The sequence below is a fragment of the Psammomys obesus genome, unplaced genomic scaffold (assembly GCF_907164565.1).
Source record: "Psammomys obesus unplaced genomic scaffold, mPsaObe1.curated_primary_1811, whole genome shotgun sequence".
NCBI lineage: Eukaryota > Metazoa > Chordata > Mammalia > Rodentia > Muridae > Psammomys > Psammomys obesus.
Window position 1 is genome coordinate 34,408,834 of NW_026596079.1, and position 72,089 is coordinate 34,480,922.

The window sequence follows — 72,089 nt, forward strand, 5'->3', positions numbered from 1 at the left end:
CTTTCATTTCCTGTGTGTGTTTTTCTCGGATGTGCAGGTTGTTCTTGAGCCATGTTCAGTGTTCTTTTCTGGGTTTGCTGTAAGATTCAGCACACTCAATTAGCCAATGTTTCTCCATCTGTTCTATTTTATTGATAATTTCTCCTGGCCATCAGCCTGATTGGTACTCTCTGCCCTTCTCATATTTTGATCAACTTCTCACAATATTTTTGCATTAGTTATTCAGATCAGTTTTGTGCATAGTACTATCAGCACACAAAACACATTGGTTATACACTCATTGTCTCCTCTATTTACTATTCATTTATTTCTTATCAGAGTTTTTCAAAATATGTTTATATGTTGCTGCTTTCGTTCTCCTTTTCATCCTTTGTGTTCACCATGTGTAGGTTTTTTTATCCATAACTTATTAAAAGTGTGCATGTTAAGGTCATCAATAGGAGAGAATGTTCTAGGAAAAATTACTAGAGTCAAATATTAATAGGAGAAAATTGTTGTGAATGATTTAAATAAATTTAGATAAATAGTTGTGAACAATTTAAATGTGAATGTAGGTTTTACTTATCACCATGTACTGTCAGTGCTAATTCACTAATTAACTGCTACTTTAACCTCTCCCTTCCTCTGGCTCTTCTCTTCTCCATCTGTGTTGTGTTAGTTAAGGTTTTCTAGAGACCCAGAACTCATAGAATGAGAATGTGTATGTGTGTGTAAACAGGATTTATTAGAATGGCTCACGGGTTATGGTCTATTCCAAAGATGGCTGTCTACAAGTGACCAGTCAAATAATACAGTAGTTGTTCAGTTCACAAAACTGATGTCTCACGTAGTCTTCAGTATATGCTGGAATCCAGAAGAAGTAGGCCCTAATGCCGGAGAAGGTACGAACTTGGTAGGGAGAGACAGGGTAAGTTGGCAAAGAGCAAAAGCATTTTTCTTTCATTTTCTTTAGATAGGCTTCCATAGTAGGTGTTGCCTATTAAAGGTGGGTCTTCTAGCTGGGCAGCTGTGGCACACACCTTTAATCCCAGCACTTGGGAAACAGTGGCAGTCGGATCTCTGTGAGTTCGAGGCCAGCCTGGTCTACACAGTGAGTTTCTTTAGGATGTCCAAAACTATATACAGAGAAACCCTGTCTCAAAAACAAACAAACAAACAAACAAACAAAAAGGTGGGTCTTCTAACCTCAAGTGATATGGATTTAAGATGGGTCTTCCTACTTCAATTAATTTAATTAAGAAAAATCCCTCACAGATATACCCAAATGCTCGGGGTTTATTTAATTCCAGATGTAGGGAAATTGAGCACCATGAACAGCCATCACATACTTTATGCTGTGGTTTCTTTGCTTGATCTGAATTGCTCCCGTTTCTGTAAGGTGAAGCACCTAGATTTAACCTCCCTCATTTCTCTTTCAAACACTGTTACAGCTCAGTTTTATGTAGTTTCGTGGTTTTTCAATTCCATCAATAAGTTAGCAAGAGTTAATTTATATCTCTTTTTCTGATCTTTGACTCAGTTCTAGTTTTAAGTAGGTACCACGACCTAAGTATCTCCACTTATATGTCAAGTAAGCAGGCCAAACTACATCAAATCTATGTGTAAAGCTAAACTCTTGGTTTCCTTCATCCCTAAAACTAGCACTTATTTATTGGTAGTACAAGAAAACACTGAAAATTTGGGAGGAGACCAGATTAGGCGCTTGAGCCCCACCCAGAAGGCGTGGAGAAGGAGCAAAGGGAGCGCCCACAACGCGCACGCGCGGCCATTGTCAGCGCGCTTCAGCTGGGCCGCGACTGCACATGCGCAGTGCGGGTCTCTGTCTCGCGCTGTCAATAAAGTTTTAGGGAACAGCCTCCCTTTTTCCCCGGCAAGATGGCGGAGTACGACCTAACTACTCGCATCGCGCACTTTCTGGATCGGCACCTGGTCTTTCCGCTCCTTGAGTTTCTCTCTGTGAAGGAGGTGAGGAAGCTCTGAGAGGGAGTGAGGCGTGGGAGCCGGAGAGGCGCCGGGAGAGGCGGGGAGGCGGCGGCCGGGCCTACGCACGTGCGGGCTGGCAGCCGGCTTCCGCCGCCCCGACCCCCGCTGGCCCTGGACGGCAGCTACTCTCGCGGCGTCGTTGGGGTGCTCGGGGCGGTGGGATCCGGCAGCGGGAGGGGTGAGGTGGCCGCGCGGGGCTCTGGCGACCCCGAGGCTCTGCCTCCTCGCCGGAGGGGCCGGGCCCCGCGAGCGGCCACGTCCCTGCTCGCCCGGGGCTGCGCTGGCGGTGCGGGAGGGGCGCCGGAGCTCGGGGCCCGCCTAGGCGCAGTCGCAAGTTTCGTTTTTCTTTTTAGAAACGGAGTCAGTGGGCTTGGATTTGGGTTGTGTGCGGGATCCCATGACCTGATACTTTTTAAAGTAGTAATTGTCAGGAAGTTGTGAATGTTTTGCTGTGAATTTCCTGGTCTTTGATAGGTATTTACGTCGTGGAAATGTAGCGTATGTTGTCAGATGAGGATAAAAACCAAGAATAACCCATAGTCCCTTGAGCTGCAGTGTAAACTTTTCTTTTTTTTTTGGTTGATGTTCAGACAACGTAGTATGATTTAGTTGTTAATGTTTTATGAGATAATCCCCACTAAGTATGTAGTTCTGGGGCTTAATACATATTTCTGCCCTAAAAGACTTTGTTCTGGGGGTGTTGAAAAGAAATACTGGATTAGAAAAAATTAGCTTTAGCTATATATTGACTTTATAGAGAATTGATGTGTTTTACTGATTACAGTATATCAAATGTAAGGTTAGCATTTTTTTGCCAGAAAAGTTAATGAATTCTGTTTTCTGGACACAGATTATAATTTAGGAATTGTAGTTTCGGAGGACAAAGTTTTTGTGTTTGTTCCTTTTTTGAGACAGGGTTTCTCTGTAGCCTTGGCTGTCCTGGAACTCACTCTGTAGAGTTGTCTCTGGCCTCAAACTCACAGAGATCCACCTGCCTCTGCCTCCTGAGTGCTGGGATTAAAGGTGTGTGCCACCACCGCCCGGCTCGATAGCAGTTTTTTAAAAGCCTGATAAAACGGTTTTGATGACATTTATAAGCTTTCAGAAAGCTATGGTTTATATGACAGGTGTAATCTTATATCCATAGGAAACTTTCTAAACACCTATGTAGACTACTCTAAAATGGTTACTAGGGAACAGCAAAATTCATTTTCAGTAAATGCTGAAGAATGTCTTGACAGGTGAGACTTGAGCTTGATAGATATGTTCTTTTTATGTTGAATTGTGTAGTCTGTAGACTAGAGATTAAATAAAGTTTTGTGTGTCTTATGTTTCATTTTCTGGGTAAATGAGGGTTCTTTAGCAAAGGTACATGAGAAATACATATTGAAATCCTCATTTGCTATGTGTAGCAGAAATATTTTGAAACTGCCTGAACTTCATTTTTTTTAACTTAGTATTTTTGTGTTCTTTATGCATTCCTGTTGTTTTGTGTTTTGATTTTTTTTTTGGGGGGGGGGGATGTTGTTTTTGGATTTACAAGACAGGGTTTTGCTGTTTTGGCTTGGCTGTCCTGGACTCACTTCCTACACCAGGCTGGCCTCAAACTCACAGTGATCTGGCTGCCTCTGCCTCCCTGAGTGCTGGGACTCCAGGTGTGTGCCACTGTGCTTGGCTTGCATTTGTGTATTTAAGGGAAACAGGGAAGAATGTTTAAGAATGTTTATTTGTAAGGCAAGACTGTAACTGAGACTCAATGGAAACATCTTAGAGGACATTATTAAGGTGGCTTTAGTACCTTAAGAGGAAAGCAGTTCCTAAATAGTGGGATGTAGAATTCTGAAAAATTCAAGATAAAACTTAGATATCTCACCACTGAAAAACATAACATCTTTTGCCAGATGAGTCTGTAAGGTAAAAGTAGTTCATATCAGACAAGTGCTGTTAAAGAATTTGTTACCATTGGTAGGCAAAAAGGACTTTGAGTCTTGTAAGCTAGATAATTAGGAAAAAGTCAGAGATCATGATGTTTGTCAGTACTGATACATTTAAGAAGAGGAACATGTTCTCAGCAATTGAAATAGTTCTGCACAAAGGCTTATGATAATTGTTGATTATTTAAATAAATTGCATCTCACTGTTAATCCTTATGTGAAGTGCCAGGATAGATGATACAAAGGTATAGTCCCTGGATTTTGAATGTGGACATGGGTTAGGATTCTGGCCCAGTCTTAATTCCTCTGCACTTCAGATATTTTTATTTGTTGTTTTTTTTAACCAGCTTCTCAGTCATTACACCTCTTTGTGTGAACTCTTTTCACATGATAGATATGTTTGATTTTTTTTTCGTGTGTGTGTGTGTGTGTGTGTGTGTGTTTTGTTTTGTTTTGTTTTCCTTTTGAGATAAGATCTTGTTTGCTTGCTGGGTGACCCAGGATGGCTTGAGCTTCTTACCTGCCTGTCAGTTTTTTCAGGGCTGGATTTACAAGAGTATATAGCACTATGCCCAACTTTTTTTTTTTTTTTTTAATTTCTTCATATAAACAAATTCATCACCAGGAATGTATACTTGTTTAATGCTAGGTATTGAACCCAGTCTCTTGGTGTGACAGGCAAACTGGTGTTTACCACTGTGATCTATATTCCAGGTTCTATTTGTAGAAACAGGGTTATCCTATGTAGCCCTTACTGGTCTAGAACTCCCAACTCTCAGAGACTACTATAAATGTTTGCCAGCATCCCTGGTTTCATGAACTATGTCATCTTTTCCTCAGCATTGTTCTAATAATCTCCCACCTTCTTATGACAGCATTTGTGAATTTTCAATGCTGATGGTTAATTTGTTGTGTCATACCAGTTTGTTCATCCATTCTAGCATTAAACAACCTACCTGTGTGCTATGAACATTTTTTAGAATATACTTTAAGTAGATGTACTCTTGGGTATTTTACAGAGTTGGTGAGTCAAAAGTATGTATGACTTCAGGAGATAAAAGCATTTTTTAAAGTGATTTCAGTAGGATTTGGATAATCCATTAGTCTGCATTCACATTAATACTGATGATATCAGGGTTTTTGTTCTGTTTTTTTTTTTTTTTTTTTTTTTTTTAATTGTAGCTTTATATGCCCTTTTTCATTAGGGAAGGTGAGGTTTCTTCATGCCTACTGTCCATTTGATTATCTTGTTAAGTGACTGAATATGTGTTAGCCATTTCAGTTGGATTACTTGTCTTTTCTTATATTTTGTTGGAGTTTTGTATATTTTTTGGAACTTAGAACATAAGTCATATTTGGCTAAATATCTCTCAAATTCCATATATGTTTTCAGTAGCTTTCATGTTTATGTGACTCTGTATGTATGTCTTTATTCCTTGTGAATTAATGTGTTTTTTCAGAAAACTCTGTAAAGCAAAATTCTGGCATGAGGTTGTTGACACACAGAATTGGTGCTAGTTTTATTTTAGAGGTACAGACAGAGAAGCACATAAATGATTGCAACTACTAAATAAAAAAAGGTAAAGGTAAAGGAGTGGCCACATCAAGGAGATGTGGGTAAGCATCATGTAGATGGAAACAGACGATAGTGAGGAGGTGAACTGTAAGCCTGTTCCTAATTACCTGGTGTGGAGAAGCAGCAGGAAAACTTGCTTAGTGGAGAAAGTGTGGATACTTTTTTATATTGCATAACTCTTCTAGGAAGAATGAAAGATTGCTTGATAAAACAACAGTTTAGATCTAAAATAAATGGGGATGAAAAATTGTGTAAATTGGGTGCTTTTCTTTTTTTACAAAAAGTTGATAGTTTGTGTCTGTATATGTGAATACCCTCACAGGTGATACTGGGAGGTGAACCTCTGGCTTTATATACAGTAAGCCAGTGCTCTACGACTGACCTGTATATAGCCTTACGATGCTTTTTGAAATAAAAATTGGGGGAGGCGTTGTGGAGAACTCGAGCACATTGGGTACCAGAGCACACGTGTGGAGCTTAGAGAACAAAGGATAACTTTGTGAAGTCAATTCTCTTGAGTTTTATGTGATTTTTCAGGGGTTGAACACTGCTCTCCTGACTTGCTCAGCAGGTGCTACATCTGTTGAACCAACTCATTAACCCATATATAGACATACAACACACGCGCGCACACAAATGCCAAACCAACTTGCCAGCCCATACACAGACACACAAACACACACTGAACCGATTCACTAGTCCACACACAGACACTTTTAAATAGTGTTTTATGAAGTGTTTTTTTCTGAATAAACTGAAGAACTTAAAAAAAGTCATTAAAAAGTAGTTTTTCTTTTGCAGATATATAATGAAAAAGAATTATTACAAGGAAAATTGGATCTTCTTAGTGATACCAATATGGTAGACTTTGCTATGGATGTCTACAAAAACCTTTATTCTGATGATATCCCTCATGGTAAGTTTTATTGTTAGAACTAAAGCCTGACAGTAGCTGAAAATGTATGTTTGTGATATAAAAGATCTGTAACAAAAAGGCTTAATGATTGTTCAACAATTCTTAAAGTCATTGGATGAGAAGGCATAGGAAGGCTACGGATTCTAAGATGTGTTTTCTCCTAGTGAAAGATGTGAATCTGCTTTAAACATAATCATTAAATTCCTTCAGATCATAGTGTGTGTCATTAAAGTTGTTCTTACTCTACAGGCTATGGGCTTACAAATTTCTGAGAATGCTGTAGTTTTTCCAGTGTTCTGTAAGTCTTTTCTCCAGGTATGGTTTAAGACTAGCATCAACAGTTCACTTGGGAGAATTCTTTAGAAATGTGAATTTTGGCCCACACCTATTTGTTTAGAAAGTCCTGAGACCCTGCAGTAAGTAAAGTTGGAGACCAAGTTGGAGAATGGTTTCCAATGCAGTTGATATTTTTTGAAAAAGAACAGAAAAATGGTCCCTGAAGTATTATGGGCTGGGTGTGTTGCCCACCTCTAATTTCAACTCCTAGAGGTATATAGGAGCATATATGGAGTATATATGGAGAAGACAGCCTGTTCTGCATAGAAAGTTCCAAGCCTTCCAATGCTATAAAGTGTCATGCCTCAAGAAGGAAAAGAAGGAAAAAAAAAAAAAAAAAAAACACAAAAATACTATGGCTTTTTTTTTTTTTTTTTTTTCCCTGTGCATGAAACAAATTCTGGCTATAGCAAACTGCTCTTTACTTTGTTTAAAATTGCTGTTTTTCAGATTTTCATACCAGGTTTTCTGTTTTTTTTTTTAGACATGAACTTGGAAGTTTTGGGGGTTTTGATTATTAACATATGTCATAAGCACAGAAGTTTACAGAGAAATGCTTAGGGAAAGAAAAGGATAGCATATGTTGGGCCAGAAGGCTCATAGAGTAAAGCACTTGCTACAAATGCCTTATGACCTGAATTTGCTCCCTGCAGCTCACAGTAGGAGAGGGAACCAACCCTATGCTCACACAGATAATCCCATCGTTTACACAGAGAATCATTATAAATAAATAAATTTGGAATAAAAACGGTAACCATATGTGGAGAGGGAAACACTCACTGCTGGGATAAGAATGCAGAATATACAGCAGTCATTGTTAAAAGTCAGTATAGCCTTTTTGAATTTATAGGCTGTAACTATTTAAAATTAGTTTGTGGTACAAGTAAAGGGGTTTTTTTTTTTTTTTTAGACTTATTGCTTTATGTGTATTAATGTTTCCCGCCTGCCTGTATGTTAGTACACCATGTGAGTACCTGGTAGTCTAGAAGGTCAGAAGAGCGTCATATCTCCTGGAAGTGAACTTACAGATGGTTGTGAGTGCTATGTGGGTGCTGGGAATTAAAATGAGCTCCTCTACAAGAGTAAAAAGTGTTTTTAACTGCCGAACCATCTCTCCAGGTTCACTGTTGTTTGTTTTTATCTCAGCTTCTAACTGGCTGGAAGTATAAGTACGTACCACCACAAGTACAATTACTATTAGTATAAGATATTTGCAAAAGATTATGTGTGAGGTTTTTTTTTTTTTTTTTTTTTTTGGGGGGGGTGGTGATATAATAAATAGGATCTATGGAATTTGGTTTGCGAGATTACAGTTTATAGTAAAAATCCTTGACTAGATTAAAATTCTAATCTACCTAGTAATAATACATAAACCCATTAGTATAGTGACTCTGTACAAAAACTCTAGGGTAGTAGTCTATCAGTGATTTAATAGGAACAAATAGAAGGCTACTTGGAATGAAATCACGGAAAGCCAGTTCACAAGGACCATTTCCTTCCTACTTTCTTTTACCACTACCCACCCCTGCCCTTCATAGTATGTGTGCAGTTTTCCCTTCTGCCGTAAGTGGGTAAATCCTTCCTCCTTTGCACCTTTGTGGCTCAGCCAAAGGAAATTGTGAATGTAGGGAAGTTGGTGAGTGGTGGCTCCTGGCATGTGAATGAAAGTGTGAGGAATGAATAAGTGAATATAGTCTGAATTAAGGACACTTTCTCTAGACAGTTTCATAGAGCAGTCTGGTTTAACTTTCTAGTACTCATACTCACAATTTCTCATTAGCTTTGAGAGAGAAAAGAACCACAGTTGTTGCCCAGCTGAAGCAGCTCCAGGCAGAAACAGAACCAATTGTCAAGATGTTTGAAGATCCAGAAACTACAAGACAGATGCAGTCAACCAGGTAACTTGTTAACTTGGAATCTAGAAGTTCTTTCCTAGAGTAATAGAAATAGTTAACCTTGCACGCTCTGGTAAAAGTTCATGATTTGAGTGATTGCTTCATTTCCTTTATTTTTATTTTTAAGGGGTAGGATTCCATATCAATAAATGTTAGTATTTACTTTTTTACATATGTGAGTGCTTTGCCTGCATATGTTTATGTACATATATGCCTACTGTGCTTGGAGGTCAGAAGAGGGTGTCAGATTCCTTGGTACTGGAGTTACAGATAGTTGTAAGCCACCAATTGGAGACCTGGGATTGAACACAGGTCCTCTGCAAGAGCAGTAAGTGCTCTTAACATCTGAGCCACCTCTCTAGGCCCCATACTAATTTTTTTTTTTAGAAGAAACTTTAAAACCAGTTATTCATACCCTATTGTGCTATGGCAGTTCCATATTTTCTACCTCTTGTAAGGAAACATTTGGTAATTCTGGAGACTTTGAATGTCAAAATTGGAGGGGTGCTGCTCTCACCAAGGAAATGTAGAGGTCCAAATGCTGTTAAGCATCTTGTTTCTTTTCCCTTTACTCCTCCCCAAGAGTCAGCCAATTCAAAGTGTTACTAGGTCTCTTGATCCTTGTAGATGATGTTTGGGTTGCTTTCTGAAAGAGAGAACTGAACTCATTTATCACTTATATTTTCTTATATCCTTTCGATGTCTATACTTGTCCCAGCTAAGATTATTTTATTCCTGATTTCTTTTTGCCAGAAATAGACTTTCTTGTGTGGTGTTCTAATAAGACATGTTGCCGTAACCTGATATAACACATTGAAGCATTTGGAGTTAACTTGAAATATTTAAAAGTAAAATGTACTAAAACTGAATGTTACCATTATAATTATATGTCTTAGTTACCAATGCATTCACTTTAGAAGTTGTGAATTTTTTCCATGCTGCTAGTTTTTAGAATACATGTTCCAACCAAGTTTTTAAGAAATTAACTCTAAGGTTTTATTTGCAATTTGGGAAAGTGTTACTTGATAGTATTAGAAAAGCTACAGGCGTTACTCAGTTACTCTGCCATGCTACAGTATGCTATGTACCTACGGTTTTATGGTGGTTTGAAAAGGAATGGCTTCCATAGACTCATAGAATGCTTCAATGGTTGGCCCATAGGGAGTGGTACTATTAGGAGTTGTGGCTTTGTTGGAGGAAGTGTGTTACTGGGAATAGGCCGTGAGGTCTCATATGCTCAAGCCAGGCCTAGTATGACATTCACTTCTGCCTGTGGACCAACTGTAGAACTCTCAGCTTTTTCTCCTGCACCGTGTCTGCCCGCATGACACCATGCTTCCCACCATGACAATAATGGAGTAAACCTCTGAAACTATAAGAAAACCCCAATTAAATGTTTCCTTTATAAGAGTTGCTGTAGTCATGTTGTCTCTTCACAGCAAGCAATAAAACCCTCACTAAGACACTTGCCATATTACATTATCTGCATGTGCAGAAATACATTCTGATGCTCAGATAAAAAGTGTGTTCAAATGCAAAAGCTCCACCTTTCTGTGTGAGTATGCATGTCTCCATTGGACTTTTTGTTTACTTGTAAGAGTACAAAGGGCCTCATATCCAGAAAGCGAAAGTTGAAATAATCTAGATGTTAGCCGAGAACAGACATTTTAGGATGTGTTAGGCATTTTCGACTGGAAATGGGGACTAGAGAGATGCCTTAGTAGCAGTGAAGAGCATGTGGTGCTGCAGAGGGCTGGAGTTGGGTGCCCGTCCCCACTTCAGGTGACTCACAACTGCCTGTAAGTCCAGCTCCAGGGGCTATACGCTTCTGGCCTCTGTAGATACCCGCGGTCATGTATGTGATACCCATACAGGCACACATACACATAGTTTAAAATGATACAAATAAACCTTAAAAGATTGGAGATGATGAAATTAGTAAGAGTAAAAGGCATGTATGGTGGTTCATCACAGAGTAGACAAATGGTGCCTTTCATAAGGTAACAGACACTGCTGATTTGTTCTTTGTCAGCTTGACATAAGCCAGACTAGTCTGGAAAAGGGGAACTTCAGGAATTCCTTCTTCTGTCATATTGGCTTGCAGGCAAGTTTGGGGGCATTTTATTGATTAGTGATTTCTGTAGGAGGGCCAGCCCAAAGGGGAGAGAAGAGGGACACTGTCGCCATGAGCAGGTTGTCCAGAGTTATATAAGAAAATAAACTGAGTAAGCCATTGGAGAGCATTTCTCAATGGCCTCTGCCTCAGTTTGGGCTTCGAGGTTCTTGCCTTGAGTTCTTGCCTTAACTCCAGTGATGGTCTATAATGTTTAAGCCAAGTGAGCCCTTCTTCCATAGATTGCTATATTTTGTAATGTTCTATCACAACACTAGCAAAAACTAAGGGACTAAGTTGAAAACAAATGAAGGGATCAAGTGTTACGAATTTGTAATCTAAATTAGAGTTTAAAACTACTTTAATTATTTTCTTTCTACCAATCTCTTTAAATTTTTATTGAACATATAGTATTGTATTTCTTATACTTTCTGAGAAACAACTATCCAGAGGACAGTAAAAGTTTTAACTTTGTGCACATTTCAGTATTTCAGTATTGAGTAATTTAATGCTTGCAGGGCCCCTCCCAGTTAAGTTCTAAGTGAAGTTATGCTCCCACAGCATGCCATAGGCCATCACATCTTCCCACCTATGAAGACGCTTAAGAAAACATTGTCCTTTTTGAAACTATGAAGATGAGCAATTTGACTTTTTAGTCTTCTCCCATGGTGTCCTTGTTATGCTTGCCTTATACTAGTCTGTCAGGCTCTTGAGTTAATGCAAAACTAACTTATAACTTAGTTAGGTTGGGCTATTTGGCAGCTTGATATTGGTACCGATTGAGTGGAGCTTGTAACACTGTGAAATAGCCTTCATCTAAGTTTCGTCTTCAGTCAGAACTTAAGAGATCTGAAAGTAAAATTTCAAGTTCGTATTTACTAATTCATATCAGAACTTGACATGTGCTGTTTTATTCTATAAGTTCTATTTCTTTTTAAGCATTAGAGATTTGCGGTGACTTTTTGATAACTTAGAAGTCAGAACTGTACATTTTGTATTCTGCAGCTTATAAAGCATAATAACACTCACTTTCCAATATTAAGGGATGGTCGGATGCTGTTTGACTACCTGGCAGACAAGCATGGGGTAAGGTTTTTTTTTTTTGTTTTTTTTTTTTTAATATTAAGAAATGGTCATGTTCTGAAAAAAGTTCATTAGAGACTAATGCTATATACAGATAGTTTGGTATAAGAATATATATAATTTTTAGATTAACTTAAAAATACTGGTATGTTTTTAAAGTAGTTTTTAAAAATTTAGCAACAATAGTTTATAATCCTCCTTTGATAATATATCCTCACAATATTTGTCTTTTTGAGAATTATTATAGAATAGTAACTCATGTTAGTGCCAATAGAAAACCAAAACTTAGAGGGTATGGGATCTCTCTTTTTTGTTTTTCCCACTTCTTGAGCCCCCAGGACTCTGTTAGATTTTTGAGGTAGGATCTTGCTATGTAGGCCAAACTGTCTCCAAATTTCTGGTTCTAGAATTACATGCATGTGATACTGTGTCTAAACTCAGGATTTTATTTTTCCCCTCGTGGCTTTTACTTATAAATAAGTGAAGGCAGAACTAGAGTTAGAATTAAAAATGCTTTGTTTGCTCAATAGAGAACATTTTGGCTACCTTAGGGAATACAGTAGCTTATGATATTTTCATGGTCTTCAGTAATTCACAAATTTATAAATAAATGTTATTGTTTTTCATAGACATCTTCGATTTCTCTTCTGTTAGCTTAGAGAATCAAGCTTAACTTTCAAGTCTCATCTCTCATTTAATAATGCTATAGATGGCTTGCTGACCACTGCGTAAAAAATTCTCTGGTTTGCTACAGATTATTTAGTAGTTTGTTGTTGTTTTAAGTCCTCGGTTCTTTCACATTTTTTCAGCTTTATTTTATTTACATGTTAGCTCAGTTAATGTAGTTTTGAGCCAATTTTCAGAGAAGAGAGGCTTATTTTATGTTTTATTTGTGTAAGGCCACAAAACCTTAGAGGTGCATACATATGCAGTAGCTGTCCAGCTTAGTCAACTTAGTGGACTGAGACCAGATTTGTTACAGTCCAGGTTTGTTTTGCAGTCAAATGGCTGTCAGCGCAGTACACAACTCTTTGAGATCAAAGCTGAACATATAAATAGACAGTTTATACACACACATTCATATATACATACAATCAAGTGTTTTTCTGATTATGGTATTATTGGTGGCAATTTTAAGGAGACTTTAAAAGAATTGACTAACTGGCTCATCTAAGAGTTAAGTGAATGGAATTTACAACTTAACTATAAAAGCTTTTTCTCCCCCCAGTTTAGGCAAGAGTATTTAGATACACTCTATAGATACGCAAAATTCCAATATGAGTGTGGAAATTACTCAGGAGCTGCAGAGTATCTTTACTTCTTTAGAGTTTTGGTAAGTACCTGTTTGTTTGTTTGTTTGTTTGTTTCCCTTCACCTTCTGCTTCCAGAACTTTGATTTGAGTCTGTATATTACATTTTGAAACAGTCATGGACAAAGTTGAAAGAGAAAGAGAAAAAATGAAAAGGCCCTCCACATCAAAAACCAAATAGAAAATCCTTCTAACACCTCAGTCTGTAGGGAGGGCTGGTGAGATTGGACAGAAGGCAAACACTCAAACCTGCAGTCAAACCTGCACTACAAACCTGGCGACCTGAGTTTGACTCCCCAAAACCTCCAGCATGGTGTATAGAGAGAACCAACTCCATAGAGTTGTCCTCTGACTTCCATATGTATGTTATGACATCCTACACCCATGCATAGACATATATGCATGCAATAATAATAAATACAATTTTAAAAACAAATTTAGAGGGACTTTAGTTTGACCTTCACATCTCAAAATAGGAAACTGTTAAGTTATAATTGTATGAATTTTAGTATTAACAGAATTCTGTCCTTTAGTGGATTTATTATGGTACTGTAAGCAGAGAGAATGACACATTACAGTTTAATACATGTTACCTAATCAATTTTTTATTCTGAACAAAAAGGTGTTATGTTTTAATACTGACCTAAATGATTTCTTTGTTACTGGAGGTGTGGAGAAGCTCAAACAGTGTTACTAACTGGCATTTGCAGTCTGCTGGGTCATAGCATGCTCCTCTTTTCTATCTTTTTATCTGAGAAGTTAAAATTTATTACTTGTTGTGGATTAATGAGCAAGTTACCAAAGTCTGTGTTTTCACTAGTTCATCCTAGAAGCTAGAGCAAGTCTGCTTAAGACAGGGACATACTGTCCTTCAATCTTAAGAGTTCTTTATTTGCTGTTGTCACAAAGACAACACTTGGACCATGCTGTCTTTGGTGCCTTCCATGAAATTCAAGTTTCCTGTTTGGGGTAGCTCAAGGGGCAGATCAATGTTATTTATTCAGATATCTCCTATACTAAAATGGCACAGGGAACTTTAGTTTTTAATACTCCCCACCATCCTTCCTTCAGGGAAACAAATATTTTCTGTTTATTTCCAAGTTTAGCTTAAAACATTATTTTTCTTTTTCTCTCATTTGTAAATGAGTTCTTCATTTACGGATAAGCTGTGATTAGCTTGCAAGTGCACTGAAGGTAATCATTGATGTTAAACTTGAAGTGACTTATCAGAAAATTCCATCGGTTTTCCCTTGAATGTTACCAGGGATTTAGGAGAGCAAAAGTTGATTACTTTGAGACTATAAACAGCTTAAGCTAGGATTGTAAAGCCAGAAGCCTGGTATGATTACAGGTACATGAAAAGAGCCGGTTATTCATATCATTTGTTACTGCGGGGAGTGAATTCTGAGAATGAAGATTTAGTGTCATGTTAGAATTCTAGCACAGTAAATTTATTGTTGCTGGTCAGTGAGCAAACGTGCCATTTTCCTAAGACATGGAAACTTAAGGTAACTGCTGGAAATCCAGATATTGAAACTCTTCTAATATATCCACGCTTGAAAGCAGTTGCTCTGAAGAGCCAACTGTAATGACATGGAGCTGAGCCAGGGTAGTGCACATGAACCTTTTGGGGGTTACAAAACTTGCTGAGCTTGTATAAAAAGCTTTTATCCCACCACATGTAACACATTTTAGTTTTACAAGTTTGTGGTTATGTAGTATCGCTTTATAATTAGCATAAGAATTTCTAAAATTAATAGGTGCATATTTTATAACCGAGAGTTTTCATATTTACTTTAAAAAGTTATGCCATCTATTATTCTGTCTTCAAAAACATTCAACTCTATGCCTTTGCATTATTCCTAAGAGTCTTTTATATTAGAATCCAAATAATAAAGATCCACAAATGGAAATTAGGTTTCTTGAAATGTATGTAGTATTCACTTAAAAATTAATTTTATTGTCTTGTTTTATACCATAAAAGATTAGAGCTAGGCAGAAGCTGTTTTCTTTTGGCATATTGTTACCTAGTGCAGAGAAAAGAGGATTAGGTGTTAATTATGTTTTCTTGATTTAGCTACTGCCATTAAAAATCTTCAGTGTTTAATTTGAAAGTTCAGTAGCAAAATGAAATCTTGCTTTGGATTTGGATGGAAATGACATGGTTTTTAAAATTTAGCTGTATGTTTTTTGCGTTAGTTTTTTTTTTTTTTTTTTTTTTTTTTTCTAGAATTTTTTTTTTCCCCTGGTTGGTTCCTTTTAAATCTATGGTTAGGGAAACATAAGCTATGAAAGAGCCATTGTAACTATGGGCTGAGATTAGAATTTGACTCTCCAAATGACCTATTGTGGGTCAGTGTTTATAAATTAAAACTGTGTGACCCTAGATTTATTTTTAAAAGAGTTGGTAGCTTTTTGAATATGTTGTGGAATATACCGTTTGGTTGTGAGACTTCTTTGAATTATGCTCCAAAAGTGTTAATTAGAATGAAGTCAGGGGAATTGTTAGAAATGTTTGAATGAATTTGTTTTAAAAGTTTTACTGAATTTTTATTAAAGATCTGTCCTAACTATATAGAGCCTTTTGTTTACCTCTAAAATAAGACAATTAAGCCAACTATTGAAGGTAAAAGTGATTTTAAAGTACTAGAACTATTTTTTATATTTTTTTAGAATTTTTTACTCCCAGTTAGAGTTGAAGATGTATTGAGTGTTAATGGTATATCAATTCATTTAAAAGTACTTTCTGCCAGGCACTGTGGTACACACCTATAATCCCAGCACTTGGGGAGCCAAAGGCAGGCCATCTCTGTGAGTTTGAGGCCAGCCTGGTCTGCAGAGCGAGCCTCGTGACAGCCATGGCTACACAGTGAAACCCTGTCTTGAAAAACAAAACAAAACAAACAAAAAAGTATTTTCCATGGTGCCCAGACAGCTTGGGTAATAGTGACTTGTGTCTTGGCCACAGTTTAGGCTCTGATATACCTATTCTCCTGTCAGTTTAAAAGGTATCTAGGTATCTGATTTGCAGGCTTGGCTTGTACTTCACTGTCTCTAATTGGAATATATATTGAGTTGGTTGCTTTTAGTTTTAGGTAGACAATTAAGTGTATTAAATTTGATAACATATTAGACTTGATGAAATTACATGTGTTGGGGTAGGGTGGGATATGCACTCGGGATTGATGTGCACATGTGAAGGCCAAAGTAATGTTAGGTGTCCTCTATCACTTTGCATTATTCCTTTGAGACAGTCTCTAATTGTATCTAGAGCTAGACTAATACTCGCATCTCCACTCTCAGTGTTGTTATATTTACCTGTGGATCATATTGTGGATATACTTCATGATAAAAGTGGAAAAAGTAGCTTTTTGCTCATGTATCACATTTTAAATTACAGCTGTTATTTCTACTGTTCAATTGCTCTGAGCTTGCTAAATGTTTTCCAGAACATTTGAGAAAATTACTGCAAACAATAAAAATTATTTCAAAGCACTATAAATTACCCACTTTGATCTCACATTTACTGAGTTCTCAGTATGTGTTGGTTAATATACTTTCTGTCATGTTGAAGCTGCAAAGCAACTGAGAAGGGTTCTCTTTCATCCTCATGTTGCAAGCAAGGAGGCTAACACAGGTGCCTTGCTACTTAGAGTAGAAGTGGCAGAGTAGAACACTTGGCTGGCTTTCTCATCACACTGTATAGATGCATTTTACTTTATGATAAATGTTACAGGTACTTTCTGTTGTTTAAATGGTTTGGTGAGATGTGAATTCAGAATTTCGTCTTGGAGTGCAGGAACATATCCTTTCCTCCCAGCTATTTTCCCCAGATCTTGCTGATTTAGCACATAATTAGTTCAGATTCATTTAAATGTTCCCATTGCTGTGCTATTAGAGAATACCCTCCCTCCCTCCCTTCCTCTTCTTTTTCTTTCTCTTTAATTTTTTCTTCCTCATAACCTCCCAGTTCCACCCACCCTCCCTCTTTTCTCCTATGCATACCCTTCCCTAGTCCACTGATAGGGGAGGACCTCTTTCCCTTCTATCTGAACCTAGCCTATCAAGTCTTACCAGGGCATGTTGCAGCATCTTCCTGTATTCTGGCAAGGTTGCACCTCCCAGGGGTATCTGATCAAAGAGCCAGCTACTAAGTTCATGTCAGAGACAGCCCCTGCTTCCCTTATTAGGGAACCCACTTAGAAACTGAGCAGCCTATGGGCTTCCTCTGAGCAGGGGGTCTAGGTCCTGTCCATGCATGATCCTTTGTTGGAATATCAGTCTCTGCAGGCCATCCTGGACCCAGGTTTTCTGGTTCTGTTGGTCTCCTTGTGGAGTTCCTGACCCCTCCAGGTCTTTCTATCTCCCCTTCTTCCATAAGGTTTCCTGCACTCTGCCCAAAGTTTGGCTATGAGTCTCAGTATCACCTTTAATACTCAGGGGTAGAGTCTTTCAGGGGCCCCTGTGGAATGCTCGTGTGCTGTTCCTTGTCTTCTCCTCCTTCCAATGTCTATCCTGTTTACCATTCTGAGTGAGGTTTCAGCCTCTTCCCTAGGGACCTCCTTCATGTTTAGCTTCTTTAGGACTATAGATCTTACTGTTTGTCCTATATTTTATGGCTAATATCCACTTAAGAGTGTATACCATATGTGTTTTTCTGCTTCTCGGGTACCTCAGTATGATCTTTTCTAGTTTTTAATTGCTGAGTAGTATTCCATTGTGTAAATGTACCACAATTTCTGTACCCATTCCTCCGTTGATGGACATCTGGGTTGTTTCCAGGTTCTGGCTATTAAAAATAAAATAAAGCTGCTATGACCATGGTTAACCAACTGTTTTTGTTGATCATATTTTGGATATATGCCTAAAAGTGCTATAGCTGGATCTTGAGGAAGCACTATTCTTAGTTGTCTGAGAAAGCGCCAAAGTGCTTTCCAAAGTGGTTGTACAAGTTTACATCCCCACCAGCAATGGTTCCTTTGACTCCACATCTTCTCCAGCTTATGTTGTCATTTGAGTTTTTTTTTTCTCACCCCACTATGCTTTATTTTTGTAATTTTTATTAATTTACACTTTATTCATATTGTATCCCCCTTGTAGCTCCTTCCCTCTTTCCTCCCAGTCCCTCCTTTTCTCTCCCTTCTCCACTCATGCCCCTCCCCAAGTCAACTGATAGGGGAGGTCTTCCTTTCCTTCCTTCTGATCCTAGTCAATTATGTCTCATCAGGAGTGGCTGCATTGTCTTCCTCTGTTGCTTGGTAAGGCTGGGTGCCCCTCTGAGGAGGTGATCAAAGAGTAGGTCAATCAGTTCATGTCAGAGGCAGTCCCACTTCCTATTACTGTGGAACCCACTTGGACACTGAACTGTCATGGGCTACATTTCTGCAGGGGTTCTAGGTTATCTCCATGCATGGTCCTTGGTTGGAGTATCAGTCTCAGAAAAGATCCCTGTGCCCAGATATTTTGTATCCTTTGCTCTCCTTGTGGAGCTCCTCTCCTCTGCAGGTCTTACTATTTCCCACTTCTTTCATAAGATGCCCTGCACTCTGCCCAAAGGTTGGCCATAAGTCTCAGCATCTGCTTTGATACCCTGTAGGGTAGAGCCTTTCAAAGGCCCTCTTTGTCAGGCTCCTGACTTGTTCCTTGTTTTCTTCTTCTTTTGATGTCCATCCTCTTTGCCTTTCTGAATGTGGCTTGAGCATTTTAGCCAGAGTCCTCCTTCTTGATTAGTTTCTTTGGGGAGTACAGATTTTAGTAGGTTTAACTTATATGTCTAATATTCACTTAGGAGTGAGTCCATACCCTGTGTGTCTTTCTGCTTTTGGGACACCTCATTCAGGATGATCTTTTTCAGTTCTCACCATTTACCTGCAAATTTCATGATTTCCTTGTTTTTTATTGCTGAGTAATATTCCATTGCGTAGATGTATCACAATTTCTGTATCCATTCCTTCGTTGAGGGATATCTGGGTTGTTTCTAGGTTCTGGCTATTACAAATAAAGCTGCTACAGACATGGTTGTTCATATGTCCTTGTGTACTTGAGCATCTTTTGGATATATGCCTAGGAGTGGTATAGCTGGATCTTGAGGAAGCTCTATTCCTAGTTGTTTGAGAAAGCGCCAGATTGATTTCCAGAGTGGTTGTATATTCCCACCAGCAGTGGAGGAAGGTTCCCCTTTCTCTACAACCTCTCCAGCATGAGCTGTCACTTGAGTTTTTGATCTTGGCCATTCTGATGGGTGTAAGGTGAAATCTCAGGGTCGTATTTCTCTGATGGCTAATGACGTTGAGCATTTCTGTAAGTGTTTCTCTGCCATTTGATATTCCTCTATTGAGAATTCTATGTTTAGCCCTGTTCCCCATTTTTTAATTGTATTTCTTGGTTTGTGTGTTTAATTTCTTGAGTTCTTTATATATTTTCTGGATATTAGTCCTTGTCAGATGTTGGGTTGGAGAAGATCCTTACCCAGTCTGTAGGCTGTCGTTTTGTTCTGATGACAGTGTCTTTTGCTTTATAGAAACTTTTCAATTTCATAAGGTCTCATTTATTGATTGTTGATCTTAGAGCCTGTGCTGTTGGTGGTCTGCTCAGGAGGTTGCCTCCTGTGCCAGTGAGTTCAAGGATCTTCCCCACTTTTTCTTCTAACCCATTTAGTGTGTCTGGTTTTATGTTGAGGTCTTTGATCCACTAGGACTTTAGTTTTGTGCGAGGTGATAAATATGGATCTATTTTGATTTTTCTGCATGTAGACATTCAGTTGTTCCAGCACCATTTGTTGAAGATGCTGTCTTTTAGTAAATGGTTTTAGCTTCTTTGTCAAAAATCAAGTACTCATAGGTGTGTGGGTTTATTTCTGGGTCTTCTATTTGGTTCCTTTGATCCACCTTTCTGCTTCTATGCCAATACCATGCAGTTTTTATTACTATTGCTCTGTAGTACAGCTTGAGATCAGGGATGGAGATACCTTCAGATGATCTGTTGTTGCTCGGGATCGTTTTAGAAATTCTGGATTTTTTGTTTCTCCATATGAAGTTGATAATTTTTCTCTCAAGGTTTATAAAGAATTGTGTTCGTATTTTGATGGGAATTGCGTTGAATCTGTAGATTGCTTTTTGGCAGAATGGCCATTTTCACTATGTTAATCTTACCTATCCATGAACATGGTAGATCTTTCCATCTTCTGATATCTTCTTCAGTTTCTTTCTTCAGAGACTTGAAGTTTTTTTCAAACAGGTCTTTTACCTGCTTGGTTAGAGTTACTCTAAGGTACTTTATGTTATTAGTGGTTATTGTGAAGGGTGTTGTTTCCCTGATCTCTTTCCCGACCCTTTTGTCTTGGGTATACAGGAGGGCTTCTTATTTTTTTGAATTAATTTTGTGTCCAACCACTTTTCTAAAGGTGTTTATGAGCTGAAGGAGTTTTCTGGTTGAATTTTTGGGGTCACTCAGGTATACTATAATATCATCTGCGAATAGTAAAATTTTGACCTCTCTACCAGGTCAAAAAATCATAAAGCACGTGGTTTCCTCCTGTTCTCTACTGGCCTCTTTGGACCTCCTGAGTCGAATGTGGCAGGTTGAGCTCAGTTAGCTCAGTGGTGCTGCAGTCTTTAAACTAGGGAGGCCAGCTGCTGCCGAAGAACTGGGAGTGTCCAGGTGCCTGCTCGGAAGTCCTGGGGAGCCACAAAAGTGGTCCACAGACCTAGGTGGCCTGGTGCCTGGTGTACCTGGGTGGTTTTGCAGGTCTGCTGGACTTTGGTTGGCTGTACAGCTGGCTATCTGCCATTGAGGGATTGGGCGGTCAGTACAGTCACTGGCAGGGAGGCCCTACGGAGTCAGCATTGCTGCTTGCAGACTTCAGACCTGGGAAGGATTGTACTGCTGATCTGGGATCTGGCGGGTGGGCATAGCCCGCAGCCCTGGCTGAGGAGCTAGGAGCCCCATCTCTGCTGTCTTGGTCCCCAGAGAGTGAGTTCTGTGCTTAGTGTCACTGGCACTGTGTGTTGGCTTCCCAGAGGAGGAGGAAGGGCCAAACAAGGGAAGTGTCCCTCTCCATTTCCAGAGAAGTCTGTGCCTGATCTGAATCTAAATGTTCTCTGCTCCTATGATTCCCCTCTCTTTCAGGAAGCCAAAACGTTGATTTTTCTGGCTTCAGTTGCTGCTCCAATCACCAATTTCAGAGTTTCAAATCCTCTGCTTCTCAGAAATGGTGGTCGCCGCCATCTTGGATCTAGTTTGATAGTTATTTACAACTTTGAATATAATTCTTTAGTAACTTCCCTTGTAAACCACTAGGCCTGCATTTTATGTTTTCTTTCGTGTCATAATTTTGTATTGTTTTCATGAGTGTCAAGGTCTGGTATGTGGTCTCGGCTGGTCTCAAACTTGTGAGTCTCAAACTTCTCGTCTCAGTTTTCTAAGTGCTGAGATAGTTAACCTGCTACTGTGCCCTGTTTTGAAATGTTTTTATTTTTTTGTTTTATCTTATTGTATTGTGAATGAGACTCAGAAGTTTAGGTTTCATATACATTAAATTCATTGACATTTTCTTCCTTTGAATCTAACATGGTTTGTAATCTTAGGTATATGACATTTGATTTCATATGTATTATCTGAAATAGATTATGCTAAAATGCTGCTGCTATTTCCCAGCTTTAAAATGACCTTTTATTTTACAGTAAAGACCTGGTATTAAGGACTAAGTATTTTTAAATAAATTATTTGAAGTAGTTTACTGTTGTGCTTCAATAAGGCCTTGAATAAAACAGTTTGTGGTAGAGGTATAATTTGGTTATATGTTTGTAGGTAAGCTAGATGGTTGTGTTGGGTATAAAATGTACCTTTTTTTCTTGCTGCATAATATTCAAATAGGTTCCAGCCACAGATAGAAATGCTTTAAGTTCACTCTGGGGAAAACTGGCCTCTGAAATCTTAATGCAGAATTGGGATGCAGCCATGGAAGACCTTACTCGGTTAAAAGAGACCATAGACAATAATGTGAGTTACATGTTCTGGATTGATTCTATGAAATTTTTATGTACTTGTCATGTTTTCTGATATGGAAGAAGACTGTACACTTTAAGAGGGAAATAGGGAAGAATAAAACCTTCATATTTTGGGGTTTTTGTTGTTGTTGATATTGTTCTGTCTTGACTGAAAACTCAGTTAATTGATTAGGTGTGTTTACTTAAAGTCCCACTTAGTTTGGCTATTAGAGGAAAGGATTTATCCCTTCCTTTCTGCTGTAACTAACTACCATGCCATTGAAAATTATGCTGCCCAGGGGGCACGGTGAAGATGAGGGAGGGAGGGTGGGATTGGGAGGGAATGAGGGAGCGGGACACGGCTGGGATACAGAGTTAATAAAATATAACTGATAAGAAAAAAATAAAATTAAATTTAAAAAAAGCTGTAAAGTGAATAAATAAATAATTTTTTAAAAAAGAAAAAAAATGAAATAAAGTAAAAAAAGACTGAAAAAAAAGAAAGAAAATGACGCTGCCCTTATCATTCCCCCTGCTATAGAAAGTTGTTGCAGAAAGACAGCAGTTTCACCCACAGTTAATGTCACCCTCCCACCCACAAGTTAAGGACTGTCTACTTCTGTCCTTGTTTTTAAAATGTCTTCTGAAATGATTATTACAGTGAAATACTTTGAAACATCACAAAAGCGAAGGGGTCAAACCTCGGTCATAATGCAGTATTATTATGGTTAGTACAGTATTAGAATAGAGTCTAGTTCTGGTTAAACTAATGAAATCTCTGTGTTTATTTTCATGTCTTTTGTACATACTAATATTTCCTCTCTATAAATTTCTAAATCCTTTAGTCTGTGAGTTCTCCGCTCCAGTCTCTTCAGCAGCGAACATGGCTCATCCATTGGTCTCTGTTTGTTTTTTTCAACCATCCAAAAGGCCGTGATAATATTATTGATCTCTTCCTTTACCAACCACAGTAAGTTACATCACTGTTTAATTTTAGTTTTTGATTATGTGAAATGTCCTCCTTTAATATTTCAGTTTGACACCTGCCAATATTTTGTTTGATAAATGTTTGTGTGTGTGTGTGTGCATGTTAATTTAAAAGCTAATATGTAACAATGGGTTAAGTTATTTGATAACTGTATCCTGCGCTGTTCAGAATTCTTTTTTTTTCTATTGGTACATTTTTTATTGTTTATTATTATTAGTTACATTTTATTAACTCTGTATCCCACTCCCTTATTCCCTCCCAATCCCACCCTTCCTCCCTCAGCTTTTCCCTGCCCCTTTCCAAGTCCACGGATTGGGGAGGACTTCCTCCCCTTTCGTCTGGCCTTGTTTTATCAGGTATCTTCAGGACTGGCTGCAAAGTCCTCCTCTGTGGCCTAGCAGGACTGCTCCTCCCTTGGGAGGTGGGGATGTCAAAGAGCCTGCCATTTAGTTCCTGTCAGAGAAAGTACCTGTTCCCCTTACTATGGGAAATCAATTGGTTATTGAGCTACCATGAGCTTCGTCTGAGTAAAGGTTCTAGTTTATATCCATACATGGTCCTTGGTTGGAGAAACAGTTTCAGAAAAAAACCCTGTGCCCAGGTATATATGATCCTTGTGGGGCTCCTATCCATTCCCTGTCATACTAACTCCCCTTCTGCCAAAGGTTTGGTTATGAGTCTTAGTATCTGTTTTGAAATGCTGCTTGGTAGGGGCTTTCAGATGCCTTCTGTGGTAGACTCCTATCATACTCCAATGCACATCTCATTTCTAAGCGAGAATTGATCATCTTACCTCGTGTCTGCTTTCTTGTTTATTTTCTTTAGGTGTATAGACTTCATTATGTTTATCATATCTTGTAGGTCTTTAAGAATTCTTATAGAATAATGTCTAAACCAAAAATACAGGTATCATTTATACTCTGGGCTCACTTTAAAGGATTAAATCAATGTGCATTGTTGCTGTGTCCGTGGTTATGTAGCATACAGCTGGTCCTCCATTTCTGTGGGTTACACATTTATAACCAACTGAGAGAAAAATTTTGTTTTTAGTGAATATGTACAGGTATTTTGTTCTTGCAATTACTCCATATATAATACAACAGATCTACAAACTACATTTATATAGTAGGTATTACAGTAATTAGAGGTTGTTTTATTTTTACAGGAATGTGTGCAAACAGTACTCTATAATTTTATAGGGGATATTGGCATCCATAGAGTTTGACACATAATGACATTTTGGAACCAATCCTCTGTTGATACTAAAGGGTTACTGTAAATTCAAGTGTTACGAATAAGACCTACACTAAATTATTGGAAAAGAAAACAGGAGAGATAGGGTTGTTATATCATGGAAGAGTCCTTTTGTATCAGGTTGCCCTGTCCAGTTTTTGCTTTGTCTTGGGTTGATAACAAATGTATACACTGCTTTGTAAATTTGTGAACTCTGCACCATTCTGTTGTTAGCCAGAAGTAATTTTATGTATTACTTATTTAAAATTCTCACTATTTTACTGAGGTTTTTGATGTTCCTCAGTCATGCCTAAAGCTTGGTTATCCTTTTATAAATCACAGATATATAGTACCACGCCCAGCACTGTTTTAAATTTGACTCTTCCAGATCTTAGGATGTGTGTTTGTATATAACACATGCCTCTATATTCATGTTGCAACAAATAGTGAAATGGACCCCATTGTGCTTTTAAGGCACAGTGGAATTTTTTTTTATTTATTCAGTTGACTTACGATGTATAACACTGAATTGACAGTATGGATATGCTATGTATATATCCACTTACCATCATAGTATTCTCAACTGAGTGAAGAACAATTGTAAGAAAATTAGGAAATTCAAAATGTTACACCACAGCAAAATTTGCTCACAAAGACTAATGAAAGTGAGGTTTCAACAAAGTTTCTGGTTATTTGTTTTGTTAGCCAAGTAAGAAAGGTCATTTACCAGCAGGGGTTCTATTTTTTGTTGTTGTTGTTTTTAATAGACTTTCAAAATTTTAAATATTTGTTTTTATTTCATCAGCCAGAACAATGCAGCCAGAACAAATGAAATTGTTTGAAACTAGAATGGTTGCTCAGGTGGGGCCACTGGGGACTTGCTCAGGGCAAGGTAGATAGTTTTTGAGTTATAGCTGCCCTTGGGCCACTGTCGTCAACATATTGCATGACGTGAAGATTCACTTCTGCAGTCTAATATTCAATCTGAAATTTCAAAGTAAAACAGTGCTTTCATGTGAAATTTATGCTTCAGTAAAATCATTTAAATTACAGCATGGTATGAATCACAACTTGTAGCTTTGTACATTTTTCATCTGCCAAAAGCCAAGACAAGCAGACCTTCCTTGCTGCATAAATTTGTGACACATACTTTTAACTCACATTACAGGTCTAGGATCTTATAGACCTCATTGCAAGCACAGAGGAAAGTCCCATGTTTCTAAGTTCATTCAACTCAGTTATATTGGAAGTGATGCTGTAATGTAGTCGCATGCTAAGAAGAAATATCAAAACAGTGTAACTGAATTATTTAAGCAATAAAGTATTCCATATGCTTGTCAAGTGATAACAGTATTTAGTTAAGGGTATCTGTATGAAAAAATGTTTCTTATAAAGTAGATATAAGAATTGGAGATGTAGCTTAGTGGTAGAGCTACATCTTCTCATAGCTTTGGGGCCCTCAGGTTAAGCCCTGGCAATGCAGTCAATCAGTTAGTCAATCAAACAAGAATGACTAAATATTAAATATTTGAAAATCTTATAGGTTGATTTGAAAATCTTTCAAATATTAATTTGAAAATCTTTTCAAATATTAAATATTTGAAAATCATTTTCAAATCAGCATTTGAAAATGCTGATTAACCAGTAAACATTTAAAAATGTCTTAAATATTAAAAGTTTTGATTTACTAATTTTTTTTCTCAAGATGGTCTCAGAGAGCCTAGTATGTTGAACTTGATTTACTCTATCCCACTCCCATGTGCAGAAGTAACTGTTGTGCACTGCCATGCCCAGTTCATTTGCAGTCAATTTTTATACATAATTCTAAATTTGAACCCAGTTAGTTAATGTTATTCCAAAGGAAGGAATTCTATTTGTCTCTTTACTTGTATTTTTAAAACATAAACTCAATGCCATATTTTATATTTTGTTATATGAGTATTGCAGTTTGTTGCTTGAAATAAGGCTCAGTTTTTTCAGAAGATACAGCTGTTAGCTGGGACATTTCCATTCTCTCCCTGGAAGTTTATTTTTAAGGATACAGTTTTTATACCTTACCTAAGTCAGGGGACATTTAAGAGACCAGATGGTACTAAACAGTATTAGATATTAAATTCTAAAGTTCCCTGAAGAATTCAGTAGGAATCTACAATACAATGGTGTGTGTGCGTGTGTGTGAGAGAGTGTATGTGTACACATGGATAGTCTAGGAGAGCTTGGGAATTAAAATATTTTTCATAATTTATTTATATCGTAATTCAATGTACATTGGTATTTTTCCTGCATTTATGTCTGTGTGAGTTTGTTAGATACCCTGGAATAGGAGTTACAGTTGTGAGCTGCCAGGGCTAGGAATTGAACCCAACTCTTTTGGAAGAGCAGTCAGTTCTTTCACTCACTGAGCCATCTCTCCAATGTCCTGGGAATTAAAAAATTAAGAGGTGGCTGGGATTTCATCCTCTGAGAAGTATATAATTGGGAAAGCAGTTTCTGTGGAGTCAGTTTATTGATGGGAGCTGAGTTGGTGGTTTAGAAAGTGAATATATATATATATGTTATATATAATATATATATGTACCATTTCTCAAAGGCTGTGTTTATGTGTTTGTATATATATATGTATGTATGTATATACCTTTTGTTGTGGGGTCTGCTGAAATCCAACATGACTCAAATACCAGGTCAGTGCAGATGACAAAAATGTATTGTAATCAAGCCAGTACTGATCGATGAGGGCTGCAGAACAGACTATATACTGAACAGTGATGCAGAAGGTCCACTGTATAGCATATTCATAGGATGAAACCATAAAGTGAGTAGGATTGGGATGGCTGTAGCATTGTCCAGTCATATTTTGACAAAAGCAGTTGAGAAAGGGGGTTTTCATCACCCTCTGAGGATAGGAATAGGTAGGTTCCTGGGCCTGAGAACATGAACTTAGTTGGCCCTGACAGCAAGATGGAGAAGTTATCCTTAAAATGGCTAGAGTCAGACAATTGTCTTCTTACAACAGAAGCTGTAGGGACGTCCGCAGCTCCTCTAGGGCCAGAGACCTTGAACTTAGCCTCCCTAGGAGTAAATGGAGGCTGAAAATGAAATAGTAAGACTTTGAATAAGCTTCTTTTGCTTGTCCCCAACACTTTTAAGAAATGGGTTTTACAGACAGATAATTATTAGTCTAGTAAGTAATCTGCTGGGGGAGTGGTCAGGTAGTACATATTAGATCAACAGGAAAACTGATCAGGGAAAATGCAATGAGTTAGAGAGTTGTCTACTGTCAAAATAGTAGCATGCTTTGATGAATGATTGCTAAGGCCTATTGACCTTTACCTGACTTTTCTTCCTGTTTTTCATGATTGCCACTGCTACTGATTTAATCCAGGCTGTGTAATACTATAATAATGTCCTCACTGTTTCTACTTTTGCATAAATAAAATTATTTGATTTGTGTAAGTGCCCATTTTTTTGACTATGAAAAGTACTTTGCACATGCAAAGTTTCATTCCATTGTTCTAATGGAAGAATGAAAGTCATAGCTGAGCTGGGCATAGTGGTACATGGCTTTAATCCCAGCACTCAGGGAGGCAGAGGCAGGTGGATCCCTGAGTTCAGGCCTGGTCTATAAAGCCAGTCCAGGACAGCCAAAGCTACACAGAGAAACCTTGTCTCGAAAAACCAAAAAATAAAAAAACAAATAGAAAATTTAAAAAATTCATAGCTGCTTTCAGGTCTTGAGTAAACTAATGGTATATCTGAAGAACTTTCACCATATTTTCAGCCATGGTGAGTGACTTCTTAGACTCCTAGGTGAGTCTTCCAGCTCACTCTTACTGACAATAGTGATGATATTCCCATTTAGATTCTTGTCATTGGATTCTGCTGATTTTACAGGTGGTTATTCTCTTGAAATACTTAATTGTAAGTCTTAAATGATTGTAGTCTTAGACTAAACAATGTCGTTAGATGTTTCCTTTAATTCACACTGAATTATATACATGGGAAATTGTGGGAGTTTAATGAATATAAATAATTGTTGTATTTTTACCTTAGGTACCTTAATGCAATACAGACAATGTGTCCACATATTCTCCGCTATTTGACCACTGCTGTTATAACAAACAAAGATGTGCGAAAACGCCGGCAGGTTCTGAAAGATCTAGTGAAAGTTATCCAGCAGGTAAAGCTAAACTTACACCACTAAAAATCAAGGTGTAATTTCTTCTAAAATAAGACTCTGTGGTCTTGGGTGAAAATATGCAAAATGGTAGGGACATGTGTATGAAGTTAGAAGAGAGGCAAGCTCTTGAGTGTTTTCTTTTGTAAATTCTTAGGTATCTTTATTATAGATGTGGTATGAGTGATTATACTTTGTGCTAAAGACTGTAGCTTGCTGGAACTGCTTTTTGATGGTTTATGGAGTTGTTACCTGCATAACTCCAGATGGTGACCTTTTAAATAAAATATTGTAGTAACACTCCTGAGGTGACAGAAGCCCCTGCTGCTTGATTTCTGGGGGTGGGGGTCGGCAAGGCAAAGAACTCTAGTTACTCCAAGAATGCATGAATAGAAAAGAAGTTATTGTATAGTAGAGTGTATTGTATCTTCATAGCAGGAAAAGTTCATCATTTATTGACTAAAGGAGACCGAGTTTTAGAATTTAAGCTTCTGGAATAATTCTACGATGAGAATTTAGAGACTGATTTGGACATAGGACAAGTTTAATGTGTTATTTGAAGTAAGGGTTAGAACAAGTGCTTTCAGAAGATGACATTGGATTATTTGCTGTTAATTGGGACATTTATAGGCGCTATACTACACAGCAAGATCTAACGGGACATTATCTTGATGTTGCAGGAGTCTTACACATATAAAGACCCAATTACAGAATTTGTTGAATGCTTATATGTTAACTTTGATTTCGATGGGGCTCAGAAAAAGCTGAGGGAGTGTGAATCAGTAAGTATGAATTTTTACTAAGCAGTTTACATTAAATTTTGAGATGTGATAGAAAGTATTGAAGTGATTGAATAAGGAAAAAATAAGCTAAATGACACATTATTGGTAGAATGAAGTAATTTAATTGGCATTTGTCTTTTGGTTACAGAAATTAAAGCAGGGGCTGATTTGAATCCATCTGACTTCCTTAAATCTTTCTAATCTGGTTCATATATACATTCATATCACAACTGTGATTCTCTTTATGAATGGATTTACTTTTAGATTTTTCATTTCCTATAAATGAGATTTAATATTCCTATATTTAACATTTCCTATAAAGTAGAAAATTTATTGTAGTGATGAATTTTATACCTAATTGTTCCCATTGTTTGGTTGAAAATAAAGTTTTCAGAGCAAGTTTGGAACTTGATATATAGACCAAACCGTAGACTCATAGAGATCCATCCCCCTGTGTCCCCAAGTGTTGCTATTAAAGGGCTGTTCTATCACTCAGAGGACAACTTTGTGGAGTCTGTTTTTTTGTTTCTCTGTTACATGGGCTCCAAAGGTCCAGCTCATGTGCTAGGCTTGTATGCCATGTGCTTTACCCACCAGGCCATCTCCAGGGCCCTGCCACATCTATTTGGTTATTTATTTGCTCATATTCACCTATTTTAGGGTTGGGAGGTTGGGTGAGGAGTGAGTACACAGTTTGCTGCTGTCTTAAGCCAATTTTAGGCTCTTGATCTTTGTACCTTAGTTTCCTGAGTGCTGGGATTGTATGCATCCCCGTCCTCAGCTAGTTTCATCTTTTAAAATCAAATTTTTGGAACAAAATAATTCAATTTAAGTAAGATCTTGTTTCTCTAAGGGAAAAGTATAAATATACATTGTGATAGTTTTTTAATATTAATCAAAATAGAAAACTAAAATCTGACTTGATAGTTTGTGTTCTTATAAACATGAACATTATACATTGTTTATGTTGCTGTTGGAATAATTTTTTAATTATTATCTTTGAAATAAAAGCTATTTCTTGCATTGTTTTCTAAGTCTGTCCTATGTTGCAGAAAGTTCATGTCCTTAGTTCTTTAAGTAGCTAGAGAATGTTGTACACAAAAACACTTGTCAGGAAGTTAGTATGTTATTTTAAATCATCAATAAAACAAGGAGATGTTGAGACTTTTTAAAGTTTTTTTCCGTCATTCTTTAACTGCTTGTTTAAATTATTTTTAAGGATTTGAACATGAACAATATTCCAGAAAGTGCTGTGCTGGCGGATTTTTTTAGGTAGTGAGATTATAGTGAATAAAGAAATAAACTATACAAAGTGGGTCGAGTTTTTAAAAACAGTTGTCAGCATGATTAATTTTTGTATGTATTTCATGCATCTAGGTGCTTGTGAATGACTTCTTCTTGGTGGCTTGTCTTGAGGACTTCATTGAGAATGCCCGTCTCTTCATATTTGAGACTTTTTGTCGTATCCACCAGTGTATCAGCATTAAGTAAGAACACACAGATTGGATATGTATTTTCTACCTGTAGTCTCTAGAAATTTTCATTTATTATATTACATGTAATGAATTTCATTTTTATATCGCTTGCTTTTAGAAAAAAGTTTGCTAAAAATTTGAGAAAATTTTAACCTGTTTTAATTTTGAGAAGTGTTTAGTCTATTTCAATGGCAAAGGATAGTTTCCCCAAATGACAGGAGTTGTTAAACTTACTTCAGTTACCATTTTAAAGATTGAATAGGGTTTTGTATTGTTATGAAGGCTAGGTAAGATGGCTTTCAATAGTAGGTCAAATGAGCTAGCCCTTGGCAAATTGGAAATTTTGTTGAAAGACCACTACGTTTGGTAATAATTTCTGTTAATTAAGTTTGTATATTTAATTAAATATTTCAATTCTCATATAGTAAGCTCCTATGACATTCTGAAATGTTGAAACATGGAAATCGTCTGGGGAGTTTTGTTGAAAGTTTCTCTGTTGTGTGAGAAAATAATTGGGAAAATTGTGAAATGTACATGACCTATTAGAAACTAATTTTATGTATTAGGGTTTCAAAAATTATTAGTGTCCTTTGGCCATGGATGAAGTCAAATATAAAACATAAAAACTTGGTGCTTTTAATCTTTGCCTCTGAGGAATTGTGTGTAGACCAAATTCTATTTCTTAATGTGGTTTGTTTTGGTAGGAGACCCATCTTGCCTCATTTTGGTGAGTTGTCCTTGAAGTGGTTGTCCAGAGTTAGAAGTGGAGTGTGACCACTGGGCTTTTTTCTTTGGGGAATTGGGACTTTTTTGTAATTTGCAGGCATGCTTTTTAAAATTGATTCTCTTCCTGTTCTTGAAATTGATTATGAAATTGATTGTGAGATAAAAAGGCAGGCACATCACATGTGGGACTGATGGATAGTACTACCTGGTCTTGACTCTTCTTTGTTTTTTAGATTTGTAATTAGGGCTTTTCTGTGAGAGAGGAATGTTTAGTGTTTTGGATACTTATTTATTTACTTACTTATTTGTTTGTTTGTTTGTTTGTTTATGGTATTTTTCTCCATTTTCTCGTAGGCTGTGATTGCTTTTGTGTTTGGGATTGATCTGTTTTGTTTGCCTCTGTGTTTGACCAGACATCATGAGTTGCTCCTGTGTTTCTTAGCAAATTTAGTGCAGATCTTTGTTATGTTAATAAATGTATTCTGAATATTTTAAGTCATTAGGCTTCTCTTTGCATTTTAGTACTGCGGTACCATGGAAAAGAAGTTTGTGTTAATTATAGCGCTTTACCCTTGTAAACCAGTATTTGGGTTCATTATTATGTTTCTTAGAATTGAGTTTATGATGTTTGTCAGTAAAGTAAACTAAATATTTATAATGTCTACTCTTAGTAAAATGTGTAGCTTGTTGAAGGTAATAGACCAGAAATACCTCTGTGAGTGTATCTGGTTTTGTCTGTTGGTTGTTTTGCTGTTTTGTATAACTGGGATCCAAACCAAGACCTTGTAATTACTAGGCAAGCACCTGACATTGTCCAATCTATCATATGTATTTTTACTTTTTCTTGGATCGCTTCTGTTTCTGCTAGACTGTCTCTAATATATCTTAAACTAAGTTTCTAGAGGTGTTATATAGCCCTGGGGTCTTCTCCTAGTTTTTATACTGCATTTACTCGAGGTTGTTCAGACTTTTCTTTGCCTTTCTTAGAAGATTTAAAATAATTTTTTTCTTCTTCTAAGGAATACATAATTTTCCTTTTCAAAATAGTAGGTAAGATCAGGCATATTCAGGTTGTTAATGTCTATAAATGTTTTCAGATGTTAGACGTTTTGAGCTTCAAGAATTCTTTAAAAATTTCTAATCTAATACTGCTTATCTGTAGAAAAACGTATTTTAAGTCTTTTCAGTAGAATAAATCTAAAAAAAAAAAAAAACGCAGAAATTTGTGTGGTGGTGGTGGTGGACATGTTTCATAGCTCCCTTCTTTAGCCTTGGACACTTAAGATGACACAGGTTTCAAATTCTAGAACTTTAAAATGTTGAGTGTGTGCTGGCCTGCATATGAACAATTTGGCCCACTACTACATGCAGTCTTGGCCCACTACTACATGCAGTCTTGTTTATACGTATTGTTGTGTATGCATGCAAATAGATTAAGTCAGGCCTTTTTCATGCTTATATTTTTTTTCTGATATTTTTTTTGATTCCCAAGACTAGTAGAAATATTAACACAGTGCACTGTCTTATTACTCAGCTGGAAAACTTAAGGTTTGGTGTCATCCAGCTGCTACTTATGTCATCCTGGATTACAAACTTAGGCTAGTAAGCCTCTTAGACATTGTACTGTTCCTCACTAGGAATTGTTTTGTTGTGAACAGTTTATATTTTTAGAAATAAACTTTGTATAAGTTGATTGTTTAAGCTATCAGTTGATCTGAAGAGTAAACATGAAATCTTTGTCAACTTTTAACTCTGTATCCCAAAATCTCGAGTTTTGTTTGACACACACTGTTGAGATGTGTAGTGGGGCTGCTAGGCAGTACCCTCAGGGTTGGTTATCCCAAAGCAGAGCCGACTGAAACAGTCACATCCCATCACTCAATTTTTTATTCATGTAAATTACATCTCTTTAGCATAATGAGGTGACAGGCCTGTAGCATACTGTCTTTAGTATATTGAATATAGTAAGCTTTTTCGTGTTTTTAAAGCTGTTTTACTAGATTAGAATAACAGCAGCTGAAAGTAATATGAGCTATTTATATTAAGATTTTAACAATGGCAACAGATCTCTTAAATCAGACTCCAGTGATTTAGAATCTATGCAAGTTATCAACAGAACTAACCTTCATCTTTAAACAATAGACAGGAAGAAAAACAATTGTTTTTTGGTCTAGTTTTTAAACTCGGTTGTATATTGAAGTCATCATGAGAAGTTCAATAGCAACTTAAATAGAATTAATTTTTCTTGAATCATGCAAACCTTCTGAATCAGAACATAACCAACAATATAACTTTTCAAAGAAAGAAGTATTGCCAGTGTTAGCCAGACACTGAGGATCAAGTACTGACTATGCTCAAAGAACTTAAAGTGTGGAGATAAAAAGCACATACTAAGCACACAAATATTTTCAGACTTAAAAATTATGACTGGTGTCTTAGTTTTACTTTTCTTTTGCTGTGAAGAGACACCATGGCTGAGGCAACTTATTTAAAGAAAGCATTTAATTGGGGTTTGCTTGCACACAGTGTCAGAGAGTACATGATCATTATGATGGGGAGTGTGGCAATGACAGACAGGCATAGTGTTTAAGCAGTAGTCAAGAGCTTCCATCTTACTACAGGCATGAGACAGAGAGCCTTATGTTGGGCCTGCTGTGGTACCTTTGAAACATCAGAGCCCATGTCTAGGAGTACACTTTTTCTAGCAAGGCCACACCTCCTTAATCTTTCCTGAAGAGTCAATGGACTAGAAAGCTAACATTCAAGTATATGCACCTATGGTGGCCAATCGCATTTAAACTACTTCAATGGGTATTTTGAAGAACAATATGGAGTGATTAAGAAGGATCACATGAACATATATTGTATATTGGAAAGGCCAGAGAAGAAATTCAGATGGAAGTTAAGTCAATCCTAAATAAACTCTGTGCCTATAATTAGACTTTTTGCAAATGCTTATTGTGCCACATTAGTTCCCTGGTCCATGCTGCCCTGGTTGCCCTCTAATTAGTGTATGCTCATAATCTTTCTTGTTTCTTTTGTTGGTAGTGGGAGATACACATGTCTCAGGCTTCTTTTTCCTTCCAAAGGACATATTTCAGTTGCTCAACACCATAGCTCATTTCTCACTAAGCACATAAGAAGGTCATGTCTTTATAAAATACATATTGGATTGTATGTATGTATAATACTTTAGATTTGTAGGCTGTTACAACTCTAACAAATTTTGCACCATCTGTCAGAAAAGGTACTAGTTTATTAGATATGTGTGTGTCTGAAATTTAAAAGTTGTAAAATAATTTTGGACTGATTTTCAACAGGAGGGTAAAGATTGGAAGTAATATTTTCAATGTATATGGTACACTAATTAATTAATTAATCCTTGGTGGATTAATTTAGTTATATCCAACTATTCTTGAATTTTTTGCATCAAGGTCTTATTACCACATAAGAATCTGTATATAAAAATCACATTGGGAGTAGAGAGAAATAGTTGTTAACAGATAGCAGTTTGGCAGCAAGCACCTTTACATGCCAAGCCATTTTGCCAGCCCAGTGTATATATTCTTTAATTTGTTCTCGAAGTGATTGGTAGCTTGGATCACCTAAGAAGCCTTCAAAATAATGTGCTAATGATCTTAGAACTTAATTCACATTTTACTTTGACTTTATTTTATTGAGTAAGGATCAAGAAACACAGTAGAGATAGTGAATCACATAGCTGCCCTACAGTGAGATTATAGCTCAGCCTGCTGATATTTTTGCAGTTCTACTGCTCCTAGTGACAAATTACTGCAGCCATGGTAGAATGTGCATTTAAAGAAAAGGAGGATATTGATTCTAGTTAGAGTGCTGTGTACAGGGTAATTTCCTTTCTTATTAAATCTGAAATGAGGTGTTTCCTTAGGTCAACTCTCTAGCCTGGAATCAGTCTAGCATTGGTAAACCCAGTTGGATTTGTCATAGATCTTCTAGTTGTTATTGTTATAGTTGATGTATTTGCTGGTTAAGTGATTACCTCTCCCTAACTCCTCAGCTTATATGAGAGTTGATCTTCGTCATAAGCTTCAAAGCCAGTTCATACTTCATTGAAAAAGTGATAAGGAAGGAAGAGTGTTGATTTCCTAAGGCTGTCCTATGTTATTTGTGAGGGAGCGTAATGGGAATCTGAAAATTTAAGATTATAGCCAAACTGGAGGAAGCCATGACTGTGTAATTAATTTTGAATGTTTATGCTTTTTGTATTAAGAGATTTTTAAGATTTGAAAAGAGCTGAGAAATGAACTGATTGTAGCAATTTAAGGCTAAACAACTATATAAAATAGATTAAGGGCTCAATATACAGATGATTTCTGTAATAACTGGCAAATAGTAATGGAGCCTGAATCAGGTTTGGCTAGAGCATTAATCAGACAATTAAGTATTGATTGCCTCCTTTGTGATCTGCGTGACATTCTTATGGATGCGTAGTGAAGAAGACATCTGACAAAGGTGCATGCTCTTTGGTTTACTATGTACAGTTTTTTGGAGGCGTGGAGTCAACAAAGCAGAGCAACTAAAGAGAGTAGGCTGGTTATAAAAACACCATCATTGGAAGATTTATTAGGATCCTTTTCTATTTAAGAACTGTGTCAGAGACAGGTAGCTAATTGAGGAAAAGGGCAGATGGAGGGACAACCTGTGCAAAGATCCTAATGTAGAGTTGGGAGTGTTTGAAGAACATATTACTATGGGTGATGGGAAAAAGTGCTTTTTATGGTGAGAAGAGATTGGTAAGGACTTTTGGTGGGTAGCCATGATTTTAAAAGCAACTAAGGGATTAGCATTTAGATAGAGAAGAGACAGAAGAATTAAATAACCTTGGTTTTAAACTGTTAGCATTGTATTTTACTTACATAGCTTATAAACAATTTGTATTATAATTAAAATTTTTAGTGATGCCAACTATATAATTATTGTCTGATGAAAATAGGTTCTCCACTTTTAAACAGCAGAGTATAGTTGGATATGGTGACACATCCTTGCGTCTTAGCATTTGGAGTGGAGGTAGGCAGAGGCAGGAGGCTCACTGCACCTTTGAGGCCAGCCAGAGCTAAACTGTAAAATTCCGCTTTCAAAAAATGAAGTAAATAAGCAGGATGTAGAGAAGATGACTGTCAATCAGTCCAATTTTAAACACATTGTTTCAGTTACGCTGAGTGAGATACTGTGTTTTTAAAAACGTGTTCTTTAAGTGACAGTGTCAGACATTATTTGCTTACTTAGTACAAAGGTAAGTTTTACATTTCTAGGAGTACTAATGGAAAACAGGGATCAACTATGGAGAGTTCATCAGGAAAGGGTTGAACAGGAAGGAATACTTGTAGGATTTCCCCCCTTTTGAAAACAATGCCTTTGAACTAGGTGGGTCTCTGGCAAAGGCCTGTTATCCCAAGACTCAGAAGGTATTTGCTGGAAGATAGCAAGTTCAGACCCTCACTGAACCAAAGACCCAACTTAAGGTCAGCTTTGGCATTGTAGTCAGGCCTGTCCCAGAAAATAAAAACTGGTTAGGAATATAGTGCAGATATAAAGTACTTATCTAACATGTGCAAAGTCCCTTTTTCCTTTTTTTCTTGAGACAGGGTTTCTCTGTGTAGCCTTGGATGTCCTGGATTTGTCCTCAAACTCACAGATATCTGCCTGCCTCTGCCTCCCAGCAAGGCCCCTTTTCAGTCCTGTTGCAGATTGTTTGATAGACTTGATTTTTGCATTTTCCACAATATTTTTTAAATTTCTTGTGTTGAAACATTGTGAAGTAGGATTATAGTAGAGAGTATATTATTTCCTAAAAGGTATTTTCAATTGGTTACATTTGGGTTGAGACCTTATCACTACATAATTGCTTGTACAGCGGCTAATGATTAAAAACGTTTAAAGGTGAGTACACTGTTAGATCCCAAATTTCTGTCTGTGATATTCCAAGAAATCACTTTGTTGAGGATTGTGATGTCTTGGCAGTGAACATAACTGACTTTCAGTCTTGTTGAAAATATTCTCTATATTAAATCAGTGGTTATATTAAAGAATGAACATTGTGTAATAGTTTCAGGTGAAGAGACAGAGGGCAGTTACTAATGGTGTATGCGCACTCATGCTTGCAAATATGTTTACTCCTTGTCAGCTGACTGAATAACAAGTAGCTGCTCAAGCACAAGTCCTCTACAACCTGGTTTTAAGTTGGAAAATAAAAGATGCAGATCAGTTGTCAAAGGCATTTTAGCATATCTCCGTGGTGTCATTTGTGTCTGTTGCTCAATCTCCATCATTAATATTGCTGGTTATTTGCATAATACCTACAATGAGTCCCCTAGAGTTTTATCACAAACATAAAGAGCAGCCTTAAGCGTTAGCTCTTTGTAGTGGGTATAATTTGTCTAATCATACAATATCATAAAACTCTTTATTCCTTTGAAAGCTGCTTTGGAGCCCTCACATATAAGATCATGTTTTCAAAAAGCAGTTTATAAATGCAGAATATAGTACCTTTTGTTAAGGATCTTTACAGTCCAGCTGGTATTATGAAGATACTATGTTTGAGACAGGCAAAACCAAATATGGTGTATGTAGAAAAGGGGCATATATGTAAGAGAACATGATCCAGAAATATTTGAAATGTATGCAAAGTATGAGTCAAACACTATGTACAAAATAACTAAGCTTTTATGTCTCTCATTAGTATGTTAGCAGATAAACTGAATATGACTCCAGAAGAAGCTGAAAGATGGATTGTGAATTTGATTAGAAATGCAAGGTTGGATGCCAAGATTGATTCTAAACTAGTGAGTATTATATTAGGTTATTGTATATGCTATATAACAGTTGATAACTGCTTTTTATAATTCTCTGAATTTCTCTTTAGAAATTTTATTGTACAAACTTTTTGAGATAGGATCTCACTATGAGACTCTGGCTACTCTGGAACTCACTGTATAGACCAGTCTGGCCAATTGCCTCCTGTGCTGGGGTTATGGGCATGTACAATACATTACTTGTCTGTCAAACTGTTAGACTGAACCTAGTGGTACAGGCCTGTGATTTGTGTACAGGGCTCTTAGGCAGGAAGATTGCAAGTTCAAGGTCATCCTGGGCAAATTAACAAAATACTTCTCAAACTGGATAAGTAAAACCAAGACTAGGACTGTAACGGGTCTTGGGCTGTACCCAGGTGCTTGTTCTGTGTCAGGCCCTATTTCCTGGTACTATATTCCTACCAAAAAAATAGTTGGGTGACAGTTGTTTGAAGTCAGCAGCAACATCCTATGTTTTCTTGCTGGATAAATATTGTGATCTCAATACAGTGTATAAGTGTGCAATAGGTATGTGGTAGGGTGTTGTGCTCATGATTTACTGAGACACTCCAATCACTGATTTTACTAGAATAACTTCTCTGTTTTCATTTTAGGGTCATGTGGTAATGGGTAACAACGCAGTCTCACCCTATCAGCAAGTGATTGAAAAGACTAAAAGTCTTTCTTTTAGAAGCCAAATGTTGGCCATGAATATCGAAAAGAAACTTAATCAGAACAGTAGATCAGAGGTAATAACCAAACACTCTCCTTTCTTTATAGGATTTAGCAACTATACAACAACTGTTACATGGACTTTGAGAGCATGATCATTATTGGTTAGGCTAATATTGTATTTCTGTTTAAAATTACAAACATAGTGTTTAAGAAATCACTAAGCTGAAACTAATATTATCTTATATGTATTATACTCATTAGTCAAGGAAAAAGAAAAAAAATTAGGCTCCTAATTATAACTAGGTTTACTTGTTTATTCTTCTTTTGTGACTTCATTAACTTGTCTCCTCAGGACTCCCAGCACATCATTTTGGTTCTGATAGATGATAACTTCCATGTGCTTGAAATGTGTGTTCTCTTTCTAAATCTAAAGAAGTAGTTATATAAAAATACTGCTTTTTGTGCCGATCTTACATCAATTTTAATTTTCTTTTATTTGATGTTCATAATTAACTGCCACAAAATATGTCTCCTTCCTCTTTGAGTAGAGAGAGGTTCCTCATTTTTTTGATGTCCAAAGAACCTAAGTGACCTTGTAACTTCAGAATTTCAAGCCATCTTTAATTCTCCTTAGACACTGACAGCGTATAACTGAGAATAGAGAGTTGTTAGTAATTAGAGTATTGAATTGAGGCTTGAAGGACAGGTTAAATTGAATGAATTACACTTCCATTTTCTAACCAAGTCTAGTAGAGCTGAGCCTGGAAAGTATTTTATGTGATAGTCTTATTCTTGTCTGCCTTTTTCTTATATATTCCAAATCAATTTGTTGGTTATTGTCTCCATGTTGGTGATTGATTACTGTTATACTCTATCACTGGTCAAAAGCTATCGATGAGAAGATGCTTATACCACTCTTTGTTCTTTTAATGGTTTCAAATTTCAATTTATCTTAATAATTTCTCTCTGTGTGTATTTCAGGCTCCCAACTGGGCAACCCAAGATTCTGGCTTTTATTAATGAATTATAAAGAAAACAAGTAAAAGGAATCCATGAAAGTCACAGTAACCTTTATGTATAAAGGATGACATACATTTTTAGAAGCAATTTACATATTTGCTATAAATTTTGGAAAATTTGAATAAAATTGGCTATGATTAATTTTTTTTATCTTGCTTGAATTTTTTGTGTGTGCAAGTGTGTTTTATTAACTTTATTTTAAAACAATAATACCTTCCCAGACAGTTGCTAAGCATTACAGAAAGGGTCATATGTAAACCCAATTTCCTTGGTACTGTAGGCCAGTAGAAACCAGGGTATTGGCATGGGCAGTATATATATGATTCTTTTTCTTAACATATGTAGATATGTGTAACTTGTAGTTGAGGTATAGAGTTGTTCCTAGATCACACTCTTGTCAGGTGTGGACATAAGTAATCTTGGTAGTTCTAACACCTGGCAACCACTAATGAAGTTTCCCTCCCTGAAAATTTTACAAAAATGGAATTTTAATTAGCCTGTCCTCTTGGCTTGTTTTATACCTGCAGCGTAGAACACAAGCTCTCAAACCAAAAAAAAAAAAAAAAAAAAGTACCTATATTGAATATAACAAAGAACAAATTGTAGTTTATTCTTATTCTAAATAGGGTTCCTTTTGTTTATTTACTACATTGTATAATGATTTTGATTGTTTCCAGTTTTAAGAATTTTTTTTAATTACTCTATTTATAGAGACTAAGTAGGAGAGTAGGTCAAATTCTATAAATTCCCTGAATGTTATACATTCACAAGTTTAGCAGATACCTACAGATACCTATGTTACGTTAAGTATAATTTCCTTATTGGGTCTCAATCACAGTACTGGATTGGTGTGGTTGTCTTTCTGAGTCTGTTTTACTTTACTGTAGAGCTAAGACCCAGCTTGGAAGTTTTTCTTCTGTGCTAATGTTATAAAAATGGAAGACTTTTTTTGTTGTTGTTTTACTATTTGTCAGACACTGCTATAAGTCATTTGTTACGATTCTAGCATAATTACATTGCATATCATTTAAAAAGCATAGAGAACTTGTAAGAGCAGGGTGTAAAAACTCTCTAAGAATGCCATATCATAACTAGGCCCTTAAGGCCTAAATATTCTGTTTTTCAAGTACCATACAGTACAAAAGCATATGTGTGGTTATGGATATCTTGTAATAATTTATTTCTGAAAACAAATGAGTGTCAGAATTGCAGTTTCTGGCACTTGTCTTGGGATATTAGTGTCCTTAAATTGGAGTCCAGAGGTGCTGAAATTATAGTAAGCCAAGTGTTGATTTTTTTTTTTTCTCTTCACAGTTGTGAAAATGCTGACTGTTGCCCTAGCAAATATTATCAAAGTTTGTGGAGAAGGCTCCAGAAAGTGATCCTATGTAAAAACTAATCCCTTTATCAAAAGTAGTAGTAAAGCCATAGTTTATTACAAAGTTAGGTAGAGTTACACACACTACTAAGATGTCAAGTTTTTATCTAGTTTAACCAAGACACATTAGTAACCAAATATTTCTTCATAATTTGTATAGCAGTTAAAGTACTTATCAGATGTGTCCTAAGTGTGTTAACAAAAGTTCAGGGAAGAAGATATAGTTACTATTAAATGTCTCTCTGTGCTGGGCTCTAAGCAACTCTCTGGAAAAGGAATCAAACATTTGAATTCCTTAGGTGAGCCTAGAAATGAGGAAATGCCCATAGCACTTTATATTATTGGTGACAAAACATAGTCAATCTAGTGTATGTTTTGGTGTAGAGCAGAGAGCAGTTGTATCAATTCTGTCAAGTTCTCTTATCAGCAGTGGTTCTCAGCCTGAGGGTCCTAACTTCTTTGGGAGTCAGATGACTTTTCACGGGGGTTGTATATCATATATTTATATTATGGTTCAGAATTACAGTTATGAAGTAGCAGTGAAATAATTTTATGGTTAGGGGTCACTACAACATGAGGAATTAAAGGTTACAATATTAGGAAGATGGAGAATCACTCTTACATCCTTTCCATTTGCTGAAGATTAATCCCTTGTGGTCTGTTAGGACATGGTCAGGGAAAGCTGTTTCAAGTAAGCACAATAAGTATTCTTTGTTCAATTCTACCACTGTGATCTCTGGTTACTACTCTATCTTTTCCATTTTTCTTGAAACATTGTATCACTATTAGTATCACTTGGAAAAAATTATATTACGGTCATTTTTGCACATTTATAACATCTGTTCATTATTAAGATACGGTCTTGGCATGCATTTGTTTAAAATTTATTTGGCTGTAGATAAAACCTTAAATCTAAACAAAAGGTAAAATCTTCCAGAAAGGTACCAAGTCAAAATAAAATGTTTTCATGTTTGTACTCTGTTCTCTATATTCAACATTCTAGGCATTAGCAGCTTTTTTTGAAGACACATCAATGATCCACATATTTATAAACTTTAGATGTTTTCTAGTGTATTTTACACTGTTTTCTACTCAAACATGACTTTGTGCTGTTTAAAATTATAAGGTATAATTAATTATTTCCATATGTGTGTATAGACACACACATAGGTAACCTGTTCAGAGAAATCAGCATCTTCTCAATAACTTACTTTGATGTGTTCTGCTTAAGATATAAAAATATAAGTGCCGGAAGAGTTTACATTTTCTTCACCCGTGAAAAGTAAGCACTGACTTTTATTTGAATAATTAACTTGTGTATATCTATAGTTGTTATCGTTTGTGTTTCAGTAATGAAAGTTCGGTTTTCAGTGCTTCCAGTCTTAAAAGTTGAAATTATGCTTGGTATTCTGTAGCTTGCTTCACTCTGCAGGTTAAGATGTATTTACCTTTAATTCATAGCTTCTTATTGCCTTTGGTATTAACTGTATGTATGTGTCATAGATTACCCATGCATATGTTCTATATCAATTTCCTCAGAGAATGTATCCTATAGGAAGCTCTTTAAGCAGGAAAGCAAACAAGTAACTTCAGGAAGTCCCTGAAACTGAGCAGATTGACTAGGGCTCTCCCCACCAGAGTAAACAATACAAGCTGAGAATTCCCTTCAGAAGAAAGAAAGCTGCAGAGAAGTCAGAGACCAGACCAGCTGCAGGTTTAGAATAACTGAGCGTCCTGGAAAAGACATTCCAATCTGTTTAGCTGCCTATAGCCTGTGCAATGTGTTTCAGTTTTCCAGCTTGGGCTTTGGTGATGAAACTGTCTTTGAGTAGTGTCTGCTTCTGTAAGTAACCCCTCACCCATATTCCTGTAATTAACCATAAAGCTCATTGGTTCACCAAGTTGAACTTTGTTGGTATCCATATTTTGTCTTGGGACCATTATTGGAGTGAGTATATGTGTATTATGTTGTGTCAGGAAGAGTTTTGTCACACAAGTGTTAATAAAAAAGCTACCAACTTCTTGGTTATGTGGAGTTTTTGGTTTTTTGTTTTGTTTTGTTTTTTAACAAGATAGAATATTGTGTGTTTAAGGCAGTGAAAGCTCTGTATTTTAACTGATATAGAAAATGTGGTTCCAACTTGATGTCTTTTGATAATCACCTTTAGCCTTTTTCCTTTCACTTCTTGCCTTTTAGCTTGTTCTCTGCAGTTTTATTATTTTTTGTGCACTAGTTGAGCAGGCGAACGCTGCATTTCTGTTCTTAGAATGTTTATCCTAGAAATGTTGACATGTATGAATGCACTTGTATCTTAAAATTATCTATGTGCCATCGAATATACATGGAATGTTTTATTGAATGAAGCTTCCATCTTATTATGATATACATCCTGTCCAAATTATAACCCCAAAATGACATGGTTTTCCCACCTTTTAGGACTTTTTTTTATTTAACTGGTGTTTTTGTGGTTCACTACAATGTTTTTATGTGCAAATACACTGATTGGGATTCCCTGTGACTGTCAGTTTGAAGATAGCTTTTATATTGCTCTCATTAGAAAGGTTGTCTTTAGATATTCCGTTTCCAAATTTCTGATGTTTGTTTCCTTAAATTTCAAATTATCTGGTGATGGTAGGGGAGTGTCTTTCTGTGTGTATGTCGCATACTTTGGGTTTTGTTTTTTGACTGTGCCTTCTGGTTCTCTATTGATCTTTTCACCTGATTTACTGTTAAATATCCATTGAAATTCTCACTTTGGTGACTTTTCCCTCCGTTTTTCATAGTCTGTTTTTAAAATCTTATTTTATAGAACTGGATGAAGGTAGCCACTGAAATGCCTGTCACGTCGCAAAACTTAACTGTGCAATTAAAATGACCATTCTCAAGCTGTGGAGTTTTTCTTGGGGTTTATAATTTCACTCTTAATTACATTTCTATGTACTTACCCACTGTAGACACGTGCACATATGCAAAAATTAAAACTAGAGTTTTAATTTCAGTCCATATTTGGCTTGTTTAAACCTTACATTTTGTGGCACCTAGTATACTCAACTACCTACCTTATCCAAACTGTCACCAGTTACTTCTATGATTATTATAACTTTGATAACTCCCCATTTTATTATTCTAGACTAAAGACTGGGTTCCTAAAAACAATCTTACATCAGCCATAAGCCTTGATGTTTCAAACTATTGATGACTGTAGATTAAGAAAAGTATTACTCTGTGTGTGTGTGTTCTATGTACATACTAGTAATTGTGTTCCTAAATTGATTTTATAACCTGTTGTTTAGTACTAATTGCTCTGTTGTTTCCAAGTCAGGTGCTGCTCTTCTGGGAATCAGTTGTGTCCCTTTACAGCCTCACTACCCATACATAAACTTCTAATTTGCATTTTTACTTTTTCTCTGGAATTCAGATATCAAGGAAAATTTTCCTTCTGACAAAGCTGTTAAAGGCTATTTTGTGTACTATCATACTTGGAATTATGCAGTTTTTGTTACTAGTTGTTTGTTCCAGAATAACACTGATTTGAGTGATACCTGTCTTTTTTACTGCTAATCCCTGATATCTAGTTCCCCTTAGGCTTCAGTAAATTCTGGAATCAAAGAATAATGTTCAGAAAGATCTGAGAGATTTAAAAGAATGATTTAAAGGTCTAAAGCTGAAAACTAAATCTACTTATCAGAAAACTTAGTTTTATTGTTGTATAATCTTGTGATGTGAATACTGTTGACTTTGTATCCTATAGTAAGCACCAAAGGACATAAGTAAGTAGCTGAGCCCCCAGGCACAGGCCTTGTAACTCTGATTCTCAGGAGGCTGAAGCAGACCTATCTGGGTTTCAGAGATAGGAGCTGAAGGCTAAAGGAGCAGTGTGAGAACCTGTAAGTTTCCGAAAGAGTCCAGAATCTAGGCAACTGGTAAACTATTTGCTGAGCACATGCAAGGCCCCAAACTTAAACCTTAAGGCTGAAAAGTTTAAAAATATATGTATTACTAGAGCCTGTTTTCTTCACCATAAGTAAACTGAAAGCATCATTTAGACCTAGGAAGTATTGTTGTTGGGTAATTTTATTTTGTGTTCCCTCCCCAACACAGCAACCCCAGGAGGGGTAAGGACAGGGGCCTATTACAAGGAGACTAATTTCATGATGTTTTATTTTATGAAAAGTTTTAAAACACATTTAATCATTTCTCTTTGTAATGGTGTAAATAAGATTAGAAGGGACTCCAAAGTTCTCTTTCCCAGTGTCAGTGGAATAGCTACGCAGTTTCCAAATTGATCACATGTAGATGTATCTGGTGTTTCTTGGCCTCCTACTGGTCCGCAAGCATGATCACTGTTGTGTTCCCCAGTTGGTAAATGTGTGAGCAGAGTGAAAGGGCAATTCTACCTTTAGATATCTTCCGTTTCCTTTGAAGAGGCAGGCAACTGGGAAGTGAACCCCCCATCCTTCCTGTGCCACTAACTTAAGTACTATTGAAAGTGACATCAAGTCAGCTGTAAAGGCCAATGTAAAACAAATAGAAAAGCAGTCAAGTTTGGTCAAGGTCAAACTGTCAGAGTGAAATGTTTAAAGCTTCCAATGAGACTTTAATCACTCTTAAGAAACAGATCACTGTTAAATTGTCTGTGTTTTCCATGCATAATTTATTCCTATGCATTTTAAATTTCGAAATCAAGGATCCTTTGAAAAAACCTCTAACTTCCTGGAGTAGCACAAACACTGTTCTGTTCTGCTCATTTTTCATTTTCTGTATTTAATAAACTGTTTGACTTAGAATATGTACAAAAGAACGTTAATGCATCTCCTATTTTGGTTCCAAAACTGACTCTTGTACTGCCTTCCATTTAATCTGCTGAGATTGGGAGTAGGATGGGGATGCCAGATTTTTTAATTCATTTTGTTTTTAAGTGTTATGAAGACAATGAAGACATGAAGATAATATTCTACGAAGATGACATTTGAACAGACACCAGCTCGGTCACTTCAGCTTCATTCCAGGTAAATGGGCTGTCTATCTTTCTGTCAAAAGATAAACTTCTAAGATATGTGGATCAGTGATAAAAGGGATTGAAGGCTAGAGGTGTGGCAAATGGGCAGAATGACATAAAGTGTAATAGGATCACAACAAAATTTATCAGTATTTATAATATGGATGTTCAGGAATAAAATACTGAGGTGCATTTTTTAAGGAACATTCTTAAATCTTACTTCTGCATTACCCTTTTGATAAAGGAACTATAATTCACTCATAGGTGCTTGGTAGGTTATTTATTTGTTTGAGATCATTAAAGCAGCAGCCTGACCAAAAACTGCTCTCATGCTTTCGTTTTGTCTGCTGAAACATTGGGTTTCTCATTTTTCTTTAATGGCAAGTGATCCACAGAGAAGCACCTGCTTAACTGTGTCTTTGTTTAGATACCTAATAGGTCAGGGCTGTTGTTCCATCTCTGCATAGGACATTCAGTGATTTTTCTCCTTTCCCACCACAGGCTTCCACTTTGAGTCTTTGCCAGCTTTTCCTAAGTACTTGTTGGAGACTAAGGAGACTTGAAAAGGGTCCAAATAGATAAAATCACTACTTTTTCTTTTTTTTCTTTTTTTTTTTATTTTATATACATTAGTGTTCTGCCTGAATGTTTCTCTGTTTGAGGGTGTCAGATGCCCTGGAACTGGAGTTACAGACAGTTGTGAGGTGCCATGTGGGTGCTGAGAATTGAGCCCAGGTCCTTTGGAAGAACAGCCAGTGCTCTTAACTGCTGAGCCATCTCTCCAGCCCCAAATCACTACTTTTTAAAAACAAGTTGGGGCTCTGTCTCTCCCATTATTTGGTGGTCTCAGATTGCTTTGACATATGCATATATTTTAGAAAGCTGCTGCTGTATTGTTTTGATCTTCAAATAAACCTTCATTTTAGCTGTCTTTTATCATATTCTCTCCCCATTCCTTCTCCCCACTTGAGCCTCTGATTCCGATCTCCCCACCCACCCATAACTCTTCTATTCCCCTTTACTTGGGAGATCTACCTGTCCATTTACTCTACCTACGTTAACTCTCTGCCTACACTCTGTGATTCCACAGATCCTCATCAACTCTATAGCTAATGTCCACGTATAAATGAATACATACTGTCAGAGTCCAAGAATGGAGTCATATGAGGATAAGTTAATTGTAAGAAAACAAGAAAAGTGTCTTGTGACCTCAGTTTCTTCAAAACAAAACAAAAAAAATTGTCCTTGGGATGTGTTTTCTTGATCCTCTCAGGTGTGGTGAATAGGAGTTAGGAGTGAGTTTACCTCAGATTATTTATTACAACTGGCTATTATTTGTTTATATGCCTCTGGAAAAACATGTTCCTTGTTGCATGTGGCTTACCTGTTACTTGCGGCTTGCCTTTGTGATTGTACACTTTGCTCATGTAACTCCTCTTAACCTTTGTGGTATAAATTATCTGAGATGTTCTGAGTAAAGTGACTGCTGCATAATATTTTGTTACATCTCATTTGTCAGCTCCGTTCTCAGGTCCTACTACCTCTAGTAAACATATACCATATTTTTCTTTCTGGGTCTTGGGATGATTTTTTTTTTCTGGTTCTATCCATTTACCTACATTTTTTAACAGCTGAGTAATAGTCCATTGTATACATATGCCACTTTTTTAATCCACTCATCTGTTGAAGGACATAGGTTGTTACCAATTTTTGGATATTGTGAGTAGAGCAGCAATGAACAAACATGACTGAGCAGGTGTGTCTGTGGCAGGATGAAGCACTCTTTGGATATATGCCCAAGATGGTATAGCTGGATCTTGAGGTAGATCAGTTCCCATCTTCCCAACTGCCACACTGATTTCTATACTGACCATACAAGATTGTGCCAGCAGTGTATGAGTGTTCCACTCACTCTGTACCCTCACCAACATGAGCTGTCACTTGTTTTTATTATCTTAGCCATTCTTACACACATAAGATAAGACCTCAAAGCCGTTTGATTTGTGTGTCCCCAATGACTAAGGATGTTGAACATTTCATGAAGTGTTTCTAGCATGAGTTCCCCCTTTTGATTATTCTCTGTTTAGATCTGTAACCCATTTAATTGGCTTATTTGTTTTTTTTTTTTTTCATGTCTAGTTTTTAGAGTTCTTTATAAACTTTGGAAGTTAACCCACTATCAGATGTGGAGTTGGTATTAAAAAAATAAATCTTTTGTTCTTTAGGTTACCACTTTATTTGAATGGCAGTGTCCTTTGCCATACAGAAGCTTTTCCACTTCAGAAGTCTCATTTTTTGATTGTTCTTTGTACTTGTGCTAATGGTGTTCTGTTTAGGAAGTCTTTTCCTGTGCCATTGAGTTCAAGAATATTTCCCACTTTCTTTTATGTCAAGTTCAGTGTATCTGCTTTTATGTTGGGATCTTTGACCCATATAGAGTTGAGTTTTGTGATAAGTTGGATCTATTTGGATTCTTTTACATGCAGCCAGCCAATTTGACAAACACCATTAGATGAAGATACTGTCTTTTTCTCGAGTATGGTTTTTTTTTTTTTGGGGGGGGGGCTTCTTTATAAAAAAATCAGGTGTTCATAGGTGTGTGGATTTATGTCTAGATTTTCCATTTGATCAATGTTTTTATTTCCATGTGATGCCATTTTAAATTATTATAGCTTTACATTATGACTTAAAAGTGGGGATACTGATGCTTCTTACAGTTATTGTATTATTCAGGATTGTTTTAGTTATTCTGGTTTGTGTGTGTGTGTTTCCATATTTAGCTTAGAATCTGCCTTTCCAGATGTGTGAAGACTTGTATTAGAATTTTCATGGGGATTTCATTGAATTTATAGATTGCTTTTGGTAGGATGACCATTTTTACTATATTAATTTTACCCATCCATGAGCATGGAAGATCTTTCTATTTCTGATATCTTCTTCAATTTCTTTTTAAAAGACTTCAAGTTTTTATGATACAACCCTTTGACTTACTTGGTTCAAGTTACCTCAAATTATTTTATATATATTTTTTGAGGCTATTGTGAAGATCATTCCTTTTTCTGATTTCTTTCTCAGTGCTTTTGTTTTATATATAGGAGGGCTACATTTTATTAACTCTGTATCCCAGCTGTGTCCCACTCCCTCATTCCCTCCCAATCCCACCCTCCCTCCCTCATCTCCACCATGCCCCTTTCCAAGTCCACTGATGGGGGTGACCTCCCCATTCATCCGATCCTGTTTTATCAGGTATCTTCAGGACTGGCTGCAAAGCCCTCCTCTGTGGCCTAACAGGACTGCTCCTCCCTTGGGGGGTGGGGAGGTCAAAGAGCCAGTCATTGAGTTCCTGTTAGAAATAGTCCTTGTTCCCCTCACTATGGGAAACCAATTGGTTACTGAGCTACCACAGGCTACATCTGAGCAGAGGTTCTAGGTTATATCCATACATGGTCCTTGGTTGAATATCAGTCTCTGAAAAGACCCTGTGCCCAGATATATTTGGTCCTTGTGGAGCTCCTATCCTTTCCACATCATACTAACTCCCCTTCTTTCATATGATTCCCTGTACTCTGCCGAAGGTTTGGTCATGAGTCTTTGTATCTGCTTTGAAAACACTGCTAGTTAGAGTCTTTCAGATGTGCTCAGTAGACTCCTGTCATACGTTCAATGCACATCCCATCTGTCTTTCTAAACGAGGATTGATCATCTACCCCATGTCCGCTCTCTTGATTATCTTTTTTAGGTGTACAGATTTCATTATGTTTGTCATATCTTATAGGTCTATATAAGTGAGTGTATACCATGTTTGTCTTTCTGGGATAGTTCACTCAGAATGATCTTTTCTAGATCCCACCATTTGCCTGCAAATTTCATGATTTCCTCCTTTTTGATTGCTGAGTAGTATTCCATTGTGTAAAAATACCACAATTTCTGTACCCATTCCTCCATTGATGGACATCTGGGTTGAGGTTACTTATTGTATACTATCATATCATTTGCAAATACACTTTGATAAGAAGAATAAGCTTTTGAAACAGAATCAAATGCCTACACAATGCCATATTCTTGCCAGTTTTATTGCTGTTACCAGAAAAATATTTGAGTAATAAGTTGATAAAAATTCAGTGTTTTTATGGTAGATTTTTTTTCTGCATTGTTTATTGTTTTCCATGAAAGAAGAGTTAAAACTTACAAACAATAGTTCTAATATTGATCATTGTTGGGAGGAGTGTGTGTTAGTGTATACCATCAGGGGGACTGGGAGTTCAAAGCAGACTAGGCTATGTCATAGTAAGTTCTAGTTCAACCTGGCCTGTAGAAGGTCCAGCTTGAAACAAACAAACAAAAAAACACATCACCTCTCCTCCAATAAGCACATATATCATTACTATAAGAATGAGAATGCATGATTCTTGAATCCCCCACAATAACTAGTAGAAAAGTCTATATTTTACTAAAAGAAATGTGATTGTTGTGTAACCCATAATGTGCTGTTGTGCAATAATTGAAGAATTTTTAAACTGAAGATTAAATTGGAATGTTGTTATAAACACAAGGGAATGGCCAACATTTTTTCTCTGTATTAAAAAGAAAACTAAGTTCTAAAAATATGCAACCTCTTTGTGATGACTCTTTGTAATAAATTTAAGAGGTTCCATCCACAGATGAAATTTTTGGTTGTGTAGCATGTTGCAATGAATAGTCTGTTCCAATCTTGTAGCCTTTCGTTGGCTATATATCCACAAAGAGAAAGGATGGACATGGCAATGGCACCAGGTAGTCTTTCCATCTTTTGGGAAGAGCATGGCTTAAGTGCAAACATGCAGCTGGGAAGTGGGAGGCTTCCTTTGAGTGTGAATTTAAGGAAATAGTAACGTCATTACCTGGTTATAAACTTTTATTAATTTGAATCAACTGTGAGTTTTTCTAAAGTCATTAAGTTTAAATTTTTGCCTTGGTTACAAAAAACAAGTGGTTTTAACTCCCTTTTTTTTATGTTTCCTAGAACTCAGAAATAGGTGAAAGATTAGGAATGTTACTGTGTGTGTGTGTGTGTGTGTGTGTGTGTGTGTGTATACAGTTATCCTAGGAGGGTGTTGAGTCCTCTGGACCTAGGATTACAGTTAGTAGAACTTAAATAGCATAGTGTAGGGAAACCACAATGCCTGGTTGATGTTTTAAGTAGTTATGTAACATTCATCAACGTAAAATTATTTAATATAACTGCTACATATTGATTTTGTTTTTACTTTACAGTCTTGAATGGTTAAGCCAAAGAAAATTCTATTTAGTTTATCTTCTATCTCATCCCCACTGGAATCCGAATATCTTATCACTGCTGATTCTGTCACTCACAAGAGGCCACACATTGGTCTATTTCTCATGTACTTTTACTCTGTGTTTGCTCTCACTCTTTGTTTTTGTTTTCAAGCAGTAATGTAGTCATAACTAGATTTTTGTTGGGGAAGTTTACCTCTAAAAACTATTTTGAGTACTTTGTGGGCCTCAACTCTAAATAATTAACACAATACCTACCTACAATGCCTGCTTACCAGCAGTCAGCCTCCCTTCTCTGTCCCAGACTCTCCTTTTCCCCCTCCTTTCATGCTTCCATGGAGAAAGCACTGAATGTTTTCATCTGTAAAACTTCCTCCTTCCCACTTATCAAACCTTGCCCATCTTCTACACTGCAACACTCAGTTTAACTGATTCAACTACTCTGCTTTTCTACCCAGTAAAGTTCTATATCTATTGACAAGTTTATAAAATTATACTTGAAGAATGAAACCTTTGATTTGGAATTGGAAAAAAGAACATTACAAAAGATCACTGTCAAAACTGTTACTCTTTATTTTTGTAATCATTTCCTGTTTGTCTTTATAATTAAACATTTGAAGCAGATGTTTAAGTGACCTTGTGAATATATATAATCTCTTTTACTTGTAAATATTGTGAGAGTTTACCATGTACCAGGCGTGATGCTTTTCCTACACTATCCTATTTAAGTCCTACTAGCCTGTAATAGTTCAGGGGATTTGACACTTGCCTGGAATACGTGCACACTCACAGACACACACACACACACACACACAGAGAGAGAGAGAGAGAGAGAGAGAGAGAGAGAGAGAGAAAACGGGCTGGGGGAGGGGCACACAAAAAAAGTAAAAATTTAAAGATTGCTAAGAATCCTTTTAAAAAAATATGCAGTTGTTGATACATTTCCTTACTAACATTACCTAAGTCTTAATAGTCATGATCAGATTTTCCATATCCTTATTTTCTTTCTTACTGAACAAATATAGCAGTTACTGAGTCTTGAGTTAAAATTTTCCTTTATTCACTGGCCAAAGCCAATGGCTCATACCTGACTGCCAAACATTATAGGCTATTGTTTATTGGTTATCTTTTACAATCTGACAAAAAGGTCGTATTACTGAAGACACCATTTTTTAAATTTTAACTTTTTATATTAATTACAGTTTATTCACTTTATATCCCAGCTGTAGCCCCCTTCCTCATTCCCTCTCAATCCCACTCTCATCTCCTCCCTGCCCCTCTGCAAGTCCACTGATAGGTGAGGTCCTGCTCCCCTTCCATCTGACCATAGTCTATCAGGTCTCATCAGGACTGGCTGCATTGTTGAACACACCATTTAACTTGTGTTATTGAACATGGAAAAATCAAGCCAGTATTCAAATAGAAGCTTCTGAGAAACATGTTGCTGGAAAATAGTGGCACAAATGATATTGAGTGACCAACCGCTTTTGGTTGTGGTACTTAAGGCCCACTCCAAAAGATGGAACCCATACCCGACTGCTAAGTAACCGTGAACCTGAGAATAAGTCATGTGTCCTAAGGACAACCTGCAACCATTATTATTCTGTTAAATGAACATAGCAACAAAGTTATTTCTAGTGACATTGTTCCCATAGAGCACTCAACCCTCATCAGAGAAGCTTATTCTTGTAGTAGATAATAATTAACACAGAGGCCCACAGCTGGATAGTATGTAGAAAGTGCGATTATCTTGGAGCACTAGGCTGGAAATGGGATGTCTTTATCAAGCCCTTTCCTTCAAGGCTCAGGAATATATTCAGAAGAGGAGGCCAAAAGATTGTAAAAGCCAGAGGCAGTAGATGAATCTAAAGGAAATAGCATCTTCTAGACATAACAGGTGATGTACAAATGAACACACATAGACCCTAATAGCACACACAAGTTCAAGCCAGATAAAACCCCAAAGGAGAAGGGGAAGTGGACACAGAGTTTCACCCCTAACTAAGAGGTCCCTTGGGACTACACCTTCTGGGAGAGGGGAAATTAGTTTTCTCTAATGGAGTGGCACTGTATGTCAGCCATACTCCAGGACAAGCCCCATACCCAGGAGTAGTTGTCCAACACAAAAGTGGACAACTTTGGGGGTCTTTTGGCTTTTTTTTTTTTTTAATTTTTGTTGTTGAACAAGAACATGAAGTTGGGTAGGTACAGAGATAGGGAGGTTCTGGGGGTGTTGGGTGAGAAAAATAACATCTAAAGTATATGGAATTTTAAAATTTCCTTTATTATATATTTGTCTCTAATAATTATTACCATACAGTAAAGTTTGTATTAATAATACCTTTTACCATAAAATCCATCATGTCTATTAACAGTGAGTGAACCCAGATTTTTTAATTGTATTTCCCAAATATTTTTTAATTTTTATACATTTTAGTTTTGTGTTTTAGATGTATCATTTTAAGTTTATTTTGATGAATATTTTACTTTTAGTAGGAGGATTTAGTTCATTAAATTTATTTTCAATTACTATAGTATAAAATTATAATTACTGTGCATATGTATAACATATATGGATAATTTTTCTAAGTATTAGTATCTGTTCATGTAAATAAATATTTTAAATAACTACATATATTTGAATAATTTTTCTCAAACTTTTTGTGTTCTACCTTTTCTGCCCTTAATTATTATTTTCTGTGTGATTTTTAAAAATATTTTTCTGGATCATTCTTATTAATAGCTACTAAACCTATCAAATAAGTAAAACATAGCTCTCCAGGAATTTTTGTAAGTCTTCAATAATTATTTAAAATGTTCCAAACAACACAAGTCTTACATTTGATTCCAGTCGATTCCCTATTTATGTACTACAAATATGCTTTAATCTAGCTTTTTATTTGAATCCACAAGGATATTAATTTTGTTTTATACTATCACTGTTATCTGAAATTACCTCCAACCCCTTTTCTTTTCTGTAATTTACACTCTTCACTAAAGATCACATTCCAGATAACTAAAGCAGATATTTTGTAATATGTTCCAAAATATTTAGTTGTTAGCAAATTTACTGTCTTTAATTCTCTGACATTTTGTCTTACCCTCATTTTGCTTCTTTTGTATGTTTAATATTTTCATTGGCCTATATGTATTATACTTGGCACAGGTTTCATAAAGACATTTTTATAAGTATCATTTCACCAGTCCATTTACTCATTAAGTAGATTTCTTGTTGCTCAGTTTCTGTAGTTCTTTGGATATTCATGGACTCTCAGAAAAATTTTTCTCCTATTTCATAAATTTTTTTCATTAGATTGCATTTGTTGCTGTGAAGAAGTATTTTAATTTCATGAACTCTCATCTGGAGTTTTTTTTATAGAAAGAACCAATATTGTGAAGTATTATGTCTGCTTTTTCCTCTTGCAGTTCCTGAGTTTCAGGGCATATATTAAGGTCTTTAGCTTATTTGGAGTTGATTCTAGTACTGGTTGAGAATAATCTGGTTTCACTCTTAGGTGGACATTCATTGTCTAAAAACCATCTGTTGCAGAGGCCATCATTTAACCAATGTACATTTTTTGGCATCTTTGTTAAGAATCAAGCAGTTATAGTTATTACATGTTATTTATTTTCAATAACTTTTAGACAAGAGATTTCTAAGTATAGAACTTTGGCTGATAGTCCCTTTTTCTAAAGCAAAATGCAGCACATTTTGTAGACTTCTGGCTGCCATTTTGGAAATAAAAACTGTTGTCAGCATGACTTCGATTCTTGGAAGAACATTTATCTTTATTTCTTAGGTGTCTCTGAATGTCTTCTTTTAGTCTTTGGTATTCCGCAGTCTTGTTATGATGCGTTGGTTTGATATACTTTCTCTTAGCTTTACTTAGACTCTATTGAGCTATATTTGAATTGTAGAAAGTCACTTTTCTGCCCCGTTTCTGTGTTTCAAAGACTGTCTCATCAAACAGGAAAATACACTGTCAATTGGTTCTCACTGTTGGCAACGACCTTTTCACAGTCTTTCCATTGAGCTGCTTGGTGTCCTCCCATTATGACAGCTGCAGTAGCTGTCATACTTTCACATACTTTGCTATGGAACAAAACCATTTCTCCTTACAGTAGGCACACCAACTGAAACTTCTGGCCTGTTACTATTTACTTTCTTAAGCCTTAGTGAACTTTGAATTCATGTGATGTTTTATCTTACCTCATTGCCTTTTTGTTCTTGTTTTGTCAAGAGACCAAAATAAAACATCTTATGACCTAGCTTCCAGACATCTATAATCCCTCCTACTTCAACTTCCCTTCTTCCTTTCTATTCTTTCCTTTTCCTTCTCTCCTCCCCTTTTTTCTTCATTTCCCTTTTCTTCCTCTCTTTTCCTGTCTGCTCTTCCACTTTTCTCCTTTCCCTTCCTTTTCGTCCTTCTTCCTTTCATTCTTTACCATCCTTTTCCACCTTTCTTTCCAAAACTTACCTTCTTTCCTCCCCTTCCCTTCTATCTTTGCCTTCCTTCCATTGTCTTTCTTCCCTTCCCTCTTTCCGTTTTTTTCCCTCTTAACACTTTCCTTCCATCTCCTTTTTTTGTCCCCTTTCTTTTTCCGCTACTACTCTCTCCCCTCTTTTCCCTTGTCTCCTAGATGATTATTTAGTTCCTCTACAAAATGTCTTCCTGTTTCATAAAGCAAGTTTGCATGAGAAAAAATTTTTGGGTGCTTTTACATATGAAAGTATCATTCAATTTCTCTAATTTTTGGTTTTTATGAATTTTTTGTAGTTATATTTCATTTGCTAGATAAATGGTGAATAAAGCTGTAAGTATGAAGGGGATTACTTATTGATCAATACACTTAAAAGGTTTTTTTCCTGACACTCCAAGAGTTTATTGTTTAATAGAGAAGAAAATTCTTTTTGGAGCTTCATGAATTGAGTATTAGTCCATTCATTCTTACTCTTTTTTTAATTAATGAAAGTTATGGCTCTGCTTTTTTTCAGAACTGTGCTAAATATTACTCTATTTCATACTGTGACAAAACAGAACTCTAATTGGAAATAGTTTTCAAGTTAACTTTTTATTATTAATGCATGTTTATTTCTTTGAAATTTAGAAGTTATCCTTATATAAATTATTTTTGCAGAATGTATATTTCATTTTAGTCTTATGGATGCTAGAATACTAAATGATTAAGATATTTTTAAATGGTCTGAATCGTATATATTTACCATGTACATGTTTTTGCAAACGGGTCTCATGTATTTGGGGCTGGCCTAGAGAACTCACCTTGGTGGCCAAGGATGACCTTAACTTGTGCTTCTCTTGCCTACACTTCTCCACTGGAATTGCAGACTCATGCCACTGCATAGAGTTTCTGCAGTGTTGAGAATCAAACTCACAGCTTCATGCATGCTAGGTACTACAACCCCATCCCTAACACCATGTTTTGATGTATATTTTATAAATGATAGTTACAGTCCAGCTAATAGATGTGTCTACCTCCTTACTCTTGGCAATTTTCAAATACCTGTGAAATATATTAAATATCTATTGCCTCTGTGCTAGGTGTACTGTAGATCTATAGTACTTCCTCCTGTATCAGAAAATTTCTGCATTTTTCAACATTACCCATTTCTCCTCAGCCCCTGTCAATCTCTATTCTACTTTTTCTATGAATCTGATGGTTATAAAGTATACCTGAAAGTGTTTGTTCAAACTCCTATGCCCTTTTTTTCTATTAGATATATGTAGAATTTACACTAGTTTGTTAAAAATTGTCTGTTACATTCTTCTTCATTTCTTATATATCTTGACAATTCACATTTTGGTGCTATATAGTTTGATATAGATATAACTGTTGTTATTTTTTTATCATGTATTATGCCATGCATAAACATTTTTCTTATCTATTAAATTAATACTGCTTTTTTTAAAGAGAAGGAAAGGATTTTTTAGTGTTTATAGTTTTAGGGGAATAGATTCCATCGCTATAGCAGAGAACACAGCAGCAGGGAGGCAGGCATAGCACTGTAGCAGCAGCTGAGAACTGGAAGCAAACAGGAAGCAAAGAGCACATTGGGACTAGCAGTATTGAAACTTCAAAGCTCACCCCCAGAGATATACTCCTTCCAGCATGGTCACACTTCCTACTCTTTCCCAAGGGTCCACCAACTGCAGAGCAAGTATTTAAATGCCAAGACATACTGGGCATCACGTTCAAACTACCACCTTCCACTCTGGTCCTCATTGTCTCATGGCCTGTGAAATTGTCTCATCCTGTGAAATTCATTTGATCAAACTGCAAAAGTCCCCATAGTTTTCAGTATCGACACCATCTTAAAGTCCAAACTCCAACTCTTTTCTAAGACTCAAAGCAATCTCTTAATCTTAAGCCCCTATAAAATCAAAGGGAAAATTACATATTCCCCACATACAATGGCATAGAATATTGATTACCATTTCAAAAGGGAAGAGTTAGAACCTGGAACTATCAGTCACAATTGTCCCCACCCACAATGGATTGTGCTCTCCCAATGAATTTGTATTAAGAAAACTCCCTAAGCCAGTTTTTTAAAGATTCTTCTATACATCTGACCACGGCTTCCCCTCCCTCACTCCTTCCAGCCCTCCCACCTCCCAATGAGTTGACTGTTATTTTGACTCAAATTTTACACAGAGTAACAGTTCATCTTCTAATTTGGAACCTATCATTTCTTTAACTTTAGGTAGTACATTAGAAAAAGGCTTTAGAGGGCAATGTACTATTGCTTTAAGAAGACTTAAAAGGCACTAAGAGGTTAAGACAGTGAATCTGACTTTAGATGCATTTGTGGTAATTTTCCGTTTGTGAAAAACATTGAAACAAAAATAGAGTCTAACAAATACCTGAAAAATTTAAATCCCATTGTCTTTATTAAGTCAGAGTTGGATAGTTACAGCTTAAAATACAAAATAATCTCTTAAAATTCAGAACGGTGATGGCATAGTATTCAGTATTACGAAAAAAGCTAAAATCTCTCCTATACTTACAGAAATCACTTTATCATAAATCTTGGAACCTCTGTAAAGAGGTGAAGAGGACATTGGCCATTTTCTAGTTCATTTATCTTTGCATTTAGCACACTTAAATTAATGGGCAAATGAATTTTAATACTGTGAATACTTGAATTATTTCTTGGACCCTATTTTCTTATTCTCAAGACATTGTGAATATATGAATCCATCATCAATATTAAAAGACATGGAAAAAATGTTGATATCTTTGGTAATTCCCATAGTTTTATGAACTACAATAACTTTATTCAGTTAAATTAATAAGCTATTTTAATGTGTGGCTGAGAAGTGTTAACTATTTCAAATGTAAATACAGATTTTATTTCTTTTTTTATTAATTACACTTTATTCATTTTGTATCCCCCCATAAACCCCTCCCAACTCTCCTCCTAATCTCACCTTCTCTACCCCTACTTCACGCATGCCCCTCCTAAAGTCCACGAATAAGGGAGGTCCCCTTTCCTTCCTTCTGATCTTAGTCTATCAAATCTCATCAAGAGTGGTTGCATTGTCATCTTCTGAGGCCTGGTAAGGCTACTCCCCACTCAGGGGGAGGTGATCAAAGAGCAGGCCAATCAGTTTATGTCAGAGGCAGTCCCTCTTCACATTACTATAGAACCCACATGGACACTGAACTGCCATGGGCTACATCTGTGCAGGGGTTCTAGGTTATCTCTATGCATGGCACTTGGTTAGAGTATGAGTCTCTGGGAAGATCCCTGTGTTCAAATTTTCTGGTTCTGTTGCTCTCCTTGTGGAGTTCCTGTCCTCTCCAGACCTTAGTATTTCCCTCTTCTTTCATAAGATTCCATGTACACTGCCCAACAGTTGGCCATAAGTCTCAACATATGCTTTGATAGTCTGCAGGGCAGAGCCTTTCAGAGCCCCTCCGTAGCAGGTTCCTAACTTGTTTCCTGTTTTCTTCTTCTTCTGATGTCCATCCTCTTTGCCTTTCAGGATGAGGATTGAGCATTTTAGGCAGGGCCCTTCCTCTTGATTAGTTTCTTTAAATGTACAGATTTTAATAGGTTTATCCTATATTAAATATCTATATGAGTGAGTATATACCGTGTGTGTCTTTCTGCTTCTGGGATAGCTCACTCAGGATGATCCTTTCCAGTTCCCACCATTTACCTGCAAATTTCATGATTTTCTTATTTTTCATTGCTGAGTAATTTGCCATTGTGTAGATGCACCACGATTTCTGTAATCATTCTTCAGTTGAGGGGCATCTGGGTTGCTTCCAGCTTCTGGCAATTACAAATAAGGCTGCTCCAAACATGGTTGAGCAAATGTCCTTATTGTGTACTTGAGCCTCTTTTGGATACATGCCTAAGAGTGGCACGGCTGGATCTTGAGGAAGCGCTATTCCTATTTGTCTGAGAAAGTGCCAGATTGCTTTCCAGAGTGGTTGTACAAGTTTATATTCCCACCAGCAGTGGAGGAGGGTTCCCCTCTCTCCACAACCTCTCCAGCATGTGTTGTCCCTTGAGTTTTTTATCTTGACCATTCTGATGGGTGTGAGGTGAAATCTCAGGGTCGTTTTGATTTGCATTTTCCTGATGGCTAATGACGTTGGGCATTTCTGTAAGTGTTTCTCTGCCATTCGATATTCCTCTATTGAGAATTCTCTGTTTAGCTCTGTTCCCCATTTTTTAATTGGATTACTTGGTTTGTTGCTTTTCAGCTTCTTTAGTTCTTTATATATACTGGATATTAGCCCTCTGTCAGATAAAGGTTTGGTGAAGATTCTTTCCGAATCTAGGCATCCGTTTGGTTTTGATGATGGATGTCCTTTGCTTTACAGAAGCTTTTCAGTTTCATGAGGTCCCATTTATTGATTGTTGCTCTTAGAGCCTGTGCTGTTGGAGTTCTGTTCAGGAAGTTGTCTCCTGTACCAGTGAGTTCTAGGCTCTTCCCCACTTTTTCTTTTAACTGATTTAATGTGTCTGGTTTTATGTTGAGGTCTTTGATCCACTTGGACTTTAGTTTGGTGCAGGGTGATAAGTATGCATCTATTTTCATTTTTCTCCATGTAGACATCCAGTTATACCAGAACCATTTGTTGAAGATGCTATCTTTTTTCCATTGTATGGTTTTGGCTTCTTTGTCTAAGAACAGGTGTCCAAAACTATGTGGGTGTATTTCTGGTTCTTCTGTTTGGTTTTATTGATCCACCATTCTGTTTCTATGCCAATACCGTGCAGTTTTTATAACTGTTGCGCTATAGTACAGTTTAAGATCAGGGATGGAGATACCTCCAGAAGATCTTTTATAGTAGAGGATTGTTTTAGCAATTCTGGATTTCTTGTTATTCCATATGCAGTTGAGAATTTTTCTTTCCAGGTCTGTAAAGAATTGTGTTGGTATTTGTTGGGAATTGCATTGAATCTGTAGATTGCTTTTGGCAGGATGGCCATTTTTACTATGTTAATCCTGCCAAGCCATGAGCATGGGAGATCTTTCCATCTTCTGATATCTTCTTCTAATCTTTCTTCAGAGACTTGAAATTTTTTTCATACAAGTCTTTGACTTGCTTGGTTAGGGTTACACCAAGGAACTTTATGTCCTTTGTTGTTATGGTGCTGTTTCCCTAATTTCTTTCTCAGCCATTTTCTCTTTTGTACACAGGAGGGCTATTGATTTTTTTTTTTAAGTTAATTTTGTATCCAGCCACTTTGCTGAAGGTATTTATCAGCTGTAGAAGTTCCCTGGTAGAATTTTTGGGGTCACTCACATTTACTATCATATCATCTGCAAATAGTGATAATTTGACTTCTTCCTTTTCAATTTGTATCCCCTTGATCTCCTTGAACTGTCTTATTGCTCTAGCAAGGACTTCCAGCACTATGTTGAAGAAATATGGAAAGAGTGGGCAGCCTTGCCTTGTCCCTGATTTCAGTGGGATTGCTTTAAGTTTCTCTCTGTTTAGTTTGATGTTGGCTATAGGCTTGCTGTATATCGCCTTTACTATGTTTAGATATGTGCCTTGAATCCCTGATCTCTCCAATACTTTAAACATGAATGGATGTTGGATTTTGTCAAATGCTTTTTCAGCATCTAAGGAGATTATCATGTGTTTTTTTCTTTCTTTCATTTTGTTAATATGGTGGATCACATTGATGGATTTCCATATATTGAACCACCCCTGCATAGCTGGGATGAAGCCTACCTGGTCATAGTGGAACTTTGATGTGTTCTTGGATCCAGTTTGCAAGTATTTTGTTGAGTATTTTTGCATTAATGTTCATAAGGGAGATTGGCCTGAAATTCTCTTTCTTTGTTGGATCTTTGTGAGGTTTAGGTACCAAGGTGACTGTGGCTTCATAGAATGAGGTTGGTAGTATTCCTTTCATTCCTATTTTGTGGAAAAGTTTGAAGAGAACTGGAATTAGCTTTTTGAAGGTCTGGTAGAATTCTGCACTGAAACCATCTGGTTCTGGGCTTTTTTGGGGTGGGAGACTTTCGATGACCACTTCTATTTCCTTAGGGATATAGGAGTATTTAATTGATTTACCTAGTCTTGAATCAGATTTGGAAAGTGGAATCGATCAAAAAAATTATCCATTTCATTTAGATTTTTAAATTTTGTGGCATATAGACTTTTGAAGTAAGTCCTAATGATTGTTTGGGTTTCCTCAGTGTTTGTAGTTATGTCCCCTTTTTCATTTCTGATTTTGTTGATTTGGATGGTGTCTCTCTGCCTTTTAGTTAGTTTGGCCAAGGGTTTGTCTATCTTGTTGATTTTCTCAAAGAACCAGGTCTTGGTTTCATTGATTCTTTGAATTGTTTTATTTGTTTCTAATTGATTTCAGCCCTGAGTTTGATTATTTCCAGCTGTCTACTCCTTTTTGGTGTGTCTGCTTCTTCTTTTTCTAGGGTTTTTAGGTGAGCCAGTAAGTTGCTTGAATGAGCTGTCTTGAATCTCTTCTTGAAGGTACTTAGTGCTATGAACTTTCCTCTTAGCACTGCTTTCATTGTGTCCCACAAATTTGGGTATGTTTTGCCTTCATTTTCATAGAGTTCTAGGAAGACTTTCATTTCTTTATTTCTTCCCTGACCCAGCTGTCATTTAGTAGCAAGTTGTTCAGTTTCCATGTGTTTGTAGGCTTTTTGCTATTTCTGTTGTTGTTGAGGTCCAGCTTTATTCCATGGTGATCAGATAGGATACAAGGGATTATTTCAATCTTCTTGTATCTGTTGAGGTTCGCTTTGTGACCAACCATATGGTCTATTTTGGAGAAGGTTCCATGTGGTGCTGAGAAGAAGGTAAATTCTTTTGTGTTTGGGTGTAACATTCTGTAAATGTCTGTTAGGTCCATTTGATTCATGACCTTTGTTAGAGACATTGTTTCTTTAATTTTTGTTTTGTTGACCTGTCCTTTGTTGAGAGTGGGGTGTTGAAGTCTCCCACTATTAATGTGTGGGGATCTATATGTGGTTTAAATTTTATCATTGTTTCTTTTACAAATGTGGATGCCCTTGTATTTGGGGCATAGATGTTCAGGATTGTGATGTCTTCCTGGTGGAATTTTCCCTTGATGAGTATGAAGCGTTCTTCCCCATCTCTTTTGATTAATTTTGGTTGAAAGTCTATTTTATCAGATATTAGAATGGCTACTCCTGCTTGATTCTTGGGTCCATTTGCTTGTAAAGCCATCTTCCATCCCTTTACCCTCAGGTAATGTCTATCTTTGTGACTTAGGTGTGTTTCTTGTACACAACAGATTGCTGGGCCTTGTTTATGCATCCATTCTGTTAGTCTGTGTTTTGTTTGTTTTTTTATTGGAGAATTGAGTCCATTGATTTTGAGAGAGATTAATAACCAATGGCTGTTAGATCCTTTGATTTTGATGTTGGCTGTGGTCATAAGGTTGTGTGCTTGGTTGCTTTTTGTTTTACTGTATTGAGGTTAATTATTTCCTGTGTTTTCTTGAACGTAGCTAGTTTTCTTGGGTTGTATTTTTCCTTCCAGTCTCTTCTATAACGCTGGATTTGTGTATGGTTATTATTGAAATTTGTTTTTGTCATTGAATATCTTGCTTTCTCCATCTATGAGGACTGAGAGTTTTGCTGGGTATAGTAGCCTGGGCTGACATTTGTGTTCTTTTAGGGCCTGCATGATATCTGTCCAGGCCCTTCTGGCTTTCATAGTCTCTGTTGAGAAGTCAAGTGTGATTATGATGGGTTTGCCATTATATGTTACTTGGCCTTTTTCCCTTGCAGCTTTTAGTATTTTTTCTTTGTTCTGTATACTTACTGTTTTGATTATTATGTGGTGAGAGGATTTTCTTTTCTGGTCTAATTTATTGGGTGTTCTGTAGGCCTCTTGTATTCTTATAGGCCTCTCCTTTAAGTTGGGGAATTTTTCTTCCATGATTTTGTCGAAAATATTTTCTGGGCCTTGGAGGAGGGAATCTTCTCTTTCCTCTATTCCTATTATGCTAAGGTTTTGTCTTTTTATGTTGTCTTAAATTTTTTGGACGGTCTGTGTCAGGAATTTTTTAGATTTAACATTTTCTTTGACAGATACATTGATTTCTTCCATTGTGTCTTCCACACCTGAGATTCTTTCTTCAATCTTTTGCAAGAGATAGAAGAAAGAATCTCAAGTGTAAATACAGATTTTTAAAGATATATTTGGACAATGTGAAAAATCTACTATTTATTCATTTGAAATAGCTTTTGATTTTTGCAAACAGCCAAAGTTTTAATAATTTTGTTAATATAGAAACATGATACTATAAATGAAGAAATGTGTTTGAGTTAAACAAACCATAAGAGACTTATACTAACCTAATAATATTCCACCTCCAACTGATACTGAGTAATTTGTGTGCTATAAGTTGTATCTTCTGAAAAACTTACATAAAGATGATTTGTCTATACAATCTGTCATCCCATTGGTCTCCAGAGTTGACTAAGCTTATCTGCATGGCTAGACAGATGATTACTTCCTCTCCCAGCACTCCTTGTATATCTTTTTGAAGCAGTGTGTTTAGCTGAAGAGAAAAAACTTCTTCAGTGGTGGAGAAGCATTTATTTGGTCAAGGGTATACAAATATCTGTGCTCCTCTGTTAGAACTGCCAAACAGGATATAAAGGTTTATTTAAAGACCCATTTAGTCTAGTAATATCATAATCATCCTTGGGGGTTCTTGTAGGGTTAGACTTAAAAAAAAAAAACTATTCAGGGTTTTTAAATACCTCTAACTCCCTTTCAAACCTCTGTTTCTAGTTAAAAGGGAAAGCATGTTAGTGGGGACACATAATGCAGACCTTTATAGTTACTTCCCACTGGTTAGGGTCATCGGGTTCTTCAGGGCATTACCAATCCCAATCATCCAGATTCCAGAAGTCCAGTCAAACAGCAAATGGTAGCAGCAACATCTAAAATTCATTGGAGCCTTTCTAGGATCATTTCAAAGTGAACTGAAGCTAAGTAATGCCAAACAGTGCAAAGCAATGCAAAGTGACCTCTCTCTGTCTCTAGGCTCCTATTTATATGTTCTCAGAGTCCAAACAAGAATGTTTTCCAGCTGGCAAAAACCACGCCCCTTACACGAGGTAGTTTCCAGCTGGAAAACATCACAGGCCTCTCACAAGTCTGTTTTCTGAGATGGATAAAGCATTTCCACATCCCACACTTGGGACCAAAACAAAACACATTCTCATAGCACAAGTGAATTTAAAAAAACAAAAACAAAAACAAAAAAACTTCCACTACAGGTTCTTGTTTGAAAAGTATCCAGTTTGCAAGCATTGGGGGTGGGGTGGGTGTGAAAAATGAAATACTTATTCCTGAGTAAAAGAAAAGTGTTTCTATAACCCTGAAGACTAATAATGCAACTAATGTCTTCTTTAAAAGATATTTTATTATTTATTTATGTGTTTGCATGCATACTTTGAGTGTAGATGGCTGTGGGTATAGGTGCCCTTGGAGGCCAGAAGAGGAAATTTCATTCCATGCATCTGAAATTACAGGTATCTATGAGCTGTTAATGTTAACATGAATTGTCTTTTATCTGTTGAGAAAATTGCATTTATATGTTAAAAGACTATGAACAAATAAAAACTATAGTTCTACTAAAAACATTACAAAATAAATTAAAGTAAGAATTAACATGAATTCTACAAAAACCACTCCAGACAATATAAGTACAAAATGTACTTCCAAACTTTTCTGATGCTCTCAGAATTCTAATATGAAGATAACTATTTTACAAGGAAAAAAATAGTGACCATATTTCTGAAGCATGATTATAAAAATTTTCAACAGTGTATTACTAAATCAAGTGCATCGACACATATAAGGATAAAACAAGCCACATGTGCAAGACTTGGTAGACTAGGAGAAGAGGATCGCATTTGAGGCTAGACTGGGCTATCTAGCAACACAAAAGCCAAAATAAAAATATAACCACGTATGCTTTATTTTAGGAATATTTTGGTGAAATAAATGATGATTCACAATAGATGAAGAAGAGAAATCACATGACTCTCAAAAGATGTATAAACATCCAAAAAAAATTCCATAGCTTTCTATAATATCATTTCATAGTAAATAAAAAGTCCTCCTTAAGCTACAAAGGACATTTGCCAGAACATTACAGCTAGTAGTGTGCCAACACACTCAACACTCTCCTTCTAAAACAACAAAAAGGATGTCTGCTCTCATCAATCCTACTTAACATTATTCTGGAAGCCTCTGTAGGTGCAGTGAGATAGTAAAAGAAAAACTTTATTCATATTAAAAAGAAACATGTACTACTATATGTTAGAAGTATGTGATTTGCTTTTTTTTTTTTTAAACAGGGGGTTACAATTAAGGGATTGCCTTAAGTCTAAGAAGAGACTTTGAATTTTTCAAATGAATGAGATTGTGAAAGGTTATGGGGACTTTTGATATTTGGCTAAATCTGTTTGGCGTGATAATGCGGCTACAATCCTATGGATATCAGGGAACAGAATGTGGTGGTTTGAATGAGAATGACCACCATAGGCTTATATACTTGGTCTACCTTTGATGGAACTCTTTGGGAAGTATTAGTAAATGTGGCCCTTGCTGGAGGTGTGTCAGAGTTCAGGCTTTCGGGTTTCAAAAATGTCCTGTCATTCCTCTCTCTGTGTCTCTTTCTGTATCTCTCTCCCTCTCTTCCTTTCTCCTTCTCTCACTCTTCCCTTTCTTTCCCCGCCCCCATTCCTTGTGCTTATGGATGGAAATATGCCCTCTACTGATATGTCCTCCCATACTGTCCAGCACAATGCTGCCTTCTCTGCTGCCATGCTCTTCACCATGATAGTCACGGACTCTAACTCTTTGGGACCATGAACCCCAAATTAAATGTTTTCTTTTATAGTTGCCATGGTCATGGCATTTCTTCATGGCAATAGATAAGTAAGACAAAACAGGATTATAGCAATTCTTCTCAGATTGACTTAGAGATTCAAAACTATTCTAGTCTAAATCCTAACCCTATTTTATGATATTGGCAAATGACTTTAACATGTATATGTGAAATCAATGATACTAATAGACACTTTTCTAAAAGAAAAGCAGTGTTGAAAGACAAAAATTGTCTGATTTTAGGGCTTGCTTTAAAGATGCAGCAATTGAGGAATCAAGGTATTTGTGAAGGTCATGTCTCTCTGGATCAGTGGATCAGAGTAGGTCTCTGAGTGAACAAGTTATGTCTACCAAAGCATGAAGATAGAAAATATGGATATAACCTAGAACCTCTGCTCGGGTGTAGCCCGTGGTAGCTCAGTAACCAATTGGTTTCCCATAGTAAGGGGAACAAGGACTATTTCTAACAGGAACTCAATGGCTGGCTCTTTGACCTCCCCACCCCCAAGGGAGGAGCAGTCCTGTTAGGCCACAGAGGAGGACTTTTGCAGCCAGTCCTGAAGATACCTGATAAAACAGGGTCAGATGAATGGGGAGGAGGTCCCCCCCATCAGTGGACTTGGAAAGGGGCAGGGTGGAGATGGGGGAGGGAGGGTGGAAGTGGGAGGGAATGAGGGAGCGGGATACAGCTGGGATACAGAGTTAATAAAATGTAACTGATAAGAAAAAAATAAAATTATTAAAAAAAAAAGAAAATATGATCATCCTTCTTCTCTTCTGGTTGGGTAGCAAACCTAGGGCTTTACACATGTCTTTACCATTGAGCTACATCCCTAAGTATCTTGACCCCATTTGGAGTCAAGATTTACCTATATATCCTATGTTGGCCTTGAACTTACTATGTAGCCCAGACTTGTTTCTAACTCACTATTCTTCCTCAGCTCCCCAAGTGTTGGCATTATAATCAGGCATCTTTGTTACGGTTTTCTGGATGAACAGAACTGATAGAATGAAAATATAAAAATATATATTTATATGAATTATATTTATGGGCTTTATTAGAGTGGCTTACAGGCTATGGCCCAACAATGGCTGTCTCCTGATGAAAAGTCCAAGATTCCAGTAGTTGTTCAGTCCACAAAAGCTGGATGTCTCAGCTATTCTTTAGTATATGTAGGAACCCCGGAAAAGTAGGCTCTAATGATAAGAAAGGAATTAATTGCCTAGCGGCAGAATATATAAACTTACCAGTGAGGGTGAGGACAAACAAGCAAAAAGTAGGATGGAGAAAGTGGCCAAGATTAGGTATTCTGATCTGAAAGGATCTAGATTTAAGGTAGTCTTCTTCCTTCAATTGATCTCAATAACTAAAAGCCCCTCACAAATGTGCCCAGCTGCTTGAATTTTTATTTAAATCCAGATGTAGTCAAGTTGACATCTATAAGTAGCCATCATAACCACCTTGCTGTGGTTAATAGATTTTCTTGGCTAATGATCTCCACATACTATGTTGTAACTATTATGTGCAAAAATAATGTTCACATTTACTTGTATACACATTTGGTGTCAGTTTTACCTGAAAATGTATAGAAGATACATTATGTCAGTGTTTTGGAACATGGGAAAAGCCTTGTAACCAAAAGTTAGGACAGAATTGCTTAGATTTGAAACAAAAACTCTGTAAACCAAACATATTTACATGTTTAAAGTCATCAATGTTAAATACTTTCACTGTGCAAATGATACTGTGAGTAAACAAAAGGGAAGCCCTAGACCTCAAGAAAATATTTGGGGTCTCATTTCTGACAAATACCTTATATTCAGAACATAATTACCTCAAATTTCAAAAATAAGACACAGATCCCATCATTCATATATATATATATATTATATATATCTTACATATATATGCTCAGGCCCCTACCCCTCCACCCATGTAATCACCCTGGATCTGAGGAATGACAGGATGTCCAAGATGAAGGGATCATTTTTCTGTATTAGATCTCCTTAAAATATTTCTGTGACATGTGCTGCCCCTGGAGGGCACTTTGTCATCCATAGTCTAATGCCCCTGGCTGTGTTAAAGCCCGAGGTTCATGTGGATGCCTATGGTCCTAAGGAAGCCAGTAGCCTTGTTGATGTCCCTGGCCCGAGGTTCCACCGAAGGCCATACAGGGATCTTTGGTCTGGACCAGAGGCCATGCTAATGTCTGAGTCTGCTGCTGCTGGGGGCCATACTGTGGCCCGAGCTGCCACCTAATGCCATGGTGATATGCCAGTCTGTGCTGCTAAGGACCATATCCAGGTCTGTGTTCCTACTGCTGCAAAGGGCTCTGTTGATGTCTGTGGTCTGTACTGTCACCTGAAACCATGCTGAGGTACATGGCACACTATGACACTGGAGATCATGTGGCCTGTGCTGTCTCCAAAAACCATGTCTAGATTCATGATCTGTGCTCTTGCTGACTGTAAAGGTCATGGTATTGATGACTTACAAACAGAGTTGAGAAAACAGAACTTCTCCCCAGAATAGTGGAGAGTAACAGCCTAGACATAAAGCCATGGAAGAGAATTCTTAAAATCTGTGACAAGGATGTTGAAGTGTAGTTTTCCACAAGTGATGGCTTCTGGGGGCAGTGGTATGGGTGGGGAAGGACTCAGTTTTCTTTAAGGGGCTTTGACCATGTTCCCATGAGTATATGAGCAACACAAATTGAACTTGTTTTTTGTTGGCTTGTTTGTTTGGAGGGGGAGGCAGGTTACAAGTGTGGGGGTTGGACCTGGGAGGACAGGGAAGAAAGTGTGGGTTTCATGATGTGGCATTCCCAAATAATCAAAAATACTATGAAAAAAATTAAGAACCTCCCCCAAAACAAATCTTCTTGACACCATGTCATAATTTTAATCCTAGGAATAAACAACTGCAAATAATTACTTCACAACTGGGATAAACAAACCAGAGAAGCCACACAATATAATAGTATTCATTAATAAAAACCAATGAATTAATAATATGTATTATTAAGTGAATTAACCTCAAATTCTTTTTAGTAAATAAAAGAAGTCATTCAAAAAATACAATTGATTCCAGAATGCAGTATTCTGAGGGTGTATTGAGGGTGTGGTACTGTATCCAAAAAAGTAACCCAGCATAATTTTGAAGAACCATTTCCCACTTTGTTTATAGTTACATTAAAACAACTGCTCTTTGGTTAATTCATAGAACTGCACACTGAAAGCAGTGAGATTTAATGTTTGTAAATTAAAGTAAAAGGATGTTTTTCTATGTGTGGATATTACTAGGTATTAAATTTAGGGTCTCATGCATGTTAGCTAAGAGCTCTACTGTATTATCTCTGAAACCTGGCTTTTCTTTTTGCTTAGTAACTTTAAAGGTCCTCCCTAGGTGATTCCCAGGGGAGTTACTTCCACACGTTTCAGTTTACAAATGACTTTGTAATGATGTAACTACCAAATGCCATTTTGAATAACAAGCTTGACTATATTTAAGTTTCATTTATTTATTCTACTTTAATATACACAAGATATATGAGTTTGGGCACATTCCATAATTATACTGGCCTCAGGTGTCTGGTCTGTAAAATAAATAAAGAATTAAATAAGATAAATAAGGAATTATCTATTTTACGGTGTTGCTATGAGAACAAATGTATTTGGACTTTTAGAGCCCTAAAAGTGCCTGACAGTAAGCATGCAATGTCAGGTGTTATTACTGTTATTGCCAACCATTGACTATAAAAGCTAATTGAAAACTATCTTGGGTCCAACATTATTGATCCAAGAAAAGATTTGTGAGCTGTACTTAATATTACACTGGGTAGTATTGAGTTTAAATTCCTGTCCCTAAGTATTCAAAGCATCTTATTGATAAATGAATATTTGGGACGAACTGAATACATGTGAAGAAAAAAGGGCAGTCTCGTGGGGCCAGGATAAGTGAAGCGAAATGATTATCCAACAGTAGAATAAACACTTGTAATATAGTGAGGAGGTGTGATGGATTACTGGACAGTGGGGACATTCACTAACTTCACTTTTATAGTTAGAGAAGGTCACAAAGAGAATATTAAGAGAAGTAAGCAATCCCCACATGAAAAACTTTTATTATTCTAGTCATAAAAGTCAAAGGCAGGCAAAACTTAATTAGATTACTTTTGTTGTTGTTTCTTTGTTTTGGGGGGGTTGTTTTTTGTTCTTTCGAGACAGGGTTTCTCTGTGTAGCCTTGGCTGTCATGGACTTGCTTTGTAGACCAGGCTGGTCTCAAACACACAGAGATCCACCTGCCTCTGCCTTCCTGAGTGTTGGGATTGCAGGTGTACACCATAACACCTGGCTTAAATTAAATTGTTAATAGATGATATGTATATATAAAAATGATAAACTCATGATCATCACAGAAATAGTGATGGTAAATTACAATCATTTTTGAAGTTATTAACCATGCATCTGCAAAGCATATGTATGTATGTACAGGCAGAGAAAAGAGAGGTGTGACTTGGATATATGCTTTAAACTGGTATTTAAAAATAATAAAACCACTAAAGTGTGAATGGGGTCTAAGAAGCCATGAAGCCCCAGCAGAGAGAGCCCTATCATGTAGATAGTAAGAGCTAAAACTAATAAGATTTATTCAGTCTACTTTCTGAACTGAATAGTGTCAGACTGGCTTTTTCCTCCTCCTATAAGCTTAAAAATCTCACTTTCCTCAGTATACAATGATAAATAGTGGAAGTCATGAATACACACAAAAGGTCAACAGGGAAGGTATTGAATCCCCCAAGAGGAATGTTACCTCTGACACCTACCTACCTGGGCTACAGGATCAGGCACAAGAAAAAAAGAAGGTGTTGATATTCAGGAGTTGTCTATCAATATTAAAGGCTTTCTTCTCACAATTGAAGCCCTTATTCCAGTTGACAAGTGACACCCCACTGAAAAAGAGGAAGGAATTCATTCTACGTTCCATGATATGGCTCGAGTAGA

At 36.7% G+C, this 72,089-nt stretch overlaps 1 protein-coding gene across 1 annotated transcript; it reads left to right on the top strand.

The window, feature by feature from the left end:
- The first annotated feature begins 1,831 nt into the window (after positions 1–1,831).
- Positions 1,832–40,177, top strand: Eif3e (eukaryotic translation initiation factor 3 subunit E). Its single transcript, XM_055626714.1, has 13 exons — positions 1,832–1,965; positions 6,295–6,409; positions 8,526–8,643; positions 11,797–11,839; positions 13,065–13,169; positions 22,021–22,146; positions 22,979–23,103; positions 28,405–28,531; positions 29,209–29,310; positions 30,688–30,797; positions 38,230–38,332; positions 38,956–39,090; positions 39,998–40,177. The coding sequence occupies exons 1-13, from the start codon at positions 1,876–1,878 to the stop codon at positions 40,034–40,036; spliced, it is 1,338 nt and encodes a 445-aa protein (XP_055482689.1). The 5' UTR covers positions 1,832–1,875; the 3' UTR covers positions 40,037–40,177.
- The last annotated feature ends 31,912 nt before the right edge of the window (positions 40,178–72,089 follow it).

Coding starts and splice junctions, on each gene's coding strand:
- Eif3e (XM_055626714.1), top strand. CDS start 1,876: ATGGCGGAGTACGACCTAACTACTCGCATCGCGCACTTTCTGGATCGG. Junction 6,410..8,525: donor TTCTGATGATATCCCTCATG/GTAAGTTTTATT, acceptor ATTTCTCATTAG/CTTTGAGAGAGAAAAGAACC. Junction 28,532..29,208: donor TAGTGAAAGTTATCCAGCAG/GTAAAGCTAAAC, acceptor TTGATGTTGCAG/GAGTCTTACACATATAAAGA.